Here is a 72,089-nt window from a genome sequence, read left to right on the forward strand (position 1 = left end):
GCTGCGTCCCCAGCCCCTTTCTCCCATTCTGTAGGTTATCTCTTTATTGCTGATTGCTTTCTGCACGGAACCTTTGTCACAGGTTAGAAATTAGAATGACTTCCTAGGGGCTGGAGAGATGGCTCAGCAGTTAAGACCACTCACTGGCTGTTCTTCCAGAGGTCCTGGGTTCGATTCCCAGCACCCACATGGCAGCTCCCAACTGTCCACAGCTCCAGTTCCAGAGGATCCAACACTTTCACACAGACATACATACAGGCAAAACAGCAATGACATAAAATAAATAATTTTTAAAAATGAATGGTTTCCTATGCTATTGGAGTCCTTTTCCATGATGGTAGATTTGTTCCACATGGACATGCACATGCATGAATCATAAATAAAAGACTTAAGCCAAGGTGGCCTCTTACCCTCCTCATTAATGAGTTGATATGTATTCATTTCATGTTATATATGAGATCTTCAGTCAAGGCTGGCCTCAAACTCCTGATTCTCCTACCTCAGCCTCCTGAATACTGGGATTACTGCAATGCAACATCACACCTACCTAGCTTCTCTCCTGCCACCGTGTGGATCCCGGACTCTGAGCTCTGGTCAGCAAGCTTAACGTAAACCATCTTTTGCATACCCCCTTTTAACTACAAGTTTTAAAGATTTAACTCATGTATGTGAGTACACTGTAGCTGTCTTCAGCACACCAGAAGAGGGCATCAGATCCATTACAGATGGTTGTGAGCCACCATGTGGTTGCTGGGAATTGAACTCAGGACCTCTGGAAGAGTAGCCAGGTGCTCTTAACCGCTGAGCCATCTCTCCAGCCCGACACTCACCTTTAATCCCAGCATTTTAGAGGTAGAGGCAGGCAAATCTCTGAGTTTGAGGCCAACCTGGTCTAGAGAGTGAGTTCCAGGACAGCCAGGGTACACAGAGAAACCCTGTCTCAAAAACCCCAAATCAACCAAACAAAAAACAACAATCAAAATCAGGATGTTTATTGCTGCTAAAACAAAATGTGAAAGAAAAAAAAAACTACCATCAGAGGGCAGTATTCGTTTTTTTAACTTATCAAAGTGTACCTTTCATCTGGTAGCAGAAGGTTTTAATCAATCTGTTTGATGACATAAGCAATTGCCCTGGTGTACATCCATGAGGAGCCTCGCTCAGCCTCTTGTTGCCTTTTCATAATCTAAGTTAGAGTCGTTCTTTATTCATCCTAAATCATTTCAAGCACTGACGAGATGCCAAGTGCTGCCCCCCTTAATGGGAACACAGAGGATAATAAGACAGCTCACATTTCAGTAGGGAGGACTGTCCATAAAAATGCCAAAGTGCCGCAGACTAAGTGGGTGAGACGAGGTTCGTCTTCGCTGACGTCATCGCTACGCAGACCCCGAAAGGCGGCAGAGGAGAAAGTACAAGCCCAGAGGAATTCTGTGTATGCAAATTAGCTTCATAGAATTAGGGCACTGTAAGGCCAAATCACATATTATAGAAACTTATGCTCAAACCAAGCTTGGAAGAGCGTACTTGTTATCACAGCACTCAAGGAGGCAGAGGCAGGGGGATCTCTGAGATCGAGGACAGCCAAGACTACACAGAGAAACCTGTCTCAAAAACCCAAAAAAAGGGAAAAGAAAGAAAGAAACAAAATTTATGCTCGGTAGCTTTATGGTAAAATCTAACTTTATCCTTGGAGTTCTTTCCCTCTGACTTTATTTTATTCTCAAGGCTGAAAACCTGTCACCCCACAGGTTTCTGCTTCCCTTTCTTCCAAATCCTAGGCCTTCATCTCTCTGCTGCTGAGCCCGGTACCGCCTGTGACACTGCAGACTGCGGCTCCAGCAGCCACATCCACATCTGTATGCTTGGTTATCCCTGAGACTGCTGGCCTAAAAAAACAAACAAAGCAATTGATAGAATACGTGTCAGTTCTTGCATGGGTAACAGTTGTACTTTTAATTAAACGTTATTAATTGTGGGGATGGAGATGAGCGTCAGAGGACCACTCTCAGGACTCAGTTCTCGCCTTCTCCAGGTGGATTTCATGGATCAGACTCTAATCAGCTTGGCAGTGGGTCCCCCATCCATCAATGAATCATCTCCCTGGGGCTTGCTAGTGCAGAGTGGGAGAGTCACAGCTGTTAGCAACTTGTTTCACATCTGCAGAGACTTCTGCGTTCAAATCGGACTGCTTTATCAAGACACGACCTTCAAGCCTCTAACTCAAGCTAGATTTCCATCTTGAGGATGTTTAGACTCTCACCCACCACAACCTCTGCCTCAGGGGTTCCCATTCCTGAGCATGGGGGTATGACTGAGAATCTGCGATCCAACAGGCTCTCCAGACCCCACTTGGAGAACAACCGTGCTGGGCTTTTGTTTTTCAATTTTGGAAACCCACAATCCACAATTCTCTCTTGTTCCCGTTAACGCCACCACAATCCCACTGTGGGTCTCTGCTCAAGAAACGCTCAAATAACTTAATTCTATTAGATCCAAGTTACCTTCCATTCAAACCTTCCCATAGCCACAACCCTTGGACATTGTGGCTCACTGGTTCACCCTTACGTGGGCGCTAAGCACGTGGAAGGCATTGTCACAAAAGAGATTCCACAGACAGAAGGATTGCTCTAGGCTAAAGCAACCGGGACACTTTAAAATGGGGACCAGGTTCAGCCAGGAGGTGGTGGTGCACTTGGGGGGCAGAGTCAGGCAGATATCAGAGTTCACGGCCACATGGTTTACGGAGTGAATTTTAGGACAGCCAGGACTACACAAGAGAGACCCTGACTGGGTTCTGTTTTATTCTCAAAGGTAAATTTGTCTGTTTAGAATGCAGAGGAATGAGCATTGAAGAGAAATGAGCACTGCTGACACAGGAATTATGTGACCCCAGAGAACAGGAGGATATACTGGGAAGGCAACAAGGCGGTAAATTATTCTATGGGAGGGGCCTGTCTTTTGCCAGAACCACTGGTCCAACCAACCTGCACTTAAGCCTGAGTGCTACCGAGTACTACAGGGTGAGGCAGTGTGCAGCCACCCGGGGAATGGGTGTGTTTACTTAGGCCTAGAGCAGATTAATCTACTTCTTCTTTCTGTGGAAAAAACTGCTCACCCCTGCAGGGCGAGGCAAAAACTGACCCGAGGAGGAAGCTTTGCTCAATAGGAAATGAGCACCAACGTTAAAATGGGGAAGCACTGCTTCCCTCCAGCTCGATGATTCTGAGCTGAAAAGAGTAAGAAGTGGACCTGAACGGCAGGGGGTCCCTGGAAACAACCCACGAGGGTGCCAGGAAGACAACGCGAAGTCACCGTGGAGCATCTGTGCAGTGGCTTACTGGATTAGCTTCACCTCGTACCCTTGATAAGGTGTCCTTACAAAAACAATTTTGGGGAGCTAGTATTCTAGCTCACAACCTCAGACTACAATCCATGGAGGTCCTGGTGTCAGAGGCTTGAAAGAGCTGGTCACATGATAACTAGAACAAGTGCGCGCACGCACGCACGCACGCTTTTCAGCTAAGTCCTTACTGTCTGGCGTTCAACCCATGAAATGGTGCTGTCTGTCCACATTGGAAGCGAGTCTTCCCACCTCAATGAAGGAAATCCCTCACAGACATGCTTGAGGGCCAACTTAATCTAGACAGTTCCTCCCTTCCTAGGTGATTCTAGATTGGGTCAAATTGACAAATAAAACCAACCATCATGCTTGGCCGTAGTGGCGCACGCCTTTAATCCCAACACTCAGAGGCTGAGGCAGGCAGATCTCACTGAGTTCCAGGCCAGCCTAGTGTACAGAGTGAATCCCAGGACAGCCAGGCATACACAGAGAAACCCTGTCTTGAAATCAAAGACTAGGGTTGGAGAGATAGATGGCTCAGCAGTTAAGAGCACTAACTGTTCTTCCTAGAGGTCCTAAGTTCAATTCCTAGCAACCACATGGTGGCTCACAACCATCTGAATGGGATCCGATGCCCTCTTCTGGTGTGTCTGAAGACAGCTGCAGTGTACTGTACTCATATAAATAAAAATAAGGGTTTGGGAATTTAGCTCAGTGGTAGAGCGCTTGCCTAGGAAGCGCAAGGCCCTGGGTTCGGTCCCCAGCTCCAAAAAAAAGAACCAAAAAAAAAAATAAATAAATAAAAATAAATAAATAAAAATAAATCTTTTAAAAAGAAGAAAGAAAACAAAGACTGACCTGGAGACCAGGGGTAAAGCCAAAGGTGACCTGGAAAGAGCTCGGGATGGGATCCATGACTGACTGAAAAGCAAGTTGCCACACAGAGAGCAGAGTCTAAACCCCGTCCCATCGCCCAGCGGACCCCCCACCCTCACAGGTCCCAGGACCGCAGCCAGCTGAGGAGGGACTGTGCCAGAGTAGGGCTTCAGCACTTAAATGCAAAGACTTGGTTCCTGCCCGTTCTTTGACCTAAATCCCATCTCCAGATCTTTGCTTTACTTGTCCCTCCCTGTTGCTTCCCTCTCCCACACCAGCTCCACACTCCCATATACAAACCAAACTGGACCTTTTAAAGAGGTGTCCTGCCAACCGAGCTGGGGTTGTAACGCCCTTCTGCTTAGTTCAGCGGGAAGCCTAATTCTTCAAGCTCCTTTCCCCTTAATTAAACCCAATTAATCAGTTTACAGCTTTGTTCAGTCTTGAATTCTTTCCCTGTTCTTTCACTTGCCCATGCCCCCATAGGTCTACTCATAGAAATTGCTATTGGCTGGATTTCGTACCTCTCCCAAGGCTTGGACTTTCATCATATCCCCTAATGACAGGAAGACGTGGATATGTTCCACAGATTAAAGTTCACTAAAGAATCAAAAAGAAAAAAGAAAGCAGGGGATTCCTGCAATTCCTGTGAGTAGGTGGGTGGCTTCTGACACTTCCTGCAGGGTGTAGTGAACACTGATGGACAGGAAGCACCAGGGAGGCAAGAAAATTAACCATTTATTTCAGGGGTTTTCTTTTCGACTCTCTCTCTCTCTCTCTCTCTCTCTCTCTCTCTCTCTCTCTCTCTCTCTCTCTCTCTCTCTCTCTCTCTCTCTCTCTCTCTCTCTCTCTCCCACTTTCTCTCTCTCTCACCCCACACCCCTCAGGCAAGCACCTCCGGCCTTGTCCATGCAGTTCCGAACATTGCCACCAGGGAGCAGGAGTGTTCCGGTGACTCTATGTCTTAACCTGCCTGGTTGGGGCTTTCCTTGAGAGCCTTCCGAAGAATTTCTAGCACTTTTAGAAATGACTTGGGAGTGGGTGACGAGTGACGTAAACAGCAGGAGACTTAGCATCTGGTGAACGTCAGAGCCGAGGCTAATCCGTGGTTAAGGGTCTTTAGAGATCATTGGAATTTATAACTTATTTCTCCATTTTCTTCAAACCCCCCTTACTAAAGGCAACATCAATGTTACTGCAACTCTTTCTCCCGGTTTATTTCACTTACTGTTTATTCATGTGATTGTGCTCACGTGTGTGAGGTACTTCCAGAGGCCCAGAAGAGGCCATAAAATCACCTGGAACGGGAGATGCGGTAGCTGTGAACTGACAGATACCGGCATTGGGAACTCAACCCAGTCCTCTGCAATAGCAGCAGGTGCTCTTAACCATTGAGCCGTTTCTCTAGCTCTCCACCCTTAGGGACAGTCCTGTGTACCCCAAGCTGCCCTCAACCTCACTAGGTAGCTGAAAATACCCTCCACCCTCTGATCCTCCTGTCTCCCTCTTTCCTGCGGGAATTGCAGACACGCAGCGCCTACGTTAATAGTTTTATTTGGTGCTGGGATGGAACCCAGGGCTTCATGCATGCTAGGCAAGTACCCTACGGAGCGAGCCACATCCCAGCCAAGGTCTGTCATGTCCAATACCACCTGCCCTGTACTGAATATCCAAGAGAGGCTTAGCCACACCCACCAACCTTGACATACGTCTTCCATTGAGAAATAACTTCCACAGTGGTGTTTGTGTTGTTACAGCTTTCTTCTAAAATGCCACCAGAGTCCACTGGCTGTACGTGGGTGCATTCCTTAGATTAGATCTCTATGCTGAGCTGGCTAGATGCCCTAAACCAGTGTGTGTGCTCTAGGAGTGGTTAGCCAGGCAGGTCACTACACGCTTCAGAGAGCTCTGGGGCCAGCATGGTGGATGTGAGAGATTTTTTTCACTGGGGAAGTTGGTAGTGTCTAAGATGTGTGGCTTCTCTGGAAATACTGGGGACCACGCCCTGCCAAGCAGGGTCACAGGCCTGTCACCCACATGCTGTAGACTGAATGGTATTGAAGCCTGTTCTAGATGGCCTGCAATTCACTGCTGGCTCAGAAAGACTTTTGTCTTGGCCCTAATTAAGACTTGATAGGGTGACAACCTCCTCGGGGGAAGAATGGGGGTCAGGAGAGTGGGCAGGAGGGTGGTCCCTGGAGAGACAGAGGCCTGAGACTTTGTAAGTCCACAAAACATGTCTTATGACGATTTTGTTAACGTATCTGATAGCAAACATTGTACACATGTGACCAAATTTGGGCGTTCACTTTCCTTGTGGCATCAAGGTGGTGGGTCAGCAGACCCTAACATAAGCAGCCAATTTGCCGCAGGCTGTTTCACAACACCTCGTTCACACAAAAATCTTCCCAATAAGTGTATCTTCCAGGAGGGAGAGAGATCTTCATGTTTTAGTAAGAGGAAATAGTTCTCTTTTCTCCACTGTTTGAAGAACCATTTTCTACAACATGCTTTATAAACAAGGTGTATTCAATAACTGAATAGCCCTTTGGCAAGTTTCCCTAAGCTAGATCTTCTTAGATAATTTTTTCCTTTCTTTCTATTTTTTTTTAATTATTATTTTGTTTTTGACATAGGGTACATAGGGTGTCATTGTATAGCCTTGGCTGGCCTAAACTTGCTACATAGAATAGGCTGGCCCTGAACTCTGAGATCCACCAGCCTCTGCCTCTAAGTGCTAGATTAAAGGTGTACTCCACCATCCTGGGCCTGTTGTAATTTTCGTTTTTGAGACAGATTTCACAGTGTAGTCCTGGCTAACCTGGGACTCACTAGGTAGACCAGGCTGGCCACAAACTCATAGCACCTTTCTGCTTTTCGGAACTCAAGTACTGGGATGACAGGCATACGATTCATTTTTTGAAAAACATTTCTATCAAATATTTAAAGAATCAATGTCCCTTAAAATATAAGATAAATGCAAAGAAAGAGCATTTATATATTTATATACTCATCCGAGGAGGATTAGTTTTAGCCCTTTCTTTTTCTCTAGGGTGATGTTCTTGTGGTTCCCTCCAAGTCTGTAAGCACCAGTCTCATGAACTGTGACTCCTTCCTTCGCCCTATGTCCACATTTGCTTTCCTAGTCTGCTGTCTACTGTTCCAGTTCTCCACCATTGCTATCCCATAGTGCTTTTCATTGTACGGAAGGACAACAAGGTGCACCTGCTTTAAATGTCCAGCCCGATTAATGTGTATCTGTTCGATCACCTCACACTGTGCCCCCAAAGGCTGCAGCCACTCTGAATCTGCCCACATTGTTCCCGTCTTACACATCATTGGCTTTTGCAGTGCAATCTCTGGCAGTTGACATCTTTGCCCAACACAGGACAGTGAGACCCCGGTACCAGCATGTGCTGTCACTTTACTGTTTGAGTTGCTGTGTAACATCCCATTGATGACTGGGTTACAACTTGGCCATCTTTTTTATCTGTGTCTGCCATGTGAGGTCAGGTATCCTTGGAGGCCAGAAGAGGGTACAGGGTACCTTGGAGCTGACCGTGAGCTTCCCCGTGTGGTTGCTGGGTGTCAAATCTGGATCCTCTGGAAGAGCTGCCAAGTGCGTTTAAAAGCGAAGCATCTCTCCAGCTCCAGTGTCCAACCGAGGGTGGTGAACAGAATTTTAGGCTGTTGCCAGTTTAGGGTTATTGTGAAGAAGTGTCAAATGTTCAGAGAAATGTCTTTGTCACACTTTTGTTTTCTTGTATAGTAGAATGGGATTGTGGACTATAGGATATATACATACGTCTATGCATATTTACTGTGATGATTTGTATATGCTCAGCCCAGGAGTGGCACTATTAGAGCATGTGGCTCTGTTGGCATAGGTGTGGCCTTGCTGGAGTAGGCATGGTACTGTGGGTGTGGACTTTAAGACCCTCATCCTAGATGCCTGGAAGTCAGTGTTCTGCTAGCAGCCTTCAGATGAAGATGTGGAACTCCTAGCTCCTCCTGCACCATGCCTGCCTGGATGCTGCCATGCTCCCACCTTGATGCTAATGGACTGAACCTCTGAACCTGCAAGCAGCCCCAATTAAAGGTTGTCCTTATAAGAGTTGCCTTGGGGCTGGAGAGATGGCTCAGTGGTTAAGAGCACAGACTGCTCTTCCAGAGGTCCTGAGTTCAAATCCCAGCAGCCACATGGTGGCTCACAACCATCTGTAATAAGGTCTGATGTCCTCTTCTGCTGTGTCTGAAGACAGCTACAGTGTACTTACATATAATAAATAAATCGTTAAAAAAAAAAATAAGAGTTGCCTTGGTCATGGTGTCTGTTCACAGCAGCAAAACCCTAAGACATTTGCTTTAATAGATATCATAACACTTCTACAAACTGCTTCAATTTGCCTTCCTATCAGACACTAGTGGTTCCATAACCTCAAGAAATTGGTATCACCAGAGTTTTTAAGCCCTTTCTTGTAGGCCTGTGTTAGTAAATTATTTTGAGGTTGAATCTGCATCTTTTCCTGATTTTGAGCATCTTGTGTGTTTTTCGGTTGATTTGATATCCTGTTCTTGCAACACAGCCCCGGCTGACCCCAAACCTGCAGCCATCCTCTCGTATCTGTCTGCCTCTTGAGTGCTGGGGTTAGAGCCATGAGCCACCACACTCAGTTGAACACTGCAGCTGGAGAGACGCTCAGCATTTAAATGCACTTGGCTGCTTTTCCCAAGGACCCGGATTAGACACCCAGCACTCACATGGGGAAGCTCACAACCCCCTTAACTCCAGCTCCAAGGGACCCTGTACCCTCATCTGGCCACCAAGGGTACCTGACCTCACGTGGCAGAGACTCACAGATTAATAAGTAAACATTATAGTGTTTTATTGACTTTTGTTGTCCTTTTATTGATTATATAAGTTCTCTGTATGTGCAGATAGTTAGTACAGGCTATGAACCTCTTCTTCCAGGTCAAGGCTTGTCTTTTCACCTTTTAAATAGTGTCTTCAATAAATGACTTCAATTACTTATTTATTTTTATCTTCTGAGACACTCCGGAGCCCAGGTTTGCTTGGATTTTGCTATATAGCCCAGAGTGGTCTTGAACTCGGTAGGCAGAGGCAAGTGGATCTCTGTGAGTTCAAGACTAACCTGCTCTACATGGTGAGTTCCAGGACAGTCAAGGCTGTATAGAGGAACCCTGTCTCAAACGAAAAAGTTAGACTAGGCATGATGATACATAATCCGAGCACTTGGGAGGCTGAGGCAGGAGGATTTCAAGTCAGAGGACAATGTAGGTCATATAGGAAGTATCCCTCTCCCCACTATTATCTAAATGTTCTTGAAGAATACGTTTCTTCCTTCAATACCTTGGGTAGCTGGCAAAGCAATGCGGACATGGCATTTTCTTTGTGGGAAGTTTTCATTATAGATTCAGTTTACAGTGGTTTGTTTTCTCTTTGTACCCATTTTATTTACTTGTATTTCCCAAAGAACCTGCTGATTTCATCCTATATTGTCCAATGTATGCTTAGGCAGGAAAATTTCTTGAGCCCAGAATTTCTTGAGCCAGCTTAAGAAACAGCAAGAATCTTTCTCTTCCTCCCTCCCTCCCTCCCTCCCTCCCTCCCTCCTTCCCTCTTCCCTCTCTCCTTCCCTTCTCTATCCATAGAGACCCTTCTCCCTCTGGCTTCTGAGTGCTGGGATTGAAGGCACCACCATTTTAAAATTTAAGACTTAAATAAACAAAAGCAATAAACAAATCATTCAACCAAATACACAAAGATATATCATTTTACTAGCAATATTATAGTTCATTTCTTCTTTTCTTCTTCTTCTTCCTCCTCTTAATCTTCCTTCTCTTCCTCCTCTTCCTCCTTTTCTTTCCTTTTCTTTTACTTTTTGGTTTGGAAAGTTTTTTGTTTGGGCTTACATTTTTGTTTTGTTTGGTATGGTTTCATTTTGGTTTTGGCTTTTTGAGACAGGGCTTCTTTGTGTACCCTGGCTGTCCTCGAACTCACTCTTTAGACCAAGCTGGCCTCAAACTCAGAGGTCCGCCTGCCTCTGCCTCCCAAATGCTGGGATGGATGGTAAATGTTAGCTTACCTGACCTAACTTGTATTTCTGATATTAGCAACTTGTATTTTTTAAAGATTTATTAATTTATTATATATAAATCGCTGTCTTCAGACACTAACTTGTTTATTTTTTTTCCCCATCTTTATTAACTTGAGTATTTCTTATTTACATTTCGATTGTTATTCCCCTTCCCGGTTTCCAGGCCAACATCCCCCTCCCCCTCCCCCTCCTCTTCTCTATGGGTGTTCCCCTCCCCATCCTCTCACCATTACCGCCCTCCCCCAAAATGTGAAGCCCAGGCTGACCTCAAACTCGTGATCCTCCTGCCTCTGCCTCCTTCAGCAAATCCTACCGGCATGCGCCACCACAACCAGCTTGTTTATTTTTAAGACAGGGTTTTGCTATGTAACCCCACTGGCCTGGAACTCATTACATTGATCAGTATAGCTTCAAATTTCCAGAGGTCTGCCCATCTGTGCCTCCCAAGTGCTGGGATATAAAGGCATGTGCCACTGTAACTGACTGGTAATTCATATTTTTCGCCTGATAAATTTATAGAAAATTCCTGTACATTCCTTACCCAGTTTGTTTCCATACTACATTTACCAAATCTCAAAAATAGCATTCATGTACTGTTAACTCCATTAGTTAGCTCCAGCATGAACCGGATTTTACCAGAGTTTCACCAGGGGCTTGTTCCAGGATCGAATCCAGAATACTACATCGCATTTGGTTTAGTTTCTTTCTTTGTTCTTTATGACCATGATAAGTTTAAGAACTATTTGGTCTGGTAGTTTATAGAATACCTCATACTGGAGTTGTTTTATGTTTTCTTATGACTGGCCTGTGTTAGAAATCAGGAGTTCTGGGCAGTGATCGCATACACCTTTGATTCCAGAGCTCAGGAGGCAGAGGCAGATCCCAGAACTCTCTCTGCGTTCGAAGGTCAGCCTGATCTACAGAGTGACTTCCATGACATCCAAGGTTACACAGAGAAATCCTGACTTAAGAAAACAAAACACTCCCAAAAGATTTACTTTTATTATTTATTTACGTGCGTGCGCGCGCGCGTGTGGGTGCGTGTATGTGTGGATGCATGGGTGCGTGAGTGTCTGTGTAGGCCAGAAGAGGGCAGGAGATGCCCTGGAGCTGGAATTACAGGCTGTTGTGAGGTACCCAGATTTGGATGTTAGGATTCTGACTCGGGGCCCTCTGGAAGAGCAGGATGCACTCAACTACAGAGCTGTCCCTCTAGCGCCTGCTTTTCTCTTTTAATATTCTATTTGTTGGTGTTCTGTCCAAGCTCCACCCCCAGAACTACCTGGCGTATGCTCCGCCCCACAGTTGCCTAGCAACAGCCAGCTGTGCCTGACGCTATCTAAGGGGCTGCTTGGCCCCTCCTCATTCTCTTGCTCTTTGCTCTCTTCTCCCTAAGCTCCTTCCCTTTGTCCCTTCTCTCCCTATCCCCGCCCCTTCCCTCCAAGTGCTCAGGGCCGGTTACTTCTCCCGTCTTCTACTCTTCTTCTCTCATTAAACCTCTCCTCGTGGAACCATGTTGGTTCGGTGTGTTCTGTCTGGACGCGAGCTGAGATTTAAACCCCAGCACCATTCTTTTGAAATGAGTCATTAACTCCAGTCCATACTTAGGAAACTGAGGAAGGTGGGTGGGGAAGGGGAGGGGGGGAAGGGATCAAACTTCACCTCGAGGGGCATTTGTCTACATTACCAAAACTCTGTAAAGAAGACTTTCCCTCACATTTAAAAACGTATTTATAGAATACAGATGGACACGGGAAAGCAGGGGGAGTGGAGACAAGGTATAAAGGGGAAGAGGCTGCGGACTGGTGTGAGGGTTAAACTGATAATAGTAATTTCTTTATGATTCAGAGAGTAGAGCTTGGACTCGTGTACCTGTGGGATGACTAAATCTGCGACAGTTTGGTATTCTGTGTCACCCAGCTTTGGAACTGAAAATAAAAAGAGGCAACTGTGCTACATTACGAAGCAAACGCAGATGCATCACTCAGGAACAGAAACTGACTCCTCTCTTGGGACCTCACTAATTAAGAAATCTCAAGGGACGGAAGAGGGGAGATATTACTACACAGGCCCTCCCCGCTGCTGCCCACATATGACAGACAGCACTAGTCAGTTCTCAGCTCTCAAGGATGCTGAGGAGAGTGGAGCAGGGCAGGGACTAGAGATGCCAAGGAGGAGAGGATTTATAAGCCGATAAGAAACAAACAAGCAAAGCCCCAAGCCCAAACTGTATGCATCACCGGAGTTAAGCAGCACCCGACACAGAGCCAGGGGGATTGTAGATGTTTTCCTGAGCGGATGAGTGGCTGCTTCCTCCTTGGCAAACGCTGAAGGGCAAGGAATCAAGGGTACGGGGTTTCTGTGTGTTCACACATAAAATAAGGCAAAATAACGGATGCTCGATCCTAAAGATTGATGCCCTTCAGGCTCATGATGCTGAAATCACAGAAGACCCTGAGCTACATGTGGCTGCCAGGTTGGAGGACCCGTGAGTGGGCTGCTGACAAAGCTGTTTCTCTAAAACACCACTTGACAGACACCAAGAAATCTGTGGTCAGTTCTCTGGGGAGTATCCTTTGTCATGCTCAGAAGCTTCTAATCTTTCTGTAGCCCTGTCCTCTCCACTTGGTGTCTGTTGATTTGGGAGCTGGAGAAGAGGAGCCCATCTGGGAGCCTCTTAAGATAGGGGTTCCGTTGTAATAAAATATAATAAAAATCCGTTTCTCTCCTCCCAGCCCCTTAGTCCTGGAGTGACGACTCTAAGACTATTTATTATTAAATGCCTTTGGCTCATTCCCAGACTAGCTCACAACTTATTGACCCATTCAAAGTATTCTATGTCTTCCACATGGTTAGCTACCTCTCGTTCAGTCCCACCCTGCTTCTTCCTTAGTGTCTCTCTCAAATCTCTCCTTCAGCGTCTCTCCATGAGGCTCCTTCTAGTCTCTCACTATTTCCCAGAATCCTCTCTCTTCCTGCCAGTGTCCCGCCTCCTCTTTCCTGCCTCAGCTCATTGGCTGTCAGCTTTTCTGCCGGTGTCCCGCCTCCTCTTTCCTGCCTCAGCTCATTGACGGTCAGTTTTTCTATTGACAAGTGTCGCTCATAAAAGATTCTCTCTACATTCCATCCTGGTCATTCTGTCACAGGTTGATCCTGGAACTCCCATAGAAGGGTAAGGCCCAACCCTAGAAGAGTAGGGTCTCAAGTTCACCGAACTTTTCAGCAGGATCCAGTTTCATGTTGAGCTAGGTAAAACTCTTAGGAAGTTTGAGAAGCAAGATCATCGAGGTGTTCCGACACACCTGGAAGCTCCCGTTATGTACAAGAAGATAAAAATGGTGAAGCACAGACGGTAAGACTAGCCAGGTGTGGTGGCCAGAGCTGTATCCCAGCATCCAGCGAGCTGAGGCAGGAAGATTGCTGTCTGTCAAGGCTATATTAATTCCAGACTATCCTGAGCTAAAGTGTGAGATGCTGTCCTGGTTGGTTATTTGTCAACTTGACACAAGCTAGAGTCATTTGAGGAGAAGGAGCCTCCATTGATAAAGTTCCCCCAGCAGATTTGAAACCTGTGGTGCATTTTCTTGATTGGTAATAATGTGGTGGGGCCCAGCCCACTGTGGGGTGTGGTACTGTCCTTGGTGGTCCCAAGGAGCTGTGAGAAGAAAGGCTGAGCAAACTACTTGAAGCAAGGCAATAAGCAGCACCCTCCATGGCTTCTGCATCAGCTCCTGCCTCCAGGCTCCTGCCCTGCTTGAGTTCCTGTCCTGCCTTCCCAAAGTTATAGACCGTACTCTGGAAGTATGAACCGAAATAAACCCTGTCCTCCCTACATTGCTATTGGTCATGGTGTTTTATCACAATAATAGAAACCATAATGAAGACAGATCCTGTCTCAAAAACAAAAGCCAGGGATGGAGAATCGCTCAGGGGTTAAAGTGCTGGTCCAGCAAGTCTGAGAGCCTGGGTTTGGATCTCCAGCGCTTACATCAAAGGCAGGCATAGTAGTATATTCCCATGAAACTTGTGCTAAGGAGGTGGATGCAGGAGGATGGCTGGGTTCAGTGTGAGACCTTGCCAAAAAAAAAAAAAAAAAAAAAAAAAAAGAGGTAAAGGCTTACAGGTAAAAGCGCATGCTACTCAATTGTGATGGCCGATTCCCAGAGCCCATAGTGAACGGAGAGAGCTGAATCCTGAAAGCTGTTTACCAGGTACAAACATCATGGCTGCACTCATGTGCATACCACATACACAAACAACAACAATAACAGTAATTATAATAAAATTACCCTTTAAATATTAAGAGGGGAAAGTGGTCTCCAAGCATACACAGGAACACACACACACACACACAGAAATAAAAACAAAGGTAGCCTGCATTTCCACACTGGAAAATCGAGTCAGCCTAAAGGCAATATCATGAACTCACAAGAGCACAGAACATCTGCATATGAGAAAAGAGAGAGTGAGTGTGTTTCAGAGACAGGGCGTAGAAGCAGTACTAAGGGCACCAAGCACCACAGGCGTACAGACTGCTCGAGCTGGACCTTAGCTCATGAGTGGAAGCTAAATAGACCAGGCTACTCTCTGACAAGGACATTTGGTTTGCTGGAATGATTTGATTTAATAGCTGGAAATTTTCCACAGGTCACTGACAGATTCAAAAGATCTTTAACCTTTGCCTGCAAACATCCTGGCTCGTAGTTTATAGGCAGACGCACTGTCCCAAGGTCACTAGGTTTCCCGTGCAGCTGACACCATCTTCCTGCATAAACATTCTGGCCAGGCAGCTCTGTTTGGGCCTTTCCCCTCACTCTTCCCCTTATTTTATGGGTGTGGGTGTCTTGCCTACATGTTTGTCCTGTGCATTTCTGGTACTCACAAACATGGAGAAGTGGGCTTTGGATTCTCTGGAACTGGAGTTACAGAGAGTTTGGAGTTACCCTGTGGGTGCTGGGAATTGAACCCATGTACTCTGGACAAGGAGCCAGTGCTCTTAACTGCTAAGCCATCTTTCCGGTCTGTGGGACAATGGACCATGCCAGGAAACTTGGTAAGGTTGAGGGGTCTGAGACCCCAGTACCCAAGTACCCACTTGAGAAGGCAGGGGTCTCCTTCCTCCCTACTGGATTCCTGGCCTGCAACGTGGGCCACACTTCCCACATAAGAAATGAGATCTGTGGTCACATAACTCAGAACAGAATTCTCCATGCTAATGAGGCATCTGGAGGCCTTGAGGGTTTAGCCAATAAGCTTCCCTTCTTGGGCATTCCCCCCTGCAAAAGGTATTTAATCTCTGGTCCAGAAGGTAGAATGTACCCATTTTCCACAACGAACAATCAGTAAATAGTTTGGAGCCAAGGACTGTCTCTTTCATCAAGAACTGCTGTAGGGAACATGGAGAAGGCCCTTGCCTACCCAGCCACACTGCCTAAGTCTCCTGCAGAAGACCTCTCTACATTCCCAGACACACACACGCACACACACACACACACAGCTAAGGACCCAGCACAGGACAGCAGCAGTGCTGGGTAAACACAGTCCAGCATCTCTGGGTTCTGCCTGCCCAGAGCAGTTTCCCACACCACAAAGCACGCGCACCCACACCCGCCTGGAGCTTATCTTGGACAGCTTTAGACAGTTGGGCTGCAGTTGCTGACAGATCACAAGGACAGAGGAGGAGTGACAGCTCACCAGCTCCTGTGAAGGATGGGTCTACAGAACAAGGAAAATCAGACACAAAGGTTAAGTCAGCAAAGGAGACAGGCACAGTGTAAAGACGTCTGTCCCATTCCTGTCAACTATTAGATATCTGATGGGTAATATTAGATATCAGAGCCAGTGCTTTAACTGAAGGAACCCTTGGGTCACATCATGTTGGTTTGCTATACACTGAGAACTAATGGATATTAGAGAGCATTTGACAAACTTCCATTAAAGTTGCTCCAGAAGTCAATTAAATATAGCTGGTATTTCTGGTTTTTTAAAAAAAAAAAAAAAAAAGAGGAGGGAGAAGAGGAGGAGGAGAAGAGGAGAGGGGAGGAGGAGGACATCTTTAGAAACAAAACTGCAGGGGTTGGTGGAAAGGTTCATACAAAGAGTTCATCCTGGTCTTCTGCAGGATCAGAAGTGGGTTCTTGGCACCCAAGTCAGGAGGCTCAGAACTGCTTGTAACTCTAGCTGCAGGAGATCCAAGGATTTATTCTGGCCTCTGTGGGCACTTACACCTACAGAGCACTCAAACACTCACACACACACACACACACACACACACACACACACACTCACACACACACACACACTCTTAATCAGTCAATCAATTAATGCACAAATATTAAAATCTTAATCAAAAATATTAAATCCCCTTAGCCAGGCATGATGGTGCACTCCTTTAATTCCAGCACTCAGAGCAGAGGCTGGTGGATCTCTGTATTTAAAGCCAGCCTGGTCTACAGAGTAAGTTCAGGACAGCCAAGTCTACACAGAAAAACCCTGTTTAGGGGGGGAAACCCCTTAAAAAAGAGAGAGGTAAAACCTCAGTGTACCTGGGTGAGGGGACAGGACAGCAAAGCAGACATTTGTGAAAAGCTAGAAATCTAGAGGATGTTTTCTTCTTCAATCGAGCATTAAGATAGAAGCAGGATTTTCATGTTGCTGTCTCTCTTCAGAGAAAGAATGCTCTACTCCCTCAAACAGGAACTGGAGGAAGTTGATATTACTTGAGATCGCATTCAAGAAAACCAGGGTTGGCTTGAAAGCAAACGTGAAGCTTCTTCAAACACTCAAAATGTTAGGAGCAGTGACCCGAGGGTGAACGGTCTCCCACGGTGTTAAGAGGGGAGCAGGGACCAGGCATGTGGCCCACCAACATGTTAGAGGGGAAAGACGTGGGTTCTGAAGAATAAAATATCAGAGAAATGCTAGACACGGTCAGGTTCCTCCGGAAGGGACAAGGTTGACGGTGCTGTGAGAAAGAAAGTTATCTGGCTTGGTTCTCTTGATAAAAACAAACGCCTAGTTCTCGTTCTCTTGTTCTCTCCTGTTCTTACCTTCTTCTCCCTTTGTCCCTTCTCTTCCCATTCCATTCCCCCCTTCTCTCCACGTGCTTATGGCCAGCCTCTACTACACTTCTCCTCCCCCCTTCCCCTCCCCGTCCCCCCCCTCTCTCTCTCTCTCTCTCTCTCTCTCTCTCTCTCTCTCTCTCTCTCTCTCCTTCTCTGCCTTATTACTCTTAACTCCCTTCCCCATGCTCTGAATAAACTCTAATCTATACTATATATAAAAAAATAATAATCTAAATATCCCGTCACCCGTCAGCAGCACCCGTGGACTTGCACCCAGAGATGAGGATGCTGTCCTGCTAAATCCTACGAAATAGTTCATGGAAGCAGAGGTGCTTCCTTCCAGGGATGAGAAGCAGAATCTAATATTAAAATGATTCTTTCCATCTCTGCAGGGTGTTGGAGGTGGAATGGAAAGGGTGAAGGGGCACACGGAGGCTGCGCAGAGTTCTTTGACAGTCCCACCCTTTATGTATATCTTCATCCTTAGGATCGTCAACGGTGCTGTCCATTCGGCTGCTTTTCAAGGTGGAGAAATTCTCTCCTGGTTCCGGATTGACCTGAGGATATGACATAGGAATGGTGCCTTTTCCTCTCCATCTCTTGGAAGAAAGCCAGCTGTGGCCTTCCGGAGCCTGGCATCCTGACCTAGCCAGAGCGTTCCACTTCCTCCCTTTCCCCCCGTTTTTTCTTGGCTTAGTATTTGCCTTTTGCAGCAGCATTGGTAAGAACAGGAAGTGCCAGGTTTCCTCTCCAGGGCTTTCCATAAAAGGGATGTGCTTACCACATCGAAAACACCAGCCGGAAAGAGAAATGCACACACCCTCTAGAAAGCATGGCCCTCTCCGCCCACCCCACCGCCTCTGTGCCCACGCACCCCGCTCTCTGCACCTCCATGCTGGCCCCGCCCCACCGCCAAGAACCTCAGAGCTGTAGTCATACCACAGTTTGGGCCATGGCAACAAACTTGACAACCTGCGTTCCATCCTTGGGGCCCACAAAAAGAGGAGGAGACCAACTCCACAACTTGTCCTCTTCTACACATGTTCCCTGGGTACACACACACACACACACACACACACACACACACACACACACACATTAAATGTATTTTTTGAAGGGAGGAGGCCAGTGCTGTACGAGGTGTCACTAGCTGTAATCCCAGTACTTAGGAGACAGGAGTTAGGGAAGATCAGAGATGAGTTTGAAGCGAACCTGGGTTACGTGGGACCACCATCTTAAACAAACAAACAGAAAGGAAAGAGCTGGTGAGATTGACTGTAAACTCACTCCAGGCTGTCCCCAGGCTGGACTGTGCCTCTGGAGTCCCAGTAAGTGATAACTGCTAGTCTGAGCCTCCTTACCTCTGCCCGCTATGAACCTTCTCCTTACTTGACATTTAATCGGTAAACGCGTGTTTTTGGGGGACCGCTAGTCAGCCAGGGCCGACAGTTTGATATACTTGATAGAGATAGCGCGGTGCTGAGACTGCTTTCTGTAGCACGCTGATAACATCTTGACTCAATTCCATGTGATCTTCTGCAAATCTTATCTGTTCTCAGCCCAGGGTTTCCCTCAGACAAAGTGAGTTACATAAAACATTAGAACAAGAGAAGTGTGTAAAAACCGTTGACGACGACGGAAGACGACACGACTAGTGGGGACTTTTTAAAGCTGCTGTTCGTTTAATGGAGTCTCTTGTTTTAATTTTTGCCCTGAATTTCCCGTTGCATTCCAACCTTGCTGTCACCACCGACTCCATGGGACAGCCAGACCTCTGTGCAGAAACCCCTCAGAGAGCGTCTCACGACCACGCTGCAGAGTCAGGTGGCTGGGAACAATAGTATTGTCCTCGTTAAACAGAAAGTGTCTTAAAAATGTTTTTATGTTTGTTTGCTTTCTCTTTTTCTGTAGATGAATATTTTGGCTCCAGATACAATCACTTGTTGGCATTTCATCTAAGCTCCGCCCACAACTACCTGGCAACAGCCAGTTATGCCCGACTCACTGTAAAAGGGGCTGCTTGCCCCCTCCTCACTCTCTCTGCCCCTTCTCTCTCTCTCTCTCTGACTCCCTTCTCCTCTCTCCCTTACCCCCTCCACCCTCCCTCTCCATGTGTCTCCATGTGTTCCTGGCGCTCGTGCGCTCTCTCTCTCTCTCTCTCTCTCTCTCTCTCTCTCTCTCTCTCTCTCCCTGTGTCTCTGTCTCTGTCTGTCTGTCTGTCTCTCCTCCCTTCTCAACTCCCTTTCCCACACCCTAAATGAACTCTAGTCTACATTATACCCATTGTATGGCTGGTACCTCAGAGGGAAGGGATGTCTCGGCATGAGTCCATAGAGGCACCCCTCCCATCCCGCCATACCTCACTCTACAAAACATATCCTTGGCTTAAACACACACACACACACACACACACACACACACACACACACACACACACACACACACAGAGAGAGAGAGAGAGAGAGAGAGAGAGAGAGAGAGAGAGCAATCACACCCTTTCTGTAGTTCTTTCTTTCCCATTACCCTCTCTCCTGCTTTTAGACCTTTAGTCCCCTGTCTCTCTTCATAGGCACACGCTCCCACCTGCACATAAACGCACTCCCTGAGAAACTCATTCAGTGTCAGTTCTGTGCGTGAAAAAGAATGTAAAGTGGAGTGTTCTGTTTTATTTTATGTTTTATACTTATTTGTCTGTGTTTGTGTGTGTGTGTCTGTCTGTCTGTCTGTGCGTGCAACTGTGTGTGTGCTCACAGAGGTTAGGGTATTGAATCCCCTGGACCAAGGGAATTGTGAGCTGTCTGGCAAGGGAAGTCCTATGGAAGAACAACATATGCTCTTAACCACTGAGCCATTGTTAGGTCTCAGGAAGCACATACGTCCATAAATGGTAGTCTTGGCTTATTTAGCTCACACTGAACTGTAGAAGGATGTCTGGTGGTTAAATAAAAGCCAGCATTCCTCAGGAACTGTGAGACAGCTTTTCTGTCCACCAAAAGGAGCCATTTCCTTGCCTCTGGCCAAAGGGGCTTTCTATTGATCAATACCTGTGGTTTGCATGTCATGCTGGCCCATGCTGGCCTCCAGGCTCCTTCAGTCCCTAATCCTGGCTCTAGATCAAAGCCCACACTAACACCCTGGCCCTTCTCACCTCCTCCTGCTCCAGTTCACAGGTTTCCTTCCCTGCAGCTATTCATCCTCCTTATAACCTGAGTGACTTCTTCACACCCTCCTGCCCTCCCTAGCCCTGGCATGTCCCATCTTTTTCTCTTGGCTCTGGAATCTTCCAGTTGCCTCTGGATGCTCCCTCTTTCTTATCCACAATACAACTGCGGCCATTTGGGTTGCTTCTTTACTGTGTCCCTCACATAAACCATCTCTCCAGCCACAGAGAGTATTTTCAGTAACTCCTGTTTGGTTCAGACTCTGGTACAAGGGTCTGAGGTGCATATTTTACATATCAGAGCAGACCTGTCCTCCAGGTTCTCCCAGCATCCCTCAGGGCATCCCACCTGGCATACCCTGCTCCAAACCGTGAACTTTCCAGCCCAGGGGCTGCCCTTACCCCAAAGGCTCTTCCCTATATAATCTAGACACTTTGGTCTCTCTTCTTCCTCATCTTCCTCCTCCTCTTCCTCCTACTCCCCCTCCTCCTTTTCTCTCTGTTCCCTTTTCTAAGAGTACACTAACATTCATCCAGTACACTGGAGACAGGAGAACCTCAAAGCCTGTTCCCAGAGCTCTCTGGTAGGACCCAAACGGCTGTTTGCCTGAGATCTCCTACATAGCCAGACTGTGGGTGGGAAGCTGCCACATGCCAGAATACGCAGATGCGAGAACATTCAGAATACAGGAGAAAATGGAAGGCTTCTTCGTTGGCACAATCCACAGCCATGCAGATGTTGACAGTCAGTCACAAGGCTGAAGCTGGAGGAGGTCTTCCTAGAAGTACCAAGTGCGTTATTAGAGATCCGCTGAGGCCTAACAGACCCTGATTGCGAGGAATTGTATGGCCCTTAGTTTGATTCCATCTGGTCTTCTATCCATTCACAGCACACTTTATGTTTACTCCGTGTGCCATATATAATTCCCTCTGCAACTCCAGCTCTGTGGTCCGCCCCACCTGGGAGGCTGGTTTGGTTAATAGGAACCTCAGCATTGTGAGGTCAGGGATTTCCAGACTTCTCCCTGTGGACTTACCTTGGGCTGGCTGCACAGGGTGGTCTGTTAAACTCACATTTCTGCCTGGTATCTAGGCCCCACTGACTCTCCTGGTCCCTACTCTATGGGCTTAGGGCTGAGTAGCAATTCTGTGTCACCGGCCCTGTGTAGGTGCTTTGTCCTTTCTGGGATGCCTTTCCCTAACTGCCACTTTGTAAAGCATCCCTTGGGAGTGCCTTGGGGTTCTGCTCTTGCTTGAATGTCCTATCTGGTTCCTATGGGTACCTCGAGTGGTAAAGTTCCTTATTTAGTAATACCAGCTTGGAAAAACCCTACAATTTGCATCCAAAAGCCACAGAATGCTAAGAAAAGAGCCAGGAAGGCCAACCCCAAAGGTGGCTTCTCTCTGCGTTACGGGTGGACTTGAGGAAGTAGACGGCTACGAATAGCTGGCCTATCTCATCATATTATGAATTGACTTAAACTTTACCCAAATTTACCATGGGAGATGGTTTCTAGCCAAAAGAATGTGGGTGTTGCGATGGCTCAGGGAGCAGACAGTGGGGCTAAGGAAAAGGGTGTTGGTAGCTTACTTGTCCTCTGCTGTGGTGAAATGAGCCAATTTAAGCCAGATTAGAATATATTAAAGGCAGGCTTATTGGGGCCCAAGAATCGAGGCCAGGGGAGTTGCCATGGGAAGGGGCAGAGGGGGAGGAGAAAGGGAGAAAGGGTGTGCTGCTCCCTCGGGAGACTGGAGTTGGGTTTCCAAAGCCACATCAGGTGACTCACAACCACCTCCAACACTAGTTCCGGGGGGTCTAACCTTCTACTCTTCACTAGTTCCTGTCTCACACGCTTACACCCACACATACACACACGATTAAAATTACAATCATTCTTTTTCAAAAGTCCACCAGCACCAGCCAGACTTCACGAAAGAAGCCTTCGGACACTCGTGATAGAACCAACTTAGCAGGACAGTCAGAGGCTTCTGAAGCCACAGACAGTAGCAGGGTCCCAAATTCTGAAACCGAGGTCCTGCCTGGCTGGTTCCTAGGAATAGTGGTTCTGACTTAAGGAGAGCTTCAAAGGGCCTCTCAGACCCCAACTGTCTCCCCCAAAAGACTGAAATTCCCTTCGAAGTTTCCATCACTTGAGTCAATCCTTTATGCCAAGAACCCACTTCTAGAAGCCTTCTAAGGCATACATGTCGGCCTAAAAATGTGTGACGCTTTCTCGGCTCCCCTTTTGGTCTTTATGGCAACTTTCTTCTCTCCTGTGTTGGGAGACTCTGTCTAATATGAGCATCTGCAAGAGGCACGGATCGTTGTTGGCAAAGTATCCCACCTAGGGGCACATCACGTGCTCCATGCCCATCCTGTTGGCAGCCGGTCACGGGACCTACAGGACCTAGGGGACCTACAGTCAGTTAGCCATGCACTTGCGTTCGCCTGGTGGCACAGGAGAATTTATGGGACATTTATTAGGCAGTAGCTGGTGGTTGTGACATTAACCCCGTGGCCCTGGCAGTAGCATGAACTGTGGATCCAGGATTAAGGGATGGCTTCGGCCACATTCTCAAAATCATTGCGTTTACATGGTGGCACCAATGCTAACACACCATCCTCTGCTCCCACCTACCTTCTGAGACCGATCCTCAGCCTCCCCAGAGAGCTCAGAACCTCCCAGGATCCTGTTGCTTAAATTCTCATGGTGCTTTGATCAGGTAGGATCAACCATTCGTTGGGAGATCCCCAAAGCACCAACTGACTAAAGCTTGGCAGGCTAACGACTCAAGACCAAGCACAGATTTGAGAAGCTGGTTATCACTCTGGCAAATAGCATGGCCCCAGGGAATGGGTCATGTGAGTGGGAGGTTAGGAGAGCCTGGTTTTGTGAGCAGTGGCTGACAGAGCTTGCCTATCCGAACAGAGGCTTCAAGGCAGTGTGAGGGGTAGAAGCACTAGGCAAAGGTTGTGCTGGATGATAGGAAAGGTGGGTGACTCTAAGGGCAAAGTCTAATGCCATCTAAGAGTTGCCACCGATGCCATGGAATGTGGGGCCTTTCAGAAACAGCTGGGAAGAACATTGAAGGGAAACATCCGCTTTGCCAAGTTAGGACCATCGTTTTCCTCTTTGATTTGCCTTAACTCCACTGTTGACATTCGTCTACACAGTGGTGGAAATCAGGCTGAAGGGTTCCGGTCCTCTCAGGCGTCCTCTCTTCATTTCGTATACTTCTCTTGTGACGCAGACAGTGGGGATGAGAAGCAACAGCTGTGTGAACTCGTAATTACCAAAAGGGTGGTGACTGTGTCTTTATATTTACTCCCAGAGAGGAGCACAGGAATGTTCTGCTTTTCTTGGAAAAATGAAAGGACTTCAGTAACCTGGTGAGCACAGAGGTTGAACATCGCTAACATGGGTGAGGTGGAGTGGGGGATCCACAGGGAGAAGCTTGGGTTTCCTTCCTTTCTACATATTCCTGTTTTCCCTCAGACCAAGCCCAGCCCGTGGGTCACAGACAGGGCAAACTCAGGCTGAGTTACTCTTCTCTTAGCTTGTCAATGGAAGTATTATGTCATGTTAGAGACTCCAGATGTGAACCCAGGGCATCTGGAAAGGGTCCTACCACAGCCCCTTTCTCCTCTCGCCGCTGTGGCCATCACTACAGTGGAGACTTCTCACCTGGTGCCAGGTCCTTCAGCAGTACCTTGAGATTCTTGTCCTGGGTAAATCTCCAGGATGCTGCCACTCACCCTCCTGGGACATGCAATAGGGCTGGAGAGATGGCTCAGTGGTTAGAGCACTGACTGCTCTTCCAAAGGTCCTGAGTTCAAATCCCAGCACCCACATGGTGGCTCACAACCATCTATAATGAGATCTGGGGTCATCTTCTGGCCTGCAGGCCCACACACAGACAGAAAGCTGTATGGTGATGATAAATAAATAAATAATTTTTAAAAAAAAGAAAAAAAGGAGATGTATTTGTTGTCAGGGGGCACCAGACTGTCACCCTTTGCCTGCATGAATGTCCCTAAAGAAAGATCACTGAAAAATAACCCAAGAGGAACCACTGAAGAACATTACACAAGATGCATTTGATTTTTAAAATATTTATAAGACGCACTCTTTATTCTCACAGAATGTCATTTAATAAATATTTCACCAGGACAAGGAGGATAAATCACAAGGACGAGAGAAGTTAATGGGACTGCAGATGGAACTCATTCAAATTTTAGTTTGACCTTCAACGCACCACACTTGACCCCTGAACAAGTGAAGATCCAGTGGAGAGACGCATCCTTGAGAGACAAACCAAGTCTCTAGCCTTGGCACCCAGGTCAGTATATGGAGGACCAGTGACAGCGGCTCTTGATGACCTGAAGCAAAGGCTTCTTAAAAGTGAGGAAGATGACGGTGCTGGCCACCAGCAGGGTGAGGCAGCTGGGCAGAATGAGCACGAGGTAGAATAGACCAGTGTCCACCTGCCCCCACTTACAGTCCTGAGGCATGCCCTCTGGTAACTCTACCACACGAATGATCTTGGAAGAGAGGTTGCAAGTGACCATGGACAGGTCCGCAATAGTCTTGAGGTGCTGCAGGGCACCCCATCCCTCCACCCCACAGCAGTCATAAGGGTTCTGGCTGAGGTAGATGGTCTGTAGACCCCTCAGAGGCTGCTCCGACACAACCCTCTGAGGTAGGGCTGTGAGAGAGTTTCTGCGGAGGTCGAGAGTCTGCAGGGCCGAACTGCCCTTGAACTTGGGGAAGCTGGTCAGGGAATTTCCTGACAGATCCAACTCCCTCAGATTCCCAAACCCAGAGAAGTCCATCTCTGCAGCGCCAGAACCAAGGCCCACGTTCCTGAGAGACAGGACCTGTAATGTAGGGGCAACAGCCGAGAGAGGGCTGACGCTCCCATTCAGAATCCCCCAGTTGCTAGACAGGTCTAAATGAGTGAGGGAGGTCCCCTGGAATGGGCAGTCTTGTAATGCCTTCAGCCCACAGCCATCCAGAGAAAGGCTCCTCAGAGAGGCCATGTTTCTGAAATCCACACAACTGGAGGGCTCCTCCCAGTCTAAGGGCACCGTCTGGGGACAAAGTGAGATCTGATTGTGACTCATGTCAAGTGTAGTGATGCTGCTGGCGCTGTGGAAAAGGCCAGTGGGGACTCCCAGGAGCTGGTTGGAGCTCAGGTTGAACACTCTGAGGTTCTTGAGGGAGCCAGTGAGCCCCGGGGCCAAGTGCAGCTCTGCTAGCTGGTTGCCGCTCAGATCCAGCTCAGTGAGCGCTCCCGGCGGCTCGTGCTCCCGAATGTGGAGCTTCGTCAGGCAATTTTGGTTGAGGTTCAGGTGGGAAAGGGAAGGCGTTTTCTTCAGGAAACCATCCGGCAGGTGCCGGAACTGGTTTTGGCTCATGTCCAGGAAGCGAAGCGCTGACAGGTCGCTGGAGGAGAACTCCTCCCAGAGGCTGACGGTTGTGATATTAGTAACGTTACCATCCACGAGAAGGAACTGGGCCACCATCTCCTGTGGGGAGGAGGTGTTGTAAAGCTCCCTGTAGAAGCCCATGCTGTTGTCCTGCAGCAGGAGCGTGTGCAGCTTGCCGCACTGAGGCAGGAGCGGGAAGAAGAGCAGCTGGTTGTGAGACAGGTCCAGCACCTCCAGTTCGAAGGCCGCCTCCTCCCTGGCTGCCAGGAACCACTCCAGGACGTTGTAACTGACGTTGAGGAACCGCAGCTGTGTGAGGCTGAAGTCCACGATGCAGGGGAGGTTGTTGTAGGCCAGGTTGAGACGCCTCAGCTCAGTCAAGCCGTCAAACGCGCCGCCCTCGATCTCAAAGATGTAGTTTCTCTGCAAATCCAGCTCCACGAGGCGCTCCAGGCCCTCGAAGACAGAGTCGTCGAGCCTCATGAGGGTATTCCTTGCCAAGGACACGACCTCCAATGAGGAGAGGTTCTGAAGCATGAGACCCGCCATGTCTTCCGTCAGGGAGTTTCCAGACAAGTCCAGTCTCCGAAGTCGCAGCAGGGTGTGGAGAGCTGTGGCCGACTCCTTGTAGTTCTCGGAGAGGCGGTTGTCTGCCAGAACCAGGGTTCGTAAGTGGCCTTGCTCTTGGAAGGCCCGGTGGCTGATACGGTCCAGGTGACAGCTGTGCAGGCTGAGGTCCTCCAGGCGTGGGTAGGCCTGGAGGGAATGATTCCACAGAACCCTGAGAGGGTTGGCATCCAGAACGAGCATCCGGGAATGGGCCGGGAGACCGCTGGGTACTGAAGCAAGGTTCAGATTGCGGCAGTCAGCGACTCGGTCGACCTAGGTCCAAAAACACGTGAGGCTTATGCACAGAAATATTGTTAGCAAAAGCAATCGGCTAGCCGGAAGGTGTTAGTCAGGCATCCAGAAAAAAGAACGCTAAGAAGAGCACAGCCATCACTTTCTGCAGGCTGGTCAGGAGGACACGGCCGGTGAGTACCAAAGGCCCATCTCTAAGACAAAGTGGAATGAGGTTGCGTAAGTGGTCTTACTCTTGGAAGATACGGTGGCTAAAACAAAGATGCCCAGCTAGCACTCTCTCTGAATGAAGTTCTACTCTGCGGTATGTTAATTTGACCCTGAGCAAGGAACCAACTAACCTCTTGCAGTTTCAAATTCTTTATCTGCCTGTTCAAATAACGCCTACCTCTTACAGATTCAAATTCCTTATCTGGTTACTAAAATAAAACCTATATAACTAAAAAGTTGATGCGATATTGAAGAATATAAATCAAAAAACAAAACAAAAACAAAAAGAAATTGGGCGTGGTGGCACAGGCCTTTAACCCCAGGACCAATGGAGACAGGAGAATCTCTGTGGGCTTGAGGCAGTCTGGACTACATAGAGAGTTCCAGGCCAGCCAGGACTATATAGGAAGACCCTGTTTCAATAAATAAATAGGGGTTGGGGATTTAGCTCAGTGGTAGAGCGCTTGCCTAGCAAGCTCAAGGCCCTGGGTTTGGTCCCCAGCTCCGAAAAAAATAAAATAAAATAAAATAAAAACAAACGAATGAACGAAAGAAAGAAAGAAAGAAAGAAAGAAAGAAAGAAAGAAAGAAAACAAGCAAGCAAGCAAGAAAGGTAAAGACCCTCAGATAATCTCAAGTCTTCCTCTCGGAGAAAAGTCACTAACCATTATGCTTGTAATTTTCTCATAGAATTTTTTTTCAAGGATTAAGTATGATTATGTATGCAAATCACATTTATTATAGCTAATAAGTGTTAGCATGTCAGCCGTAATTACCAGCATGTGCTAATTAATTAGGCTGCTTATTGTTGAACACCTGAGGGTTTGTTTTTATTCATTTCAGCGTAGACATTAGAATGAATTTTTCAGGTTCCTTCCTACCTGGACTGCCCCTCCCAAGATCTACTGCCTTAACATTGGGGTTGCATTAATGCGTGGAGAACTGACGTTTTAATAAATTGAATCTCTGCACTGAGAGACAGGTGTATCTATTTTCCTGAGGCCTCCCTGGAGATCACTGTGCTTAGAAGCTTGCCTCAGCCTGTAATGGAGCCTGTTCCTCCACAGTTGCTCTAGTCAAAGGGGGATCAGACCTTTGTGATTCCCACGGATCCACCAAAGTCTTGCAAAGGACATGGTGTGGCCACCCGAGCCCACAGACAACTTTACCATGCCCATTTTATGCTAAGGTTGAACGACTCACGTAATGAAGAGTAACGGAGACGAATGCCTGAACTTGCAGACGCCTCAAATCATAAGAGCCAGAGGAAACCACTGCTTGACCTCTTTGATGGTCAAGTCCCTACCACATCCCTCCAAGCAGAGTCCAGACTGAGCCCCGAGAAGTGGCTGAATAACCCATACTTTGTTCCCTTCCCTTCCTATGCCTGGTGACCGAACATAGCTACGCTGCAGTTAGAGCCAGAGGGCTGGGCTGACACTGATAACGTACTAATGATACTTGGAATGGCACATGGCACTCACTGCACATCAGGCATCGTCCTTGGGGCTTGTTATAAATGCATTCGATCACCACAACAGCCCAGTGTCACGATACCATTAGCAGAAATCATTATTCTTGTCATCATCATCATTGATAGCCTCCTGTAGCCCACACTGGCCTTTAACTTGAAATGTAACTGAGACTGGCCTTGAACACTTGACCCTCCTGTCTCCACTTCCGGAGTCCTGGGTTGTCAGGCATGTGCCACCATGACCAGCAGATATTATTACTTCTACCTTACAGATGGAGAATCTGGCTCAGAGTAGTTTTTGTATCACCAGCTAAGCAGTACTGGAGTTAGGACTTAAGTCCAGGCTGACTGGTTGGTGACCTTATCATATTGGAGTGTCCTCAAGCACAGTGGCTACTGGTTACCACGAGTAGGTCCGAAGCACGATAGCCACCATCTTTAAGGTTAATCAATGTTGGGCTGGAGAGATGGCTCACAGGTTAAGAGCACTGACTGCTCTTCCAGAGGTCCTGAGTTCAATTCCCAGCAACCACATGGTGGCTCACAACCATCTGTGATGGGATCTGATGCCCTCTTCTGGTGTGTCTGAAAACAGCTAGTGTAGTCATATAAATAAAATAAATAAATCTTTAAAAAAAAAGATTAATCAATATTACGAACACTGACTTTACCTAGCATCAAATCCACTGAAAAAGGTCCTGAATATAAGTATTAACTCTGGCTTCCAGTTTGTCTTTCCAGTTCTTGGGCTTGAGGAATGCATTAATAGGCACGTGGTTCTCAAACAGATGTTTGATAACCTTCAATTATAGGCAAATTCCTAGAATGGACCTCAGCGATGAACTAAATCTATCTCCTTGTGCAACCAAGAAGCCTTCAAAAGGCTCACGACGCTCCACCTCTGGGTTTTCAGAGTCTTTTTTTTTTTTTTCTTTTTCGGAGCTGGGGACCGAACCCAGGGCCTTGCGCTCGCTAGGCAAGCGCTCTACCACTGAGCTAAATCCCCAACCCCGGGTTTTCAGAGTCTTAAGCTTGGTCATGGGCACTTGCTCTGCAGCACCATTTGGGTACACGTTCTCTGCGGGGCTGCTGAAGCCATCTTTGTTGACTCACACATGACCTTGAAGGCAGGACTTCTCTGGTGCTGGCGTTTCCCTCAGTGACTCTGGAAGCACCCGTGGACCTCAGTCGCCCACAGGCTTAGCCTCTTGGTAGTTGCTCTAGGCCTGTTTCTGGGGCCTCTTGTCTTCGGAACATAGGAAACAGTGGGGCAGGGACTTCCGGTCCTTCCCGAGTGCTAAAATCTCGCCTGCTAGTGAGCAGTAAGCACACTGTGTACCGGGCAGGCACACACTGGGTCTGACTCGTTCACTCCATGTCTCCCTCAATCGACAAGTCATCTGCCTTCTGAGCAGACGAGGCCTCATCGGGACAGGGGCAAGGGAGAGATCCGAACCCATGGAGAAACTCACCACCTTGCAGCCTCCTTGGGAAGCTGCAGTAGCTGCCCCACGTCCGCTCCTCCATTCCACAATCAAGAAGTGAAAACCCAGGCAAAGCCACAGGGGCAGGAACTCCATCTCAGGTGCAGCTCTGTGGATGGAAGAGCAGGAAGAACTGAGTAAGACAGATTAGCCATGAGGGCTGCTCAACACGGGGCAGAAGGAGGCCTCCCACATGAGTCTGGTCTTAGAGGCCCACAACTACAAGGAGGTGGAAAACCACAGGTTATTCAAATTTCTCAGTTCAGCCAGCACGGTCAACCTTTCGCTGACACCACGGGCAAGAACTCATTTTGTTTTGCCTATGCCATTTAATGGGCAGGTGGCTGACCTCTGAAACCCCAAAGGGGCAACACGGGGGAATGCAAAGGACTTGAGTACCAGGGCTGAGGTCACAGAGTTTCCTGTGCTTTGCCATTCTGCAGTCTTCCTCTCCGAAACTCATCTCTACCTGAGGTATACATGAGCTCGAGTTATACGCCATGAATGAATGAGTGAGTGAGTGAATGAATGAATGAATGAATGAATGAATGAATAGACAAAAGAAGGAGAAACTAGGATAGAAATACTGACTGTAGCTTCTGGACTCATAAACATATCAATTATCTTGCTAAAAGAAGGCTTTTAGGCCAGGTAATGGTGGCTCAGGAGGCAGAGGCAGGAGGATCTCTCTGAGTTTGAGGCCAGCCTGATCTACAGAGTGAGTTTCTAGACATCCAGGGCTACACAAAAAAACCTGTCTTGAAATATGAAGGTGGAGAAGGATGAGAAGGTGGGGGAGGAGGAGGAGGAGGAGAAAGATTTCAGAAATATGTCTATCACATTCGTTACCTCTTTTAAATATGGCCTTTCAAAAAAACAATGTTCATGTTTTCACTTCGATAAGAAAAAAACTTGAGAAAATGAAAAAGCAATCTTTGGATGGATTACAACATTCCGAAGTATGCTTGTAGCCCCCTTGTCTGGCCAGAGCACCGAGAACAGCAGTCCTGGGAAGATTTGAAATGATACATCTAGCAACAGAAGTCTCCAATGAAGAGGCAACAGCATGGTCTTCAGGAATTCCAGGGGAAGAGGGGTCCAGGGATGACACTGGTCTATCCAGGGTTCCAAATGGACCATGTATCGAGGGCTGAGACCTCCATAGTGGGAAACTGGGGGGCTTTCCCCTGTAGATGTGATTGCATGGACAACTCTCCAAGTGTGAGGTCTAACAGCCCAGGGGCATCCCTGCCCTTCTTTAGCCTTATCGGAAGCAAGAACCTGCTGTAGATAATCTGCCCCGTTCTTGCCTGAACACCCCAGGAAGGACCACAGGGCAGCTCTTCAGTCTCTCCCTGGATCAGCCGCACCCTGCTAACGAGAACCCCCTCACCTTCCGTGACACTTACTGACCTTTCCGCTGACACACACGGGCCACCTTTGCATTCCTCCTCTTTACTTTTCTTTTAGCGTATCTACCCATCCCGAAGGGTAGTTTAACATCCTGGACAGATATGCACGCTCACCAGTGAAACCAGACTATCAGAAAAACTAACTGAAACCACACAAATCAGCCTCAGCCATCGCTAGAGGCCAGGTCAGGTCCCTGTTCCACAGAAACAATCTGGGATCCGTCCTCGCTAGCCTCTGGGAATCCTGCCCAGGGCCCTCTTTTCCGTTTCTGCACATGTGCAGGAATCATCACGCCATGGCCAGCACAGGGCACAGATGGCATATGCAGAGCCATCTGGACTCCTGTCCTCACTGTCCTCCCGGCACCCTCCCACACACACAAGGGCCCCTGAAGCTTTGGGATCCCCGCCCATCCTGAGAGAAGGGCGCCAAACTTAGTAAATGCCAAGGACGCTAAAGAATCGCTCGCTCATGTTCTCATCTCACTGAACGTCCTGCGGCTGACGACGGAGGAGAGATGGGGAGATGGGAATTGTCAGCCCAGTAAATCTTCTCCACTTCCTGTCGTGCGTGGGCTGCTACAGGCTGCAGTACCCTGAATACTGACACACTAGATCTCAATGTGTGCAGGCCAAGATACAGCTCTCCGGGGCTGGAGGACGCTTCAGACTGGCGTGTTAGATAAACCTGGCCCGCCACACACACAAGTGTAATTTTAATTTGTGAAATATCAAAATGTTTACAAAATTTAAATCCTCCTAAACTCAGCCAACTAGCCCAGGATACATACATACATACATATACATACATACACACACATATATACATAAATACACATGCACACATACATAAATACACACATACATACATACATATTACATGCATACATACATGCATGCGCACGCACTCATACACACACACACACACACACACACACACAAATACACACATACAATAATAAATCTTGCCATGCCCATAAGGGCAACATCTGGCCATAAGTAACAGAATGTCAGAAAGACTGTAGAGTTTGGAACCTGACAGTCCAGAGTTTAAAATCTGCCTCCATTCTCCATCATGTATATGGAATCTCCAAGACTTGGATAATCCTCTTGCAAAACAGGAGCAGCGATATCCACTCACAGACTTTTATGTGAGCCGCAGGGGATGGTGTATGTGAAAGTGCTTCATTAACCATGAAAGCCGCTAATGACCTAATTATTATTTATGAATTCCAAATAGCGCCGAGCAGCTCGAGTGGTTGCTGTCTTTATGTATCTTCTCTGTGACGATACAGAAAAAGGACAGCAGCGTGAACAGCTAGAGGGATGGCTGCATCGCTACACCAACTAGATACATAGCATCTATCCAGGAAGGCTGGATCTAAAAGTCTGTATCAACGATCAAGACGAGGGGCCGAAGTGTTGGCTCAGTGGTTAATCACGATCACTGCTTTTGCAGAGGACCCAGTTTGATTACCAGTACCCATGCCATGTGGCTCACAACCTCCTACAACTGCAGCTCCAGGAGAGCCAACACTTCTAGCCTCTCAGGGTACACACACACACACACTCACACACTCACACACACACTCACTCACACACACACTCACACACACACACACACACACACACACACACACACACACACACACACACACATACACACACACACACACACACACACACACACACCCACACACACACACACACACACACACACACACACACACACACACACACACACACACACCCCCACACACACCACACACACACCCCACACCACACCACACACACCCACACACCCCCCCCCACCCACCACACACACACACACCACACACACCACACACACACACACACACACCCCACCCACACACCACCCACACCACACACACACCACACACTACCTACACACCACACCCACCACACACACACACTCACACCACCCACACACACTCCACACACACCACACACACACACACACACACCACACACACACTCACCACACACACACCACACACACACACACAAACACACCACACACACACCACACACACACACACAGACACACAGAGACACACCACTCACACACACACACACACACTTGTGTATGTGTTCATACCCACACACATGTGTTATAACCAAAAATAGATTTTTTTTAAAGAAAAGAATAGGATGATCCTTGGACACACTGAAGCTGGTGAACAGCTATCTATCCTCAAAATGATGACCTCACCTTGCCTTGCTCTGCTCCCTGTGACAAACTGGGAAGGCTCTGCTTGCTCCCCAAGCCCTGGTAGCAAGTGGCCCATAGCACATTTAGGGTACTGGGAGCACTGCTGGGAAGTTAGCAGGTAGGAGAGTGGAGAATCCAAAATATCTCTCCCTTCCCTCTCCCCTTGAGCTTTTCCTGGTAACCCCAGACTCTGGGACCACTGTCCCCACTTCCTCCCTCCTACCTAGGGTACAGATTCCTGCATGGCCAAGGGGCTACTGTTGGGCTTCTTCCATGGTTTTGTGACAATCTCCTGCATGTCATTTCCCATTTGAAATAGTCTAGGTGACCTCTGCTTCCTTTCCGATATCTAACGATGTAAATTAAAGTGGCCTCGAAGCAGTGTCCCACAAACACACAGAACCAGAGGCGATGGTTTCTGCTCTGAATTCCAGCCAACTTAGGAGGCTGAGGCAGAAGGATCACAACTTTGAGGCCAGTCTGGTCAACTTTCTGAGACTCTCAAAAGGGAAGATAAAAAGGGCTGGTGTCTTGGGCTGAGTGTAGCTCAGCAATAGGGGGTGGCAGACAAGCACGTGTGTGAGGTCCTGCGTGCACGGCATGAAATGATAGAGGAAAAGTAAAAGACTTTAAAAATAGCAACTTCTCGGGCTGGGAACACTCTTCTAGACTACACACCTGCAGAAAGTTCCCAAGACACACAGCATGGCAGGGGCCAGGATAAACAGTGCAGCTATTATATCCCACTAGAAAATCCCAGGAACCCTTTCCTCGTACCCAGGACCACAGGACGACATCCTTACTTCTCCACCCTCCCAACTGTTACCGCCATACCAGCTGCTGCCAGGAAAGCGACTGCAATCTCCTGCAATCTCCTCGCTAAAGGAGTCGTCAGCAAGTGTCATACATACATTACCACATAGTTAAGAGCTTTCTCCTCAAATAATCAGAGAAGCTTTATTGAAAAAGCCTTAAAGAATGGGGCTTTGTGGAGAACCAGGCAGCTGTCAGAGGCATTTTGCATTAGAGATAAGAAGTTATGGATTGGGAGGCAGGGGTCATCAGAAGCAGGCTACAGCACTACCTGGGGAAGTTGACACTCTCAGCTCACAGAGGGTCTGACTATGCAGCAGAGAGAGGGTTCTGAGAGAAAGCAAGTCTGCCTTTGTGTAGCACCTAGGATCTTGGGAGCAAGGGGAGGGCAGCTGGTCTCAGACCACAGCACAAGGAACGTTAGCATCTCCACTGTGACTACTTCAAGCAGTCCCACAGAGCAGGGGAAGCTCTGGGCAGGCAGGTTCGTTCCCTTGGAGTCTTAGCACACCATTAGCGGGACCCCTGCCTTCAGCAAAATTCACATCTAGAGTCATCCAAGTGCCCTGAACTTTGGAAGTAACACAATCCTCTGTCCTCACAGCCCCGAAGTGTGAGGGCATTTCCTGAACCCAGTCAACATGAAAACCCAGATGTATCCTGTCTGTGGTGCCCTAAAAAACAACTGACTTAGAGTCTCCGAGGGTCAGAGTCTTGTCCAGTGTCGTGATTCACATTTATTACCTCACAAGGCTGAGACAGGAGGACTGTGTGTCATGAGTTCTAGATACCCTTCATATAGGCCAAGACCCCCCTCAAAACACAAAGAGAGTATTATTGGCTATTAATTGTATATACACATGCATACACACATCTACATACAACACATACAAAATCCTACATTCAGTGGCTTGGTCAGGGTAAAAGCAAAATGTTCCCTAAATTGGTCAACCAATTACTCGATTTAACATTGTGCTTTTAAAAAATGGTTTTACTTTCATTTAACCTTTCTATAACTGGAAATGTTTCAAAATTTAAAAAAAAATAAAGAGGGCTGGAGAGATGGTTCAGCAGTTAAGAGCACTGACTGCTCTCCCAGAGGTCCTGAGTCCAATTCCCAGCAACCACATGGTGGCTCACAACCATCTGTAATGAGATCTGATGCCCTCTTCTGGTGTGTCTGAAGACAGCTACAGTGTACTCATATACATAAAATAAATAAAACTTAAAAAAAAAAGAATGTGAGGTTAAAAACATTTGAGAGACAACTTTCACAATGCATTCTTCATAATACAATAATTCCGATTCTAATTAGAATAATTCCAATTCTTAATTCTAATAAGTTTCTTCTCCCATAAAATGAGACCAGCAGTGGTGCAGGTGTTACTAGATTAAGGGTTTTTTAAAGACTTATTTGTATGAGTACACCGTAGCCAGAAGAGGGCATCAGATCCCATTACAAATGGTTGTGAGCCACCATGTGGTTGCTGGGAATTGAACTCAGGACCTCTGGGAGAGCAGTCAGTGCTCTTAACCGCTGAGCCAGCTCTCCAGACCTAGATTAAGTTTTAAAAGATGTTCAGAAAGTAGCATCATGACAGCCCCTCCCACACTGTTAAGGGACTTGTGCTCAAACATATCTAGAGTAGGACAATTTCTTCAAAAGCAGATGGTTGTGCTATGGGGCTCTGCTGTGTGGGTTTCTGGAACACAGGCTGAAGAGCAGGTAAGAAGTGAGAGCATTTGAAGGGGAATACTGCCCCTTGAACATAGGGCATTTCTTCTGCATGAAGAAGGGAAAGTTGGTTGCATATGACCCCCCTGGCAAATAATTTTTTTTCAAAGTTTGGAGTTGGCCACCCTTTTGATAAAAAGTAGCATTTCTGTTCTGGCTAGTTTCTAACTATGAAACACCACATTTCTGCGTAAACAACATAGCCAAAATCTACTCAGGAGGAAAGGGCTTATTTCAAGGTAGGAATCTGGAGAGGAGACAAGGACTGAAGCAGAGACCACAGAGGAGTGCTGCTTCCTGTGCTGCTCCCCATGATTTGCTTGACTTGTTCCCTTCCTCCTTCCTTCCTTCCTTCCTTCCTTCCTTTCCTTCCTTCTTTCCCTCCCTCCCTCCTTTCCTCCTTTCTTTTTTCTTTCCTTTTTTGGGGGGGAGGGATGGGATGGGGGATTTTTAGAGACACTTTCTCTGTGTGCCCTGGCTGTCCTGGAGTGAGCTCTGTAGACCAGGCTGGTTTTGAACTCACAGAGATCCATCCACCTGCCCCTGCCACCCAAGTGCTGGGATTACAGCTGTGCAGCACCACTGACTGGTTCGACTTGTTTTCGTGTGGCACCCAGTACAATTGTGCAGGGACATCATTATCCACAGTAGTCTGGGCCCTCCTACGTCAATCATTAATCAGGAAAATGTCCCCCAAACTTGCTTACAGGCAATCTGGTGGAGGCATTTTCTCAGCTGAGGCTCCCTCTTCCACATGACTCTAGCTTGGGTCAGGTTGAGCAACATCTGGCTAGCACAATTTCCCAAGGGCCCACTCAGGTCTGTTTCAGAGTTGGAAATCTTAACAAAAAGATGAAGTGGGTTGGGCAGCCAGCCTGGGGAACTGTGTGGAATGGCACCAAAGCACTTGTCAAATACAGAGCTCATGTCTCCTGAGCAAATGTGTCAGGTCTGGCCAGGCTCTACCCTAGCCTCTGCTTGAATGGAGGCTTAAGGGCTACACGGCAGCATTACCCTACACTGAGCTCTTCCTATAGGGACTGCTTCAAGCACTTACTACCTGCTCGAATGCCATTTTCACAGAGCCACAGATGAGTCAATTGTCTCCTCGTGTGGTCAGGGCTAGCCCATCCAAACCAAGAGAGGTCAGCTCACTTCATCCCTTCCATGGCCACAGAATGCATCTAGCCACAGATCGTCAAAAAAAAAAAAAAAAACGCAAGTGCGTTCCCACTGACAGATAACAGCTGGCTCTTGTGTGTCTCCCTGTGGCTGGCCATGAGTGCCCCCCACCCCGCCCTTGTAGATGAGAAAATGCCTGATCTCTTCAGATGCTCACCCTGTATTGTATTAGTTTCTCTGTTCCTTTCACAAGTTCGTTCCCACTGGTAACTTCTGGAAGTGTAAAGGCCAGCCACCATGCTTCTTCAAGAGGAAGCAGGACAGCCACAAACACCAACACAGACTTCAGCAATCCCACTCAGTAGGCGGACACATGCCTCTGGGAAGCCAGGTATTGGTGAACCAATGGGAAGCGAAGGCCTTCTGTGCTAAAGAGTCAGTGTGAGGGAAAAACCAAGACAAAGGAGCCATGCCCTCTCCTTTCAGTCCTGGCAATGCTCCTGGAATCTTAGACTTCCCTGGGGAAGGCGACTACCCAGAGTCTATAGGGCACCACACACAGAGACCACAGAGATTATTTGAGGCTAATTTTAAGAAGGCACAAAGGATCGCCACCTGACAGGGACTCCTAACAACTGCACAGTGGAGTAGAAATGCTGGTGTCCCTTGTGAGACCCGACACCCAAGGCCCAGAGAAGTGTGGCTGAATGCCTGGAGAAAGGAGGGCGTTCGAACTTAATCAAGCCTGCGAGTTCCGCATCAACTCCACCTCAACTCCCCAAACCCCAAGCCACCCTGGGACGCATGTGGTCCTCGACTGAATCACACATTTCGCAAGCTGTTTCCTCTGCAGGAAAGACCCTTTCTGTGGTCTTCTTTTACCAAACCCCTATTTATCCTTGATGGAGCTCCCTCCTGTGTATACCCTAACGGCTCAGCTGAAGGGATAACCCACGGTAGCACATTGGATGCTATTTATTATTTATTTATGTACTTACTTACGGTGTTTCAAGGGTTTCTCTGTGTAGCCCTAGTTGTCTGGGAACTCAGTCTGTAGACCGGTCTGGCTTCAAACTCAGAGAGCCTCTCTCCTGCTTCCCGAGTGCTGGGATTAAAGGTGTGCACCACCACTTTCCAGCATTTTTATTATTGTTGTTGTTGTTATTATTATTATTGTCATTGTTATTATATTTAAAAACAGATGTCAAGGAGCACCTACATCTGGTGGCTCACAACATCTCAAGCTCCAGAGGATTCAATGCTTCCAGTATCCATAGGCTCCTGCATGCACATGCAGGCTCACACACAGACACACTGACACACAAACGATTAAAAATCAATACAGATGGGGCTGGAGAGATGGCTCAGTGGTTAAGAGCACTGACTGCTCTTCCAGAGGTCCTGAGTTCAATTCCCAGCAACCACATGGTGGCTCACAACCATCTGTAATGGGATGTGATGCCCTCTTCTGGTGTGTCTGAAGACAGCTATAGTGTATTTATATAAAATAAAATAAATAAATCTTTTTAAAAAAATCAATACAGATAAATCTTAAACAAACAAATGAAAACCCCAGCACAAATGGGGCCAGAGAGAGGTCTCGCTGGCTAAGAGGGCTTGTAGCTCTTGCAGAGGACTTAGGTTCAGTCCCCAGCACCCATATGGGGCTTCATGACTGCATGTAAATACAGTTCCACAGGATTTGATGCTCTCTTCTGAGATTGTGAATCCCTGCATGCATGTGGTGCACACACATACCCTCGCACACATGCAAATACAGGTAAAATTAAATATTTAGGAAAAAAAATACCAAAATAGTTGGGCCCGGTGGAACATATCTGCAATCCCAACATTCAGGAGGCTGAGAGAGGAAGACGGTGAGTTTGAGGCCAGCCTGTGCAATTCATGGCCTGCTCTCAAAACAAAAGGTTAAAAGGGTGAGAGGCAGAACAGGGGAAGAACTCTGACCTGGCATGCACACGGACCTGGGTTCAGTCATCAACAGCAAACAAAGAAACACACCCTATGGTCACCAGTACATCTCTTCCAAAATACCTCAGAGTGGATATAAAACGATGGAACTCTTTCAGCATTCCTGTAAGTGGAGGTAGAGAGATGGCTCAGCAGTTAGGGGCACTGGCTGCTCTTCCAGAGGACTTCAGTTCACTTCCTAGCACCCCCATGGCAACTCAAAACTATTGTTAACTCCAGTTCCTGGGGATCCAATGACACCTTCTGGCCTCTAGTCAGTCACATTAGTTAAATAAACCCGAAATTTTGAAAACCTGTCAGACCAACATTGAGGAGGCTGAGGCGTGAGTGAGGACGGTCCCATGGAGAAGTTTCAAGTACTTAGGGGTGGCCACAAGGACCATTAACTTGTCTTGAGTTGAAAGATGTGGGTGGCCCCAGGCCAGGCAGGGAGAGAGAGAGCTGACTCTGGAGTCTGGGGGTCAAAGCTCAGTCTTAGCTCCAAGGACAAGGAAAGCCAGGGAAGCCCAGGGATGCCATAGATATCTAGGGCTTGCTGAGAAAAGGCGGTGTGAAAGCAAAGTCAGAGACTCAAATGCTGTCTCCTGAGGAGAAATCCCCTCCAGATTGTTATCTTTCTTAGAGGTAAGAGCGAGCAGGCAGTAGCACTGAAGGCAAGTCCACGGGCAGTGCCTGAGGGTGGTAAATGTGGAGGCTGGGGCTGCAGAAGGGGAGTCCCCAGGGACCTCACAGAACTTTGTGGCCATGCCGAGCACATCACTGGTCCCAGCCTTGTTCTTCATACCCACCTCGCTAAGTGAGAATCAGGGCAAATCCCACTTCCTCCTTTGTACCCTCGGCTGAGGCTAAAATCACACACTGAAGACACAGACCGCTGGGTCTCAGCCCCTGATTCTGTTTGTCCTGGAAAGTCTGTCTAACAACTTCATTTCTCCTGCTTCTGGTACCAATGGTTGCTTCTGGGGAAACGCACACACACACACACACACACACACACACACACACACACACACACACTCCCTTCCTTCCTCTGTTTATCACATAAACCGTTACTTAGCCGTTCTCAGACCCGCAGTTCAGTGGTGTTGGGTACATTTTACCGTTCAACCAAACCATGCCTCCTTAAGAAGTCCAGGTTTTGTTTCTCTGGGTTTTGTTTTCTCTTTCGGTCTGAGCCCAAGCCCTGACTCCAGTTATAAGGACTATGAAGAAGGCTGGTCCTATTACAACCTTCTGTGTCCCTACCTTATATTAGACACAGTACAGAAGCTAGCTCCCCGAGAATCTATCCTGGGACAGCTACATCACTGAGGAGAAAGAGTTTTTCTCCTGCTTCACAAGTCACACCAGTGGGATTAGCTTAGAAGCTAGAGTTCCAGGTGGATGGTGTTCCATTGTCCAGAGTTCCCTTGAGGGACCAGTCAAATGGAGACACCTTCTCTGTGAGGCTGTTTGGTTTTTATTTTAACCCAAGTGTTGAGGGTTTTTTTGTTGTTGTTGTTTTGTTTAGGTTTTTTGTTTTGTTTTGTTTTTTTCTGAGTCCATGAATCTATAACCCCCTCTAGGAATTCTGGGGCACACATATAGAGCCTATGGGGGGGTGTCCCCAGGCCCCAAACACCTACAGCCATGAAAACAGTCTGTACCTCACAGTCAGTAGCAGAAAGAGACACTGGAAAACCTTCCTTAGTCTGCTCCAGTCCTAGGTACAGTGGGGCACGTGTTCATCACCGCAGAGTGATATTGAGTTAGCAACCGCTGGGAGAGCCGTGGTTTTTCCTGCCCAGCTCCTGCCTGTGGTTTCATGGATGTGTGTCTGTGCCTGGACACACAGCAGAACACTGGACAGGAGTCAGGAGAGCCCGGCTCTAATCTCCCTCTGACACTTGCGTAGCTCTGGACCAAATAACACCCCCAGCACAAGTAACCTAGGATGAAGGCTACAGGAGAAAAGCTTTTGCTGTCTTCTGGTTCAACACACACAGCTGACCCTGGGAAGACCCTGGTTAAGTATGTGGGACTGTAGATGAATGTCCGTGCCTTTGCCGATGAAAATGATGGGTCCCAATTTATGTTGAGGGGCAAAAGAGTCGATGCAAACATCCGTTTTCTGGGTGTTCACAGCGTCCTCTCATTATGTCCGGTCACTGAGACTAGGCAAGGAGCACTAACTATTTTGCAGATGAGAAAAACAGGGAGGCTCAGGAAAGTTCCCTAACCTGTTCACATTCTCCCTGAAGAGCCAGGAATCAAACCATAGCTGGTTGTAAAGCCCTACGTGCTTCTCCCACATCACACCTCCTCTCTCTGCTGTAAGAGTTCCCGAGACTTCCACCTACGCCAAAGGTGTAGCCCCCAAATCCAGCCCAGAGGCGGGGAGTCTGGATACTGCAAATCCAACTTCACAATGAGCCTGAGCGTGAGCGCGGGGTGCGGTGGGGGGCTGCCACCTGACCTCCCGCCACCCATCCCGGTTCCAGCTCGCCCACCTCTAGTAGCCCGGCGATGCTGGGCGGTGAACCCACGCACGAAATACTCACTGCTCCCGCAGGCCCAGGCGGCTCCGCGGGGCGCATCGTCTCCAGGGCCCGGGCCTCCTGGACAGCAGTTGCCGCTGCCGCGCTGCCTACTCGCTCTGGGGCATCAGATTATTTTAGCACTTGCGGAAGGAACGGACGGAAACTGAAGTCACATGGAGACCTCGCCTCTCAGCGACTCAGCACTCAGCAGGCGTCTTAGAAGGAACTGCCACCGCGGGGGGTGGGGAGTGGGGTGGGAAGAGGACGCAAGTGGCACATGGCCCCTTGAGGACCAGCAGGGCTGTCACCATACAGGTGCAGCATGCCAAGCTCTGTAAGGTCGCTTAGCATGCTCCTGTGCCTCCTGCTTTGGTGGGTGCACATAGGAGTCCTGGCTTGTGGTCCGCTGTTCCGGAACTCTTCTACACGCTTCTATCCAAGGACCGCTTGGGACAGAATTTAGTGAAGGGCAACACAAGTTTGTTTAATTGGAAAGGGGGACGAGTTCGCCATTTAGAAGGGTCATCCACTCAGTAGTCTGTTTTCATCTTCCCAGCCAGTCTTATCAATCATATCTTACTCTTTTATGAGCACCCTGCTTCTTAAAAATGAAGTAAGTAGGGGCTGGGGATTTAGCTCAGTGGTAGAGCGCTTGCCTAGCAAGCGCAAGGCCCTGGGTTCGGTCCCCACCTCCGGAAAAAAAAAAAAAAAAAAAAAAGTAAATAAATAAAAGGGAAAGGAAGTCCGCCAGGGACACACACCTGCGACCCCCAACACTGGTGAGACTGAAGCAAGAGGATCAGAGTCCAAGGTCATCCGGGCCCTAGCAGGTTTGGGGCTACCCGTCACAAACAAGAAGGACAGATGGAAGAAACAGAAAAGTTTTGTCTGCTTGTTTTTAACCGAACGCGCACTGCAGGTTGTCAGCACCATGAACTTCTTGGCTCTGTAGAGTGGGGTGTTCGTTCCCAGAGTTGTTTTGATTTGCTGTGTAGAAGTTCACTGTCAACTGTGGCAACAAGCCAGACATCTGCACAGATCCAGACCTGACCCCTAGTCCCGGCGCTAACATGGAGAAATGCACGCGAGCTCCCATTCCCAACCATCCACAAGGGAAAATATCGTCTCTCTAAGGGAGTCTCGCTGGGTATACAAACCCACTAAAGGGCAGGCCCCATGCCCAGCATTAGATGACAACACAAACGGAAGTCACAGGGGGTGGGGTGGGGATTGGAAGTTTTCTTTCCTTCAAAAAATAATTATGTAAATCAATTATAAATCCTTTAAAAATTTTTTGAGATTAAAATATAATTCTATCATTTCCCCCTTCCCTTTTCTCCTTCTAACACTCCTATATACCCTATCCTGCTCTCTTCCAAATTCATGGCCTCTTCCACTTTAACTGTTTTCACATATATGTGCGTGTGTGCGTGTGTGTGTGTGTGTGTGTGTAAAGGTAGTAACGATGGCACCACTGAGAAAAAAAATAAGTATAGAGAAAATTGTGAAACACTGAGGTTTCTGACTCAAACTTTTTCCTTACTGCCAGATGCATGTTCTCTATCGATTTCGTGTCTATCACTATGTGGTTAACTCTCAAATTTTTATCCCTAGCACCAAGCTTCTCTTCCAAGAAAGGACTTGTATTCATGTTTAAAATGTTTGTTTGTTTGTTTATTGAGACAGGATCTCTCTACATAGCCTTGGCTGTCTGGAAACTCACTATATGGACAAGGCTGACCTCAAATTCATAAAGATCCACCTGCCTCTGTCTCCTGAGGATTAAAGGTGTATATGCCACCACAGCCAGCTATATTTTATTTATTTTTATTTTACAGGTATGCTCTTCCCGTGTCAGCCTCCCAAGTGCTGGGGTCACAGGTATATGTCACCTTAAGAATGGTATTTTTCTGTTTTTTTTTTCTTTTTTCTTTTTCTCTTTTCTTTTTTTCGGAGCTGGGGACCGAAGCCAGGGCCTTGAGCTTGCTAGGCAAGCGCTCTACCACTGAGCTAAATCCCCAACCCCTTTTTCTGTTGTTTTTTTTAAACAGTTTTATTTTTTTTAAGATTTATTTATTTATAATATATAAGTACACTATAGCTGTTTTCAGATACATCAGGAGAGGGCTTCAGATCTCATTACAGATGGTTGTGAGCCACCATGTGGTTGCTGGGAATTGAACTCAGTCAGTGCTCTTAACCACTGAGCCATCTCTCCAGCCCCATAGTTTTATTTTTAATAAGTGAGTGAGTGTGAGTGTGTGTGTGTGTGTGTGTGTGTGTGTGTTTATGTAAGTGTATGCCATGTATGTGGATACCCAAGGATACTGGAAGAGGGTGTCAGACCGCCTGGAACTAAAGCTATAGATGATTGTGAACCACCAGACACCATGGCTGGGAGAGAACTTAGGGTCTTCTGAGAGAGCACTGAGTGCTTTTAACCATTGATTCATCTCTTCTTTCCTAGGAATGATTCTTGAATCTGATTGTTGTGTGACTTTCCTTGGTGAGATCCCAACAGTTATTCACCTGAACAAGGCACTGATGACAGATCAAAGAACCAATTCCACACAAATCTAACTTAGAGAACCGGTGAGTTTTCTGGGGTTACTTATAGGAACAGGCGACTCATCAAGAAACCCACCGTAGCATGAATAACAACTCACAAAACTGCACTCCCAGAGACTCCTGCACACACACAGGCAGCTTCCCATTATATTCTCTCTACAGATTACTGTGTTATGAGCTTAGGGAGGAGAATCTTATGAATCTTCCAAGTTTCAGGAGCTTCCTGGGCTGCTTTTGTTTACTTTCTGCATCTTATAAGCCTCTTTCCTTCCTACAAGGCTCTAGCTCTCACCAACTCATTTCTGAATGACTTCAGTAGCTTCCTTAGTTGGCTCCCTGTCCCAAATCTTGTCCATCTCCAAGTTGGACTCCACCCATCTTCCATGGGTCATGAGACTAAAATTTGAGGATCAATTCATTCCTTGTTTAGGGTCTTTATAGCCAGCCATGTTCCCATTTACATGGGCCAGTGTTTAAATCCTGGTTCAGCCAGTTTAAGAATCATTGATGCCTGAGCTCTAACATCCACATCACTTTTCTTCCTCTTTGCTTTTTGTAAGACAGAGTCTCATTTAGTTGGCTTGGAAGTCACAGTTGGTCCTGCCCTGATCCCCTTGCCTCCATTTCCCAAGTGCTTTCACCTATGCACCACCACGCCCAGGTCTCCCACTTGTATATGCTTTACCCATTGCCATTCTTGGCAAGATTTCTTTCAAGGAAACTTAGAAACTGGCCATCTTAAAGGCTGTGGAGAAACAAGGCTGTAGTTGGCTGGAAAACAGCACAGACTTCTCCTATAGTAGCAGCAGAAGGACCCAAAGACTTCCAGGAGAAACTAGGGCAAAGCTGAAAACAGGACATTCCTCACCCCATCAGGTCTGCAAGCCTGAGTGTCCAGCCAGAATTCTCCTGCTCAGTTGGATACTCTGGGTTCCCTCCCAAGATCCAGGAGATCAGAGTCCTTGGTCTCCAACACCATCAAAGAGGTCCTGCTCTCACTGGCCAGACACATTCCTCTCAGCATAGCTTTATGTCTCTTTCTTGGCCTCATGGAGTTTGTTCTGGCTCCTGATCAACAACGTAGGTTTTGTGTTATAGTAGCTTCGTGTCGTGTTGCCATGACAATATATGACCCAAGCAACTTATGAAAGGAAAGGTTTACTTCAGTTCACAGTTCTAGGCTCCATCTTGGTGAGGGAATCACAGTGGTATGAGCCTGAGATGGCTGGTCATGCTGTATCTGCAGGCTCACAGTCAGTGACATTTCTCACTTCACCCGTGGAGGACCCAGCCCACGAGATGGTGCCGTTCACAGGTAAGGAAGGTCTTTCTATATCCATCTAATCTAGATGAGCCTTGGCCAGCATGAGGCTTGTCCTTTACGGCAAATCCTGACAATCAGGATTAACACCATCACGCTGTCACGAAGTGCTCGTACGACCCTGTGTGATCTCAGTGAGAAGAGAGGCCAACGCATGGCTCAGGCTCCCAGAATCCACTCTGTCCAGTGTGCATTTCCTCAAACGCACGCTGTTCTTCCTCTGTCTAGAGACCTCCTCCCTGCCTTTCCTAACCCTTTCCATCCTAAAGGCGTGGCTGGGGCTCCCTCTCCTCCCGGAAGCTTTCCCCCACCTCAGGAGCCTCTTCCTCTGCACACATTGTATATAATTCCCCCTGGCCTCAGGACAGAGCTCCTGCTGTTATTTGTCCTTTGGAAAGTATGTCTTGCTTTCCCAGTTACACTGTAAACTTTTGAGGGTAGCAACCATGTGCTACTCTATAACCCATATTGCCTAATGTGTTATTCTAAAAATCATTCTGCCCAATGTGCATAAAGAGGCTCGGTAAACATTTGCTCAAAGAAGAAAGGAAGAAAGGGAGAGAAATAGGCAATAAATAAATCTATCTTGTCTGTCACTCTCCAGTTATTGGTTTTTATATTTTGTTTGTTTGTTTGTTTGTTTATTTATTTGAGACAATGTCTCTCTTGTAACAGTCCTGGCTGTCCTGGCTCTCACTCTAGACCAGGCTGGCCTTGAAATCACAGAGCTCTGCCTGCCTCTGCCTCCCAAGTGTTGGGGTTAAAGGCATGTGCCAACGCACCCAGACAGTTATTGACGTCTGAGAGTTGTTTTAGGGTTGTGGTGGTTTAAATAAAAGTGACTCCCATGGATTCATGTGTTTGAAGACTTGTATTGGGCAGCAATTTTCTCTAGGATGGAAACATTCCATCTTATGGGGAACCTCCTTAAACCAGAAAATAACTTCAACCAGCTTCAGGAAGTCCCTGAATCTGTTCAGACTCACTAGGCTGCTCCTTCCCAGAGAAAGCAATAAGGACTCTTGGGGGTCACTCTCAGACAAGCTAAGCTGCATAGAAGATCTTAGGCTAGACCAGCAGCAGCCTTGGAGAAGTAGAAACCAGTCGAGCTGCCTGGAAGCTTGTCACAAGCTGAGTCACTTGAAAAGGACACTCTCCAAACTGCGTGCAGGCTGTGCACTGTTCCCAGCTTCTGTGAGCTGTCACCAGCTCTGGAGTGGTCTTTGGTGATGCAGCTGTCTTTGAATCATGTCTACTCCTGTGAACATCCCCTCACCCGTATTCCAGTAAGTGACCTGTGGTGGTTTATATGAGAAAGTGCCCCACCTCGTAGACTCATAAATTTGAATGCTAGTTATCAGGATGTGAAATGATCTGAGAAGGATTCAGAGTGGTGGCCCTATTGGAGTAGATGTGTCATTAGGGGTGGACTTTGAGGTTTCAAGAGCTGACACCAGGCCTGTCTCTGCCTGTCCATCCACCTGAGGATCAGGATGCTGTTGTCAGATGTTCTCCAGCACCATGCTTGACCATGCTCCCTGTCATGATGATATTGGATTACCCTCTGAATTCATAAGCAAGCCCCCAATTAAATGCTTCCCTTTCTAAGAGTTACCTTGGTCACAGGTCTTGTAGAACACTTGGTCTCCGGTTTATGGCTGTTTTTGCGGAGGACTGGGAGGTAAGGGTCTTGCTGAAGGAAGTATATTACTACAGGCGGCTCTGAGGTTCCAAAGGACTCAGGCTATTTTGAGTTAGCTCTCCTGCCTCCCACTCGTGTATCAAGATACGAAACCTCAGTTGTTTCTGCCACTATGGCTTTGCACGGCCATAGTGGACTCAAACCTCTAAAACCGTAAGCACAGTTAAACAGTCTTTCATAATGGCCTTGGTCATAGTCTTTTGTCGCAACATTAGAAAAATAACTAAAACAAGTATTTTTGTGCATGTTTTGTTTGTTTCTTTTCTTTTCTAACTTGAGACAGAGTCTTTCTACATAGCCCTGGCTATCCTGAAACTCACTATATAGACCAGGCTGGCCTCAAACTCAAAGAGATCCATCTTCCTCTGTCTCTTAAGTGCTGGGAATACAGGTGAGTGTCATCACACCTATTCTCTTTTATTCCTTTCTCTTTTTTAAAAAAAGGAAACCAATTATTTTTATTTTATGTGATTGGTGTTTTGCCTGCCTGGATGTTTGTGTAAGGGTGTCAGGTCCCCTGGAACTGGAACCACAGACAGTTGTGGGTCACCAGGCGAGTGCTGGGAACTGAACCTGGGTCCGCTGGAAGAGCAGTCAGTGCTCCCAACTACTGAGCCATCCTTCCAGCCCCTTTTCTATTTCTTAAACTAAGCTTCCTAATAGCTTGCCACTTTGCGGGCCATCTCAATCTCCCAGAGGGATCAAAAGGAACTTGCTTTGTTGGTGACAATTAAATGCTCTTCTGGACCAGTATCAGGAGATGCTCACAGTGGAGACTGAATGGTCACATACCTGAGTCAGAGCAGAATGTAGAACAGATCTGCTAGGAGAAAGGGGACCAACTTTCCCAGAGGGGACCATGGGAAGGAGGAGACAGTGAATGTGACCCAGCCAGGGAGTAGCAAGAACTAGGCCTAGAGGGTTACCTCAGGCCCAGAGACTGTCCATTGGCTTCACCTCTGGCGTTTTCCACCTGCCATGGTCTCTCATCCTTCTCACCGCAGACAGAGCGACTTTCTTATGCTGGCCTTTCAGTGTGGTGGCTGGCCTGGCCACGCAGTGAGCTGGTGCCTACTGTGTTTCTCTCAACCTTGGCACATGACAGGGAGGGGATTTCCTTTGAGGGTTTAACTAGGAATTGTCCTCTTGCCCCACGTCAACTGGTTGCTTCAGGACACTCTTCAGTAGTTTCATTTCCCTCATTTGGAATAAAGTTTTTAAGAACCAAAAATCCAAACCAGAGAGAGAGAAATGAGGCGGCCGCCCACACTGGCACCGCATGATGCCAACCCTGAGAGGGCGTGAGGTTAGTGTAAAGACCCGAAGCTCTGGGGAGTGTGAGGTTCGCAGGTTGCCATGGGGGCCTTCCCAGCATCCCACTCTTCTTGAGCCATCTGGAGGATGGGGTTGCTCTCAAATCCTGAGGTCATCTCCTCCGGTTCTGGTCTTCTCGGCCACTACCTGCAGTGACTTATCTCTATGGGCACACCACCTCTTCCTGTTTTGGAAACAGTGACAGTATCAACAAATACGCAAAGATCTCATGCAGTACAAAGACAATGAAATGGTCATGGATGTCTCCTGTCAACGGCGGAGATTGAAAGATGGCAGGGCAGGAAGGTGGATCCTCACAGCTGACCACCATAACAGAAGGAATTATGCATTTGAGCCTTGGTGGGCAGAGGGAGAAGGCATAACTATGGAAGATCTCAAGCAAGCTGTTCTGGGATATCTGAGCTGTGACTTATACAGGTCAGAGACGGACAGGATGGGGAGAACCTTAAATAAGGCCAAGGTCAAAAGAATCCACGATGGGAAAGAGGGCTTATCCATGGCTCTGTCCAATGCTGAAAGGGAGTCACTGAACTGTTGTGGTTCTCCACATCCCCAGGCGCCCTGAGCCCTGAAATGCTAGGGCTCTGACTTGGTCTTGTTTATATTTCCTTAGCCTAAGCATCTTGCAGGGGCTGTGCAAACGTTTCTTAACCAAACGAAGGTTGGCGTCATTTCCTCTACAACAGTGGGAGAGGTTGAGGACTTGAGAAGTCATTCATTGGTAACTCAAAAGTACGTTTCCCACGAGCAGTGGTGGCATTCATCTGTGAGGCCAGCCTGGTCTACAGAGTGAGTTCCAGGGCAGCCAAGGCTACACAGAGAGACCCTGTCTTTTAAAAAAAAACAAAAACAAAAAACAAACAAACAAACAAACAAAAAAAACCCAGAAAAACCACTTCTTTTTTAAAAGTTTTCTTTTGGGCTGGAGAGATGGCTCAGTGGTTAAGAGCACCAGCTGCTCTTCCAGAGGTCCTGAGTTCAAATCCCAGCAACCACATGGTGGCTCACAACCATCTGTAATGAGATCCGATTCTGGTGTGTCTGAAGACAGCTACAGTGTACTCATACATTAAATAAATAGATCTTAAAAAAAAATTTAAAAAAAAAAAGTTTTCTTTTTTTAGATTTGTTATACATAGGCACGAGTGTTTTCCCTGTATGTATATGTGTGCACCATTTGTGTGACTGGTGCCCATGAAGGTTAGAAGAGGTGTTGAATCCCCTGGATTTGGAATTACAGAAAGTTCTGAGGCACCATAGGGATGCTGAGAAAGAGCCTCTGTAAGAGCAACACGTGCTCCTAACCACTGAGCCACCTCTCCAGTCCCCGAGAAGGATTTTTTCATAACTAATGAATGAAAACCTCAGAATCCTTGCTGGAGGCTTCTCTCGTTTCATCCTGTTTCCATGCTTAGTCCCTCCACCAAAACACGAAGTCTTCCTCGCAGCCCGAATTCTGTCTGGGGCCAGTGAGATGGCTCAGGGAGTTAAGGTGCTTGCCTTCCAGCCTGAGGATCTGAGTTCAATCTCCAAGACTTACATCTTTAGGGTGTCCTCTGACCTCCAAAAGCGTGCCACGGTAAGCTTGTACCTATGTACCTATGCGTAATTATGTCCAAATAAGTCAATACATCTAAGATGGCAGCACATGTTTGTAATCTCAGCATCCCAGAAGCAGAAGCAGATGGGCCTCTGCGAGTTCAAGGCCAGTTGATTGATATAACAACTATTATAGCCAGTTCCACACCAGTCAAAGCTACGTAGTATGACACTGTCTCAAAAATATGAAGTTTAAAAAAACCATAAAACTAAGAGGCAGGAGAGATGGCTCAGTGGTTAAGAGCACTTGCTGCTCTTCCAAAGGACCTGGGTTCAACTCCCAGCAACCGCATGGCAGCTCACAAGTGTCTGAGTCCAGTTTCAGGGGATCTGACCCCTCCACAGTGCATAGATACACATGCAGGCAAAGCATCCCCACATATGAAATACAAAATTCAAAGAATTCTGCCTTGGGCTTTCACCTTCTTCTTAAGTATAGAATATTCTTAGGCCCTTTGTACCATATACCCACATCATTCATCTCTTAATTCCTTTTGGGTATCACTTATTCAAAGAGGGTTCCTCAGGCTTGAAGGCAAGCACCAGTAATTTAAATACTAACTCCCTATGAGGCAGTGGACCACATTAGAAAACCTGGTAAGGTCAAGTGGTGTCTCAGTCAGGGTTCCTATTCCTTCACAAACAATATGACCAAGAAGCAAGTTGGGGAGGAAAGGGTTCATTCAGCTTACACTTCCACATTGCTATTCATCACCAAAGGAAGTCAGGACTGGAACTCAAGCAGGTCAGGAGGCAGGAGCTGATGCAGAGGCCATGGAGGGATGTTTCTTACTGGCTTGCTTCCCCTGGCTTGCTCAGCTTGTTCTCTTATAGAACCCAAGGCTACCAGCCCAGGGATGGCACCATCCACAATGGGCTGAGTCCTCCCTCTTTGATCACTAGTTGAGAAAATTTCTTGCAGCTGTATCTCATGGGGGCATTTCCTCAACTGAGGCTCCTTTCTCTGTGATAACTCCAGCTTGTGTCAAGTTAATATACCAAAGCAGCCAGCACAAGTGGATTCAGACACCCCCACTCCCAGCCCCTGCACCCTCATGCCTGAGAACCATAGGTATTTGTTTCTTCTACTCCTGACCAGATTGCTGTCCTGGAACACGTGACCATGACACCCCACATAAAGAACATGACCAGTAGTCATGTAACACAGAACACAGAGTTCTCCATGCAAATGAGGTGTCTAGATGGGCTCTGAGGGTTTAGCCTATTAGCTTCCCTTCCCGAACATTCCTTCCTACAGAAGGTATTTAATCTCTGGTCTACTCTGAGGAAGTTGCATGCACCCATTTTCCACAATGAACAATGAAAAAAACAGTTTGGACAAACAAGGATTGTCTCTCCCATCAAGAACCACTGTGGATGATGTAGAGGAAGCCTTTTTTCTTTGTACAGAGCCACCCAGCCTAGGTCTCCCTCAGAAGGCCCCACAGTGCTCCCAGATATCCACCTCATCGCTCAGCCCCACCCCCACCCCATTCAGGACTCCTCGGACTTCCCAGCAATGTCTGGGTATTCAGGAGTTAGGGAACCCCAGCAATAGACTGTGTCATTTCTTACCAGAGCTTCGGACTGTGTTATTTCTCCCCATCTTAGGCTATGTTCTCCCATCCCCTGAGCGGTATATCAGTGCTTTCTGAAAGCCCAACACCTGATGGCAGAGAAGGGTAAAATGCAGCCTGGGCGGAGTTCTGAATGTGCACACCCCAGCAGCAAGGCCAGGGTGCCTTGCCAAAGAGGGAATCCCTAGTCACACCATTTAAATACCAACCCCTTGTCACTTTCTTTTCCCTGACTTTGCCTTTTCTTTACAGTATATTTATTTATGTCACCGTACAATGCTTTTTTATATACTAACTTACTAATTAATTTCTCCTGATCACCAACTAGATTATGTGCTCCTGGGGAAAACACCATCTGTTAACTCACTGCTATCCACCAAGGTACCGCAGAGCATGGCACATACCAGGTGACATGAATGAGTGACTGAATAAAAGGCCATCTACATAGAAGCTTCAGTTGAGTGGCAGGGCCAGGAGCCAGGTGTCACCTGTTGTTAAATTAGTGAATTGGGGCATCGGGGCCAAATAGGAAAGGACCATTGTTCTTTCAGAGAACGAGCATTTGGTTACATTGTGAACCCCTAGACTGTGAACTGTAAGAATGTGTTCGTAATTGTGGCTCAACCTTTGATCCTCGAGTTCTCTGTCTACGGTAAACAAGTAGTTGTGGTGTGGTTCAGCCCAGGCACACATTTTTAATCCAAGAGCTAAATAAGGTCAACCCTAGGTCAAGAGGCAGAGCAAGCAACCAGCCTATAGGGAGTGCACATAAGTAGCCAGAAAGGAGGTCTTTGAGTTGAAGGGTGTCTACCATGGACTTCATGGGGAAGGAGATAAAGCTCTTTTTTTTCTGGGATGTCAGTGGAGTAGGAAGGTCAGCCGGGTGCATTCTTTGCCTCTCTGAGCTCCCAGACTTTCGCCCCAGCATCTGGTTCCCGGGTCTTCATTTGGTTACAATTGATCAGCTGGGATTTAGTTTTTGAAAACAACAATTCACCATCAGGTGGCTCAAAACTACCTTTAACTCCAGCTCTGGGAGATGCGGTGCCCTCTTCTGATCTCTGCAGCGTCTACACTCACATACACCCCCATGCACGCGCGCACGCACGCGCGCGCACACACACACACACACACACACACACACACACACACACACATAAATAACCGAGTGAATCTGTGAAGGTGGCAAGTTATTACATAAACATCATCTTAACTTATAAATTATCACGTAAGGCCCCATTTTCCCCTGACAAAACAGATCCGTGAAAGGTAAGCAGGGTGGGACCTGGTGTCCTTAAAATATGGTTTAGCTGTGACAAAAATTAAAATCGTCCACATATGGTGATGTAATCAGCGCAGAGGAAAGAAACCTGAACTTCCTGTTGAGCATCAACAAAGTCACACCTGGAAAAAAGAGGCTCGGGCTGGAGAGAGACAGCTCCGTTGGTAGAGATGCCAAGTCTGGGGACCTGAATTCAACCCCCGGAGTCCGTGTGTCGGAGGAAGAGAACCGACTCCTGTGGTCATCCTCGGATTGCCGAGCGTGTGCTCTACACAGTCACCCACACTAGATATATGGGGTGGGGGGAAGACAGGTTTTACGTGGGAACTCTCAGCCTGCACTGTTTATGACAACAGCAAGCAAACCCAGTGGAGAAGAAAGCAGACTTTGACATAGAGTCCAACGCACAGCTATTTTCATTCAGGCCCACACATTATGTAGTATTCTTCAATGACTCTGCTTATGGGTAGTTCCAGTTTGCAGGGGAGAAAGACTGGATGAGTGGCGTATACATACAAGGCCACATAGTAGAACGTGTACTAAGCACCTACTTAATTCTTCAGAAATGTATCTGAAACCATGTGTCCATGTGGGTGACTGTTCACGTGAGTGCGGGAAGCCAAAGGTGTTAGACCCCCCCACCCCGGAGGTGACGGTTACAGATGGTGGTGAGCTCCCACGTGGGTGCTGGGAGCCAAACTCAGGTACTCTGCAAGAGCAGCAAATTCTCATGACCACTGAGCCATGTCCTGGGCCCACCAACTAGGTTTTTAGGAATGTTGACTGTTTATTACCCAAGGACTGGAGCAATGGCTTGGGGCGCTTACTGCTCTTGTGGACTGATTCCCTTAGTTCAGTTCCCACATGGTAGCTCATAACTGTCCATAACAGTTTAATTTCCATGGGTCCCAGGCACACATGTGACATGCATATATATATATATATATATATATATACATATATACACATATATATGCATAGGTGTATACATATATATATGCAGGCAGAATGTTCATATAAAATATAAAAAGTTTTTGAACTGGGATGTGGTGGCACACACCTTTAATCCCAGCACTTGGAAGGCAGAGGCAGACAGATCCTCACAACTCTGGAAGCTACAACTGACGCCCACCCTCGCCCCCCCTGCCCCCTCTCCCCCTCCCCCACCCCCCCCTCACCCCCAGTCCCACATCCTCCCTGTTCTAGGAAGTCACCTCCACTTCTGTTCCCATGGGTATTCCCTTCACTGGCTCACCATGTCCAGGATGATTCTGAATTCTAAAAAGCACTGAAGGTTTGAGGCCAGCCTAGTCTACAGAGTGAGTTCCAGGATAGCTAGAGCTACAGAGAGAAATCCTGTCTCGAAAAACAACAAAAAATATATTTTATATATAAAAAGTATTTTTTCTGACTGCTAAAGCAAGGCAAAAATAATAAAAAGCCTATTCACTTATTGCAAACATTATATGGCTTTTCAAGCTTCCCCAACGCATGCACAATTCTATATAATTATATATAGTGTCACATAGCTATCATTTGTATTATATTCTGCATGCTTCTTATAAATTTGCATTATAATTTATAGCAGTTGGGTTGTCTTTTCATGTCTGCACAGTTCCACTATCCAGGTCTCCTTAGGGCGGCACCTTGGCTTTGGTCCAAATCCCTCACCCTAAATTCTGGAAGCCAGAAAAGTGCCAAAGATCACAGTGTCTCATAATTTAGAGCCATGACACTGTTGCTTACATAATTCCTTCAACTGGGCCTAGGGCCACGATGCCAAATCAATACAGTGATATTTTTGGCAACAAATGCGAGGTTCACAATCACTGGGCGATAGAGCAACTGAACAGAAAGCTCTTTGCCTCTTAAGGCTACACAATCAAAACAGCCCTTCGGTTTTTAGAGCTTTTTAAGAGTTCAGAATCATGACCCATGTAAGGGAATACCCATGGTCAGAAAGAACAAAACGGGAGGGAGGTGAATTCCTAGAACAGGGAGGATGCAGGGCTGGGGGCGGGGGCGGGGGCGGAAGGTCAGCTGTAGCTTCCGGAGTTGTGAGGAAATGCACAAGCTAGGAGGAAGTCCTTGACAGCCCAGAAGAGCTCTGGCAGTGGGGCAAGGTGCACCCGCCACAGAGGCCCCCAGCTCAAGTTCACCTCACAGCTGCCTATCACCACAAACTATACACTTAAAAAACAAGACCCCAGCGGAGCCCCTGCGGAGGTCCAGAGGAAGGGAAGCCTAGCTCTCCTTCCCGGGGTAGTACAGTAGGCAGGCCCTTCCCGCTTCAAGTGCGGTTTACTGTGGAGTGCTAGCAGATTTTCCCACAACTGGGGGAGGTGAAGGCAGAAGCCCGGGGAGAACGTATTGCCCTGTGGTGACACGAGTGATTGACTAAAGCCCCTTTGAGCTGAAGTGCAGGGTGAATGGAAGGAACTGAGACTTCTCAGCGGTGCAAGGCATACTGGGAAATGTGGGTTTTAATTGGCAGTTGGGCAGTTTAGCCACAAGTGGGGGCAGGGTGGGGTCGGTAGAGAAGAGGGGCCACTGAGGCGGAAACAGGGAAGCTTTTTTTTTTTTTTTTTTTCTCACACCAATAAACCAGAGGAAGATGAACCCTAGAAGCAGTTACCAGCTTAGCTCTGAACTCAAAGGCTTAAATTCAGACCCCCAACCACCGAGGAAAGCGCTTTTCTCCACAAAGTAGCTATAAGAGCATACAGTAGCTTCAAGAGTCGCTCAGCAAAGATAGGATTTTCACTGCCGTCCTAAAGATAGGCCCTCAGATGCTACTGCCTGCTTCTCCAGCACCCCGCTCCACCCCACCTCTGCCCTCTCTTTTTGGTCCCCTCTCCTTCCCAAGTTCCTCTAAGACTCTTTTTTAAAAATATATTTTTATTTAATGAGTACACTGTAGCTGTCTTCAGACACACCAGAAGAGGGCATCAGATCCCATTACAGATGGCTGTGAGTCACATATGGTTGCTGGGAATTGAGCTCAGGACCTCTGGAAGAGCAGTCAGAGCTCTTAACCACTGAGCCATCTCTCCAGCCCCTCTAAGGCTCTTCTGGAAGTTGCTTTCCTGAGGATTCCACAAATGCCTCTCCTACGCTAGCCCCAAGTGTATAAATGATTATTTCCACACTACTCAAGCTATTTCCACACTACTCAAGCTATTTCCACTTGCATAAAATGAATGTTCCCTGACTCTTCCAGAATCCAGCCGCCTGACAGCTATAATCGTGGGTAGCTTCAATCGCCCAAACCCTAGCAGAGAACTCTCAGAACAAGATGCCTTGTTAGAGGAGAAGCTCAGCCTCTTCCCAGAGCAGTGATTCTCAACGTGTGTTTCGTGACCCTTTAGGGGCAACCCTTTCCCAGGGGTTGCCTAAGACCATCAGAAAACACAGATGTTTGCATCACAAGTCATAACAGTAATAGTTTTATGGCTGGGAGCTGTGGGCTACTCATGCCAACTTAAGCACTAGGGAGGGTTTTCCTAGCCATAGACTCCCTTTGTAAAGTTTGTATACTTTGTAAACCCTCAGGGCTTCAGAAGTGGCCAGGCCCCACCTGAGGAGCTCCAGAAGCTAGGCAGGGAAGACTAAGACAGACATAAGGCTGGAAACTGGTCAGCCAACCACCACCCCTCCCCTCTCTGCCCCTGCAGACCATCGTTTTGAAACTGCAGTCGTTCTGGGTACAAAAGTAGAAGAGTGGCCAGGCCCTGCCCCACAAGGAAAAAAACAAAACACCACTCCCCGAGCTTGACCCCAAAATCAGGCTACAAAATCCCTCCAATCCCAGAATACCCTGGAAAGCTCTGCTCACTGAGAAACCCTACATCATCTGTGCTCTGCTGCCCCCAAGCAGAGGCAGACATTTCCACTCCTGGGGGACTGATTTCACTCACGCGTGTTCACTGCATGGAAGCAAATGATCGTTGGCTGCTCAGTGGATAAAACACGGGGCAATCACGCCTCCCTTTCTTCAGGTGATTTACTCCAAGGCATCAGCGTCCTTTGGAAAGACCACTTCCTCATATAAAACGGTGCTGTAGTGGCCGGCATGGTAGAAGGAAAGAACTGACTCCCACAGGTGTTTAGACTTTTAAATTACATTTATTGTGTATGCACATACATGTGCTCGTGCATGTTTGTAGGTCGGGAGACAACTTTCGAGAGTCAGTTATAGCCTACTGTTTGGATCCTAGGGCTTAAAGTCGGGATCTCAGACATGGCGGCAAACAACCTTTACTCACCAGCCCCTCCTGTGTACTTTAAATCATTTCTAATACTTCTATACTGTTCTATTCTAAAACTATTCTATACTGTTCTAGTCTATACTGTTCTAGTTTACTCTGTTCTAGTCTATTCCGTTCTAGTCTATTCTGTTCTAGTCTATTCCGTTCTAGTCTATGCTGCTGTACTATACCTCATACACTGTAAGTGTGTAAATGATTCTTATTCTGTATTCTTTAGGGATATAGCAAGAAAAACAGTCTCACCTTAGTGAATGTATATGTATATTTTAAATTAATTTTCACTTTACTATACAACATTATGGGTTTCATAATGGCATCTTCATAAACATGTATCATTATACTTTGTCAGGCATAAGTTCTTATTTTATTTTGCTTTAGGAGAGTTTTTAAAAATGTTTCTGATTTGTTAGAGACAGAGTTTCTCAATGTAGCTCTGGCTGTCCTGAAACTCACTCTGTAGATAGGGCTAGCCTTGAACTCAGAGATCCTCCTGCCTCTGACTCATTTTCCCGGAGCTGGGGACCGAACCCAGGGCCTTGCGCTTGCTAGGCAAGGCTCTACCACTGAGCTAAATCCCCAACCCCCTGCCTCTGACTCTTAAAGGAGTGTGCCACCACCATCCAGCTAGACAGTTTCTTATAGCCCAGGCTGGCCTCAAATTTGCCATGCAGCTGAGCATGGCCTTGAGCAGTCTTCCAGCCTGCACCCCCGAAGTGCTGGTAGTATAGGCACGTGCCCGTGCTAGTGAGGGCTTGGGAAAAGAGGAACCTTTATCCGGAGCTAGTGGGGATGTAAACTGCTGCAGCCACTGTGGAGACCAGTGCGGACGTTCCTCAAACAACTAAAAATAGACCCAATTATACCACTTCTGAGTTTACACCCAACGGAATCTAAATGCACACACGTAGCCCAGAGATGCTCGTCCATCCATGCTTACTGATGTCCTACTAACAATAGCCAAGAGATGCAGGCTGGAGGCTCAAGAGGTCAGGAGAGTTTTAAAAGTGATATACACATTGGGGTTGGGGATTTGGCTCAGTGGTAGAGCGCTTGCCTAGCAAGCGCAAGGCCCTGGGTTCGATCCCCAGCTCCGAAAAAAAAAAAAAGAATAAAAAGTGATATACACACAATGGGAGTCTGTTGAGCGATAAAGAACAAAATAACATTTACAAGGAATGGACTGAATGAAATATCGTTATGTTAAGTGAAATAATTCAGACTCAGAAAGTCAAATATCACATGTTCACTCATATGTGGAATCTTGATTTAAATTTCTGTGTGTGTGTGTGTATGATGAAAGCATAAAGGGGATACAAGAGGGAGGAGGGAACAAAAGAGGGTGATAGAAAATATGCGACATGGAAGCAGCCAGACTGTTGGGGAAGAGGACAAAGACTCACAAGAGGTGTGTGACAAGGGGGTGGATAAGAACCAAGTACAATTACACACACAGTGTCACAGTTACACGCACATTCAATGGCCCAATCACACACACACATTCAACGTCCCAATCACACACACACGATGTTCCAATTACACACACACTTAGTGTCACAATCCCACACACGGTGTTTCAATTACATACAAATGTCGTTTCAATTACATACAAATGTCATAAGTACACACACATTGTCACAATTACACACACCCAATGTCACAGTTACACACACACACACAATGTCACAGTTAAACACTCAATGTCACAGTTACGCACACAATGTCACAATTACACACAGTGTTACAATTATACACACAATGTCCCAATTATACACACAATGTCCCAATTATACACAGTATCACAATTATACACACAATGTTACAATTACACACAGTGTTACAATGACACCCACTACTTTGTATGCTATCTAAAATTCTTTAATTAAAAAAATTTTTTAGGGATTGTGTGCTTTTTGTGTGTGTGTGTGTGTGTGTGTGTGTGTGTGTGTGTGTGTGTGTTGGGGACAAATGTATGCCATAGTATAAGTGTGGAGGTCAGAGGACTACTCTGTAAAGTCTCTCCTCCCAATTTACTTGGGTTCCAGGGATCAAACTGAGGTCATCAGGATTGTGCAGTAAATGTTTTTACCCAGTAAAGCATCTCCCTGGCCTCATAATTAAATGTTTATAAAAATAACAAAAATATATTTTCCACCCATGAGCGATTGAATCTGTGAATATGGAATCCTTAAACGCACAGAGCCAATTGTATACCCTCCCGACGGGATAACAGCTTACCATTAAAAGGACAGAGTGAGGAGTGGGGAGGTGGCTCAGAGGGTAAAGAGTGTTTACTGTGCAGGCATGAGGTCCTTGTTCCGATCCCTGACACCCAGGGGAAAGCAAGGCACTGTGGAGCACAGCTGTAATTCTGGTGCTAGGAAGGCAGAGCCAGCTCCCTGGCCCTCTGGCCAACCTGGCTGAATTGGGGAGTTCCAGGATCAGTTAGAGACCGTATCTCAAAATATAAAGTGGAGAGAGACTGAGAAAGACAGCACAAACATCAAGCCCTAGCTGGCCCTGGCACACATGCACAGACGCTGTGCACACATACACATACACTGTGCACATATACACATACAAAGAATAGGGTGCAGACACATACTGCAAATGGACAAACATAATCCGTTCCAATGAGTGAAAGGAGGCAGTGACAAAAGTTGCATGCCTGCGTCTGAAACAGACAGAGTAGGTGAACAGAAAGAGAAAGCTCTGTGGTCACCTAGAGTTAGCTGTGTGAAAACCGGAGCTGCTGCTGCTGCTGCTGCTGCTGCTGCTGCTGCTGCTGCTGCTGACCGTGGGGTTTCAGTGTGAGATGATGGAAAAATTCTCAAGAAGTGATAGCGCCCCCACCGCTCTGTGAATACGCTGAGGAGAATATGGCCTAGGAACCTTAAATGGACAACTTCTATGATGTATGAGTTACATTCGATTAAAACACCAATCCCACAACAGATAGAGGCCTTATATCCAAAAGATACAAAGAACTCAAGAAGTTAGACCGCAGGGAGACAAATAACCCTATTAAAAAATGGGGTTCAGAGCTAAAAAAAGAATTCACAGCTGAGGAATGCCAAATGGCTGAGAAACACCTAAAGAAATGTTCAACATCTTTAGTCATCAGGGAAATGCAAATCAAAACAACCCTGAGATTTCACCTCACACCAGTGAGAATGGCTAAGATCAAAAACTCAGGTGACAGCAAATGCTGGCGAGGATGTGGAGAAAGAGAAACACTCCTCCATTGTTGGTGGGATTGCAGACTGGTACAACCATTCTGGAAACCAGTCTGGAGGTTCCTCAGAAAATTGGACATTGAACTGCCTGAGGATCCAGCTATACCTCTCTTGGGCATATACCCAAAAGATGCCCCAACATATAAAAAGGACACGTGCTCCACTATGTTCATCGCAGCCTTATTTATAATAGCCAGAAGCTGGAAAGAACCCAGATGCCCTTCAACAGAGGAATGGATACAGAAAATGTGGTACATCTACACAATGGAATATTACTCAGCTATCAAAAACAATGACTTTATGAAATTCGTAGGCAAATGGTTGGAACTGGAAAATAACATCCTGAGTGAGGTAACCCAATCACAGAAAAACACACATGGTATGCACTCATTGATAAGTGGCTATTAGCACAAATGCTTGAATTACCCTAGATGCCTAGAACACATGAAACTCAAGACAGATGATCAAAATGTGAATGCTTCACTCCTTCTTTAAAAGGGGAACAAGAATACCCTTGGCAGGGAATAGAGAGGCAAAGATTACAACAGAGACAGAAGGAACACCCATTCAGAGCCTGCCCCACATGTGGCCCATACATATACAACCATCCAATTAGACAAGATGGATGAAGCAAAGAAGTGCAGGCCGACAGGAGCCGAATGTAGATCTGTCCTGAGAGACACAGCCAGAATACAGCAAACACAGAGGCGAAGGCCAGCAGCAAACCACTGAACTGAGAACAGGACCCCCGTTGAAGGAATCAGAGAAAGAACTGGAAGAGCTTGAAGGGGCTCGAGACCCCATATGAACAACAATGCCAAGCAACCAGAGCTTCCAGGGACTAAGCCACTACCCAAAGACTATACATGGACTGACCCTGGACTCTGACCTCATAGGTAGCAATGAATATCCTAGTAAGAGCACCAGTGGAAGGGGAAGCCCTTGGTCCTGCTAAGACTGAACCCCCAGTGAATGTGATTGTTGGGGGGAGGGCGGCAATGGGGGAAGGATGGGGAGGGGAACACCCATAAAGAAGGGGAGAGGGATGGGTTAGGGGGATGTTGGCCCGGAAACCGGGAAAGGGAATAACACTCGAAATGTAAATAAGAAATACTCAAGTTAATAAAATAAAAAAAAAGAAAAAAAAAAGAAAATCTTAAAAAAAAAAAATTAAAAATTACCAGTTATAACGAAGCAGTCAGTAAGAACAGAATGCTGCATCCTCCATGTCTTGATTATAAGATATGGGAAAAAAAATTGCCTAAAGATTTAAAAATTGTTTTCGCTACGGTTTTTTTTTTTTATCTGATTTGTTGAGACAGGGTTTCTCTGTGTAGCCCTATCTGTCCTGGAACTCACTCTGTAGACCAGGCTGGCCTCAAACTCAGAGATCCCCTGCCTCTGCTTCCCAAGTGCTGGGATTAAAGGTGTGCACCACCACCACCACCTGGCAAGATTTTTTAATCTTAATAAAAAATCAGGGGGGTTGGGGATTTGGCTCAGAGGTAGAGCGCTTGCCTAGCAAGCGCAAGGCCCTGGGTTCGGTCCCCAGCTCCGAAAAAAAAGAAAAGAAAAAAAAAAAATCAGAATGTAACAGAATCAAAATGTAACAAAAAGTGTCGATATACTTTCCTGTTATCAAGGGAATCTGTTTTTAGAATTTAAAAACATTTTAATATTGTGTGTGCGTGTATGTGTGTACCTGAATGTGAATTTGTGCACACAAGCTCAACGTGCATTAAGACCAGAAGAGAGCGTCAGATCCCTTGGAATTGGGTTTACAGCTGGTTATGGGCTGCCAGATGGTGGTGCTGAGACTTGAACTCTGGTCCTCTGTAAGACTATCAAGTTGTCTTGACTGTCACCTCTCCAGCACCCCCAAGGAATATACATGTATATAAATCTGTTTTTCTTTTTTTTTTTTTTCTTTTTTTTTTTTTCGGTGCTGGGGACCGAACCCAGGGCCTTGTGCTATAAATCTGTTTTTCAACTGCTAGGATTTAAGTTAACTGGGATATTAAAGCAACTAGCAACACTTAAGTCCAGCAGGACGGTACAACATTCCGGCCTATTTGTGAAGCTGCAGAGTTTCTCCTGAGAGCTATGAAATTTTTCATACGTATACAGCTTCTATGCTGGTTAACTTTCTCTTAACTTGACACAAGCGAGGGTGGTCTGAGAAAGGAAACTTTGATTAAAAAAATATGTCAAAAAAAAACAAAAGGAAGAAAATGTGTCCTGTAGGTTGGTCTGTAGGCAAGGCTATGGGCATTTTATTTTAATTAATCATTAACCTGGGAAGGCCCAGCCCACTTTGCATAGTGCCACACCTGGCATGGTGGTCCTGGGTTGTAGGAAAACAGCAGGCTGAGAAAACCATCGGGAGCAAGCTGGTGAACAGTGTCCTGATTCTGCTTCAGTTCCTGCTCCCAGTTCCTACCTTGAGTTCCTACCCTTACTTCCTTCTATAATACGATAAAAGGAAATAAACTTCTTTCCCCCAAAGTTGCTCTTGGTCCCGGTGTTTATTACAGCCCTAGAGAGCAAACTAAGACTGTCTCTTAAAGTAAGAATATTTCACAGCTATCGTACTCTCCCCTTAACATCTGCCTAAATGTCTTTAAGTGTTATATTTTGAAGGTTTTGATGTGTAAAGGCTATTCCTGGTTGTCAACATGACTCTATCTGGAAGGAACTACAAACCAGAATTGGAGGGCTCACCTGTGATCCAGATCTTGAGGCTGGGAGATACAAGTTGACCTGGATCTTGGCATGGATATCTTGAGACATAGTGGCCATGAGAAGCTTAGGCCCAGGCAAGGTCCCAGGAGACTGAGGCAAGGAGATCTCTGAGTTCAAGGTCAGCCTGGGAAAAAGTAAGTCCCAGATCCAAGTATGCTGGTACACACCTTTAATCTGGGCCACACCTTCTGCTGGAGACCTATATAAGGACATTGGAAGAAGGGAGATTCACTGTTCTCGCCTGCTTGCACTTACTTGCCAACACCTCTGTTGGAACCTACTTCACGGGACTGAGAACTACAAGATCCTTGGGACTTCACATCCACAGCTGCCCATTGTTGGGTTATTTGGACTACAGACTGTAAGTCTTCACAACAAATTCCCTTAATATAGAGAGACATTCTGTAAGTTCTGGGACTCTAGAAAAGCCTGACTAATACACTGTGCTATAGGTTTATTGAAATACAGTTGTCTTTAGTCCTATGTTGGAGGTGGTCATTAAGAAGACCATTAAGGGGGGCTGGAGAGATGGCTCAGTGGTTAAGAGCTCTTCCAGAGGTCCTGAGTTCAATTCCCAGCAACCACATGGTGGCTCACAACCATCTGTAATGGACTCTGATCCCCTCTTCTGGTGTGTCTGAAGACAGCTACAGTGTACTTATATAAATAAAATCTTTTAAAAAAGATATATTAAATGTGAGTACAGGAGGGAAAAGATAGTAAATATTTATAAATTAGTATAATTTGAATACATAAATTGATTAGATATTGCTATAGATTCAAAAAAAATTGGTTTTTGGTTTTGGTTTTTTTTTTTTTTTTTTTTTTGGTTCTTTTTTCGAGCTGGGGATCGAACCCAGGGCCTTTGCGCTTCCCAGGCAGGTGCTCTACCACTGAGCTAAATCCCCAACCCTTGGTTTTGGTTTTTGAGGCGGGGTTTCTCTGTAGCCCTGGCTGTCCTGGAACTCACTCTGTAGACCAGACTGACCTTACACTCAAGAGATCTGCCTGCCTCTGCCTCCCGAGTGCTGAATATTCTTTGTTAAGAAGAAAGGGACTCTTATTCCTTTCAGGAGAAGTTATTCCTTCCTTCCCTTTGAGAAGAGAGGATTATGTTCCTAGGATTATTTGCTGAGATTCTAAAGGGTGACTGTACCCAGACTCCTTTATGGTTCAGGAAGTCATCCCATGACATAGTCTCAAGAAGCAGAGACATCCCCCTAGGCAATCAGAGAATTAAAATGAGGTTGGACCTCCCAGTTTGGAGTCTCTGCCAGTTGCAGCAGAGACCTCTGATGTCTCTGGAGGTGACAGCCATGCCAGAGGCAGTGCTCAGTGACACAGTGACGAAGGCTTCTAAGCTGCTCTCAGTGTGACAACTAGTCCTGCTCACAGCTGCCCATCTCCCCTGTGTCTGCTCGGCTCCTCTTCTGCATCCCTAGCCGTAACACTGGGTCTGCCCACTGTCCTCCCCATAGGTCCTCTCTGGCATCTTCTACTGCTTGGAACCCTGAACCCTGACTCGTGTGAAACAGCTACAGATTGCTCGGAGAGAGTAAGATGGTTCAGAAGAGAGGTGGGAGGGAAGGCAGTACCAGGATCTGGAAATTGAAATTAAGCTTACGCCTTAGACAGGTGTAACTTAGACAGGTGTTCACACCGTAGTCCCAGCTCTTGGGAGGCAGAGGAAGATCCATGTTCCAGGTCAGCCTGGTCTACAGAATGAGTTTCAGGACAGTAGGACTACACAAAGAAACCCTCTCTTGAAAAACGGGGAAAAAAAAGGAAAAAGATTCCTCCTGAAGTAACCAGAAAGTAGAAATCTTCTAGGAGTAAAATCCTATCGCCTGGAGCTCTTTGGATGCCCTAGAACCGACCCCCCAGCAGGGCCCCCAGGAAAACCAGTGCTGTAGTTAAATTAGCAAATGTGGAAAATGGCAGTCAGCTGCTTACCCCAAAGGAAACCAAGTCACCTGAGAGACTGAGAGAATTCTCCTACCAGGAGAGTCACATCTACTGTGCTTGGCTGTTTCCCTTGGGGATACTTTAGGGCAAGCAAGGCCTGGAAATACCCAGAAGTTCAATGTTACCTCAAATTGAATGAGAATATGGGCAGGACTTACGTCATCAAAGCATGCCCAGAATAAAAGCAGAAATATCAGTAGACAGAAAGTGCATTTACAAAGGGCGTGGTCACACAGCAAACTCAAAAAATAAGAATGAACAGACTCGATCCATTGATTATGGGAAGGTACATTTATAGTTTGGGCTCTAATTCCACTGAAGCCATCTGAAACTACAACTGTATCACTGTAACAGTAAACCCAATCATTGGAATTATTAATAAGGAAACAGTATTGATCTTACGGAAGTTTGCAGACTCAATTTGATAATTGTACATTTTAGTGAGATGATATTTTCCACCTAAAATAACATTAACTAAATAATTAACAGAGCACTCTCTCCAACCTGCCATCCCTAACAGAGCTACCTGGTGGTGAAGAGAGCTCGAGGGCCCAGGAAAGCAGCAGCAGCAGCAGCAGCAGCAGCAGCAGCAGCAGCAGCAGCAGCAGAAGCAGCAGCAGCAGCAGGAGGAGGAGGAGGAGGAGGAGGAGGAGGAGGAGGAGGAGGAGGAGGAGGAGGAGAGCAGGTCTGAGGAGCAGCCGGAGGTGGTGGTGAGCATCCCTAAGAAGAGAAGGCAAGGATCAGTCCAGGAGTAATGGCGTCCAAAATCAAACGAGTCATACAGGATCTCACTATGAAGAAAGGTAGGAAGACCTCCAAAGAAAGTGAGGAAGAATCCCGTCTTCTGGAAGAGGTTGAAAACAAGAAGCCTGGGGGAAACGTCAGAAGGAAAGTCAGGCACAAGTCGCCTCCTAACTTTAATAGACATATTGATCACAGTGATAAGGAGAGGTTGCTGTGAAAGGTAAAAGTTTTAAAGTTGCCCCCCTAGACACAAAGTTTAGAGCAGAAGAGAAAAAAAAAAACAAAAAACAAAAAAAACAGGTTAGGCCCCAGAATTGTATGTTCCAAGAAGCTTCTCCTAGGGCTATAGAATGGGTAATTACATTGGCCGGCTCAACAGCTTTCTCCCAGAAACTAGCTGACCATAAATCTTAGAGAACAATCTTGAGAAGCAGGAAGCAACTTCTCCTAGGAACTAGCGGACCATGAAGTTAAACATTCGGAGAAGCAGGAGACACCTTCTCCTAGGAAACAATCTTGGGGGACAGAAAGTTTTTCCTTGCGATTTTTCACTGTTATTCTACACACTTTCCAATGACGCCATCCCTGGCCCCTCGGGTTGTGGTTTCTCCCTTTAAATACCTCTTCTCCCAGCCTCTCGGGGTTGAACTCCACTGCCCCTGCGTGGGATACGAGTCTCGACCCCACTGCACTGGTTGCTATCGATAAACCTCATGTGATTACAACAAGGACGGTCTTGTGTGAGTTCTTGGGGGGTTGCGTCATCCCGAGACTTGAGTGAGGGTTTCCCCGCTCTGGGGGTCTTTCAGCTGGAAGCAGTGGACAGGCCTTAATGTGGTTCCACACACCAGAATCTGACAATGACTTTTGTCTCATACCTTGAAACCTAAGATTTTTCTCTGTGCTCATAAAGTGACTACTGTTTAACAAGCTTGTATTTAGTGTGGTATTTTTTTTTTCTGTAAACTTTGGTGTTTCATGTGACGTTTTCTATGTAACATTGTTTAATTGCTGCATTGAATTCTAAACATTCCTACCAGCGTGGCAATTTAACCCATTCTAGAAAAAAAAATCTTTTTCATAATTTGAAATTAATAAAGCAATTTAAAAAGAAAAAAAATATACAGCTTGTTGGTGGAGCTGACAGGTGTGTATAGACTTTGTTCTGTTTTAGGCCCATATTGAACAGCTCCGGGTAGAACTACAAGATGACTCCCGATAGAACTGTGTGGCTCTGTCCTCGTTGACCTCTCTGTGCTGCAGGCCACATCTATAAGGCAGTTGATAGAACATACTTCACAGAAATGTTAAAACGAAATGTTGCCACTACGTGCCCTTGTAACTAGTGGCCATTAGCTGTTTGTATCATGACCAATGAGATTTGGTTACTTGGCATGAATCCATTGTATTCTGAATTGCTACAAAAGCAGAAGTGTGTGCATGCACTCACAGACACACATACATGAATGCATACACACACACACACACACACACACACACACACACACCCCATAATTTAAAAACAAAAAATGAAACCCCACCAGGCTGTGGTGGTGCATGCCTTTAATTCCAGCACTCAGAAGCCAGAAACAGGGGGATCTCGGAGTTTGAGGCCAGCCTTGTTGTGTACACAGTGAGTTCCAGGGCAGTCAAAGCTACATAGAGAAACCTTGTCTCGAAAAACAAACAAAAAAGCAAGCATCCCACCAACACCTACTTTTGTAGTGGAACGCACATGGCCTTTTGAAGGAGGATTCCCAGCTCAGGCCTTTTTCTTAGAGTTTAGCATTAATTTAGTCCTCAGAGGTGTGCACCCTTTAGCGGCACCGTGCTCTGCTGGCCTCAGGGTGAGCGTCAGGATGAGGACTCCTGGAGAGTAAGCCAGGAATGCCTGCGCCTGGGGGGGACAGAGTGGGGACAGGGTCAGGAGGATGGCAAGTTGGGGATACTAGGAATCTGATCCATGTCTGTGATCCCAGACATGTGTTTGAGCTATTGCTGCAAAATGAATTATATAAGCAGTTTCTAAACTAAAAATAAAATTTTGAAACATTTCATAAAAGGACAATAAATGTGTCAAAATGGAACTTGATAAAAAAGGAACAGGGTGAAAGGAGGAGGAGGGGAAGAGGGAGGAGGAGGGAGAGGAGGGAGAAAGAGGAGGAGGAGGGGGAAGAAGGAGGAAGAGGGTGAAAGGGGAGGAGGAGGGAGAGAGGAGGAGGAGGAGGGAGAAGAGGAGGAAGAGGGTGAAGGGGAGGAGGAGGGAGGAGAGGAGGAGGAGGGAGAAGAGGAGGAAGAGGGAGAAGGGGAGGAGGAGGAGGGAGAAGAGGAGGAAGAGGGGGAGGAGGAGGGAGAAGAGGAGGAAGAGGGTGAAAGGGAGGAGGAGGGAGAAGAGGAAGAGAAGGAGGAGGAGAAAAGCAAAGCCAAGAGTGGAAGGAGAAGGCTGGAAAGGAGGCTTCAGGAAGAACTAATGGAGATCATGCAGCCAGAGTCAAGACCATAAACCCTCCGCCTCCCCACAGCAAAAGTAAGCAAGGCAGAAAGGCTCCCATGCCGAACCGGATGTTCTCAAATGCTGCAAGTCTACTGTGGAGGGCACAGGCCCTTGTGCTCACAGATAGGCAGGAGGGAAAATGGGAATGTTTACACAGAGACGCACACGGTCACACACACTGGTTTCTTGAGACAGTTTGTGTAGCCCTGTCTGTCCTGGAACTCTATGTAGACCAGGCTGGCCTCAAACTTAGAGATCCACCTGCCTCTCTGTCTCCTGAGTGCTGGGATTAAAGGCGTGTGCCACCACTGCCCAGCCTAGGGGTTTCTCTTTAAAGGAAGACATGTATGCCTGTTTTCTACCCAGAAGGCTAGGAATAGATGTAGTTAATGAAAGGCCTGGTGATCTGTGTCATCTGCAGGAAAAGGACACACATGACTCCCCCAGACTCTTACATTTATCCCAGATTCCTCCTCCCTGGACCTTTGAGCATTTTCCCCCTCAGTCAATAGAACCCATATTTACGGAAGATGTCACGTGGACTTTGAGAAAAGGTTTCAGTGTCTAAGCACATCTTAAGTTTTGTTGTACACTTGAGATTGAGTTAATTATCACCAGGAACCTTTTTTCCAAATTGTGCTGTGCTCACATATCCCTAAAATAAACTACCCTGTGTCAGACTTTGGAAGTTTGAACCAACAGTGACTCCTGAGTCCTGTTAAACCAGGTTCCCTTCTTGCCCCAATTGGATCATTACTCTGACCCCCTCCCCACCCCTACCCCCATCGTCTAGCCATGCTCTACACAGGAGCCTGTGTTTAGCCTCTGGAGTGTGAACCTGGCTGCCTATCAGTGCTCCACTACCTGCTATGGATGGCTATGCTTGGCTTCCCTTTGCCTCCTACACGGAGAGTTCAGGAGATCTCAGCTCTTGTTACTGCTGACTGACAGTTTCCTCTTCCACAGAGCCTGAGGAAGTAACCAGGGGAACTGGCACTCTGTGGCCAGGAGGAGGAATTGGGTGGCAGAGTGGAAACGACGGGGAGCTTGGAGGAAAGCAGCTGCACTCTCAAGTGTGTGACAGCATGGTGACACATGTCTTTGCTAGGGTTTTGACAAAGAATGGAAGGAGGTCGGAAGTTCCAGCTATGCTTGGCAACACGGTGTTCCCAAACTGTGCTGTAAGAGCCTCTGTCTCAGAAAACAAAGGTGAATAAGGGGTCAGAGAGACGGCCTAACAGTTAGAGCACTTTCTGGTCTTGCAGGGAACCTGGGTTCAGTCCGCAGCACCCACAGGATGGTTCAGAACCATCTGTAACTTCTCAGGCTCTGCAGGCGCCTGCAGGCATGGGGAGTACACACACACACACACACACACACACACACACACACACACACACACACATATATATATATATATATATATATATATATATATATATATACACACACACGCACACACACGCACACGCACACACATACTGTGGTCCATACATAAATACATCTTTTTAAAATTTAAAGAATATACTACAGCTTGAGAAAATACCACATTTGAAGAAAACAAAAGATTTTCATAACCTCTTGGGAGGAGGGGCTGTCAAACCACTAGGGACCCAACCCAGGGCCTTGCACAATCTAAGCGTGTGGTCCTACCACTGAACTGCACCCCAGCCCCAGTCAGGCAGTAAGGTGATCATTGCCTTGACCTGGGAGACCTCAAGCAGTTTCCAAAGGGAAGGGCTTAGAGAAGCCTCTTGGTTCCAGCTGTTTCTCTGACTGTGGGAGAAAGTGAGGGCGGGTTGGACAAGGGAGGGCGACCACAGATGAAGGTGAGGGGAGAGAGAGAAAAGTCCTCTGGGAAAGTGAAAGCCACACAGGAAGGAGGCCTCTGAGGGCTTTATAAGGCAAGAAAGGAACGGGCTGCCTGTGCTCTTCGCCGTCCTTTTGGCGGTGACAGAAAGCAGAACTCCTCACGATGTGTCCCTTGCTTCCGTCTTCCCAGTCACAGGGAGTGTTCTGAGAACTGAGCGGCCCAGAGATGAGAAAAGGTGCTTCAGCACAAAGCTCTGGGGTCGCGGTGTGGACCAGTAGGGGAGGGGGTGCGTGGATTATCCCGTGTTGTCTAAGGAGCAGACTGCGGTCCGGAGGCTGACTGTCATTTTCAGAACTGGAGGAAACTCAGTTCCAGGAACCATAAGTCTTATGTTCATGCAGCCCGGACCCAAATGGATAACTAATAAAGCTTGTATGAACCTCAATCCTACAGGGTCTCCCGGACCAGTGAAAGGGACTAGACACTTTGATTCCAGTCACTTTTTTCCTCAAGGAGAGGGTCTTGGTGCCTCTCCTCTCTGTCTTTGAGACAGAGCCTTGCTGTGCAACCAGGCTGCCCTTGAACTCAGCATCTTCCTGCTCCTACCTCCTAAGTACTGTGATGACAAGCCTAAAAGCCCGAAACCACAAACATTTCAGATGAATTAACCAGCATTACTTATTTACATCAGAACTGTATTTTCTAGAACAAACTCCCTATAAAGAAAGTTTAATTTCTCATTGTCTTTCCGTAACACTTGTATGAGATGTTTCTGTTTTCTTTTTTGGCAGGGTCTCACATGTAGCCCTGGCTAGCCTGGTACTCACTAGGTAGAGAAATCAGGCTAGCCCCCAGCCCACAGAGAGATCTGCCTGCCTCATGTCCGAGTGCTAGAATTAAAGGCACCTGTGCTGGACCATATGGGGTTGGTATTTACATTTTTATTTATTTTTAAATTTTTATTCAAAAAAGAATCTTTTTTTTTTTTGGAAACAATTGTTTTTCTTTGACATGGTGAACCACAACCATCTAAGACTCCAGCCCCAGGAAGTCTGAGGCCCTCTTTTGACCTCCATGGACACTAGGCATGCATGTGGTAACAGATACATACATGCAGGCAAAACATCCATGCACATCTTCTACCTCACGTCCACATCTTCTATCTCAGCATTCATGAGGTTAAGCAGGAGACAGGAGTTCAAGACCAGCTAGAGCACAATAGTGAGTTCAAAGCCAGCCTGAGCTACATGAGGTCTTGTCTTAAAAGGCCAAGGACCACTGGGTGGTGGTGGCACATGCCTTTAAACCCAGCAAAGGGGAGGCAGAGGCAGGTGGATCTCTGTGAGTTCGAGGCCAGCCTGGTCTACAGAGTGAATTCCAGGACAGCCAGGGCTACACAGAGACATCTTGTCTTGAAAACCACAGAGAGAGAGAGAGAGAGAGAGAGAGAGAGAGAGAGAGAGAGAGGGAGGGAGGGAGGGAGGAGGAGGAGGAGGGAGGAGGGAGGGAGGGAGGGAGGAGGAGAGAGAGAGAGAGAGAGAGAGAGAGAGAGAGAGAGAGAGAGCCAAGGGCCCGAGATGGAGCTGGTCTAGCATGTG

General features: G+C 47.0%; 1 protein-coding gene across 1 annotated transcript; it reads right to left on the bottom strand.

Moving 5' to 3' along the window:
• Positions 1-24,660: 24,660 nt before the first annotated feature.
• Nrros (negative regulator of reactive oxygen species) lies at positions 24,661-41,950 on the bottom strand. The gene is made up of 3 exons (XM_032900099.1): positions 41,870-41,950; positions 30,011-30,131; positions 24,661-26,875 (listed from the first exon to the last, which is right to left on the bottom strand). The coding sequence occupies exons 2-3, from the start codon at positions 30,116-30,118 to the stop codon at positions 24,905-24,907; spliced, it is 2,079 nt and encodes a 692-aa protein (XP_032755990.1). The 5' UTR covers positions 30,119-30,131; positions 41,870-41,950; the 3' UTR covers positions 24,661-24,904.
• Positions 41,951-72,089: the final 30,139 nt, after the last annotated feature.

Source organism: Rattus rattus, chromosome 4 (genome assembly GCF_011064425.1).
Source record: "Rattus rattus isolate New Zealand chromosome 4, Rrattus_CSIRO_v1, whole genome shotgun sequence".
NCBI classification, from domain to species: domain Eukaryota; kingdom Metazoa; phylum Chordata; class Mammalia; order Rodentia; family Muridae; genus Rattus; species Rattus rattus.

What these genes read in the sequence shown, in the direction of transcription:
- Nrros (XM_032900099.1), bottom strand. Translation starts at nt 30,118, where the DNA reads ATGGAGTTCCTGCCCCTGTGGCTTTGCCTGGGTTTTCACTTCTTGATT. An exon ending in CCCAAGGAGGCTGCAAGGTG is followed by an intron (nt 26,876 to 30,010) that starts GTGAGTTTCTCC and finishes TTTTGGACCTAG; the next exon opens with GTCGACCGAGTCGCTGACTG.